The 72,089-nt window shown below is 34.3% G+C and overlaps 2 long non-coding RNA genes across 9 annotated transcripts; one reads left to right on the forward strand and one right to left on the reverse strand.

Annotated features, from left to right (window-relative positions):
• Positions 1–11,206: 11,206 nt before the first annotated feature.
• On the reverse strand, positions 11,207–29,208 carry LOC118350854 (uncharacterized). Of its 4 annotated transcripts, none has more exons than XR_007402383.1 (3): positions 29,064–29,208; positions 11,972–12,166; positions 11,207–11,493 (listed from the first exon to the last, which is right to left on the reverse strand). It is a non-coding gene; the product is annotated as an uncharacterized LOC118350854 (long non-coding RNA). The 4 variants fall into 4 exon arrangements; XR_007402382.1 differs by lacking the exon at positions 29,064–29,208 and adding an exon at positions 24,830–24,974; XR_007402381.1 differs by lacking the exon at positions 29,064–29,208 and adding an exon at positions 20,592–20,736.
• On the forward strand, positions 15,652–47,202 carry LOC112654317 (uncharacterized). Of its 5 annotated transcripts, none has more exons than XR_007402380.1 (3): positions 15,652–15,742; positions 24,471–24,601; positions 46,686–47,202. It is a non-coding gene; the product is annotated as an uncharacterized LOC112654317 (long non-coding RNA). The 5 variants fall into 5 exon arrangements; XR_007402379.1 differs by lacking the exon at positions 15,652–15,742 and adding an exon at positions 19,891–19,981; XR_007402377.1 differs by lacking the exon at positions 15,652–15,742 and adding an exon at positions 24,129–24,219.
• Positions 47,203–72,089: the final 24,887 nt, after the last annotated feature.

Below are 72,089 nucleotides of genomic sequence, written 5' to 3' on the forward strand. Positions count from 1 at the left end.
AGACAGGTGGTGACTACACTTACTGTGGTGAGCACTGAAAAGTGTAAAAATTGTTGAATCACCATGTTGTATACCAGAAATCAATGTAACATGTCAACTGTACATCAGTGATATTTTTTAAAAGACCATAAAAAAATCAGTCAAGGTAACTACATAGATTTAAAAAAAAAAAGTATTTTATTTTTTAAAAAAGCCATTTCTGCTAAATCAGCAAGCCTATAAGACTGATTTTAGCTCCAGACTTATGCCATGTTTGCTATATTCCACATGGATAAATGGGATATTGGACATGGGTTTTATCTCAGTTCAAATTTTGAGTCTCATGTGATTGTATCTGATGTAGAACCTGAATTATGCTTGGATCACCAACTAAAAATGAATTGAAGAAATTTTTGTTTTAGCTTTCTGCTTTCCACAAGAAATGGGCACACTAGAAGATTGCAATAGATGGATACTGTGAGCCAAACATCCGTAACTGCATTAGACTTAGATCTTCCTTTGCTTCTCCATGTTCATCTTTGAAAATTTCAAACTTTTTTTTGTTCTATAGGAAATTATATAATTAGTCCATTTTTCAGCATAGTCCCAAAGTCTAGAACATTCCTACTGTAAACAAGCACTTAATAAACATTTATTCAATAGATTGATGTGAGGTACTTTTCGAGATTTGAAAATACATTTTTATAAGAATACAGTAGGAAAACATTGGATTTTCTGGTTACTTTTGTGTGAAAGGAGCACATCAATTTCTTCTCTATATGCAGCATTACTAGCTGGAGCCTTAACCTGGAATTCTTACGCATTTAAGAAGTTTGTTAAAGATTACAGTAGAGGGACAAGATTTAATATTATTTAAAACTCTGCATAAAAAATTGGGGAGTACAAGAGTAGGAAATTTTACTAAAGGATGGAATAGTCAAAACAATTAAATTAATCAAGAAATGATCCACAGTTTTCAAAATAGGATAGCAGTTATGAATATACCCTGGTGACTATAACTCCGATCTTTCTTTATCCAGCCCTCATGGGCACATTATTGGTTCCTAAGAGGAGAGAGGGCTGTAATCAGCAGCTACAACAGCTGTTTCTCTGTAATAAACAAGCACACAAAAAAATCTATAAAATTTTGTAGCCCAAGCAAAAATGATTTGGGTCCAAAGAGCATAATGTTACATAAAATGTAGAGTGTAGAGTGATAGTGCTCTCTTCCACATTTTATCTCAGACTTCCAAGAAATGGGGTTCCTTACAAAAGGGAAGTGTCCTATGTGAGGGAAAAAAATCTAAATTCAGAGTATCAATCATTTGTTTTGTTTTGTTTTGTTTTGTTTTAAAATTGGTGGCAAACAGCAGGTTGTTTGTCTAGTTTTATTTATTTATGGTTTCATACTGCTGGTGGCTGAAAGTTGGTGTTTTTTGCTGGAAAACGAGGTTCTTAACAGAGTCTGTAACCAATTCAGCTTTGGTACGTAGAACGTGTTTTTGAACTCATACATAACCAGCAACACTACCACCGTATTCAATTCATCGATGAAGTCCTTTGTGGCTAACCGAGATCCATAAGGATATTGTTGTTTTTATTCTTGTTTTTTTCCTCCTCAGGTATAAAGGGTGTTGTCCAGACAGGATGTTATTAATGAACCTTATAATGGACAAATAGACTTGCAATCTTTCAGGACAATGCTTTCCTTCCTGCTATAAGTTGACATAGATCTATTCTAGTTATTTCTCCTTTCAGACACAATAGGAAAGGTAATTGAATAGTTGAAGTTCTGCTAATGTAAAGATTCCCTTCTCCATAGTCATTCTGGTTCCCCATTAAACCAGGATCTAATACTATGAAATACTGGGGATTCTTTCCATTAATGTTCACAAAAACCTCCTATGAGGCCTTAGATGTTGGTTGAAGAAGAGACAGCAAAAATGACAGGAAAAAAGAGACGTGTTGGAAGGTGAGCAAACTATTTTTGAAATTTATTTGGATTTTCAAAATCTGTTTAGGTCTTATCTTATGTATGACTCTTATGCTTGAGAACAGAATGCTAGTGGACATATTTAGATGGTCAGTCATATAAGATAATGTTAGATTCATTGTAGATAGGTAAAATCTCCTGATTTCCTAAAAACCATGGCCGTTTTTTTTTTTTTTTTCAATTTCAATCAGAGACTAATAGCAAAGGTTCTTCTTTAAAAGGAGCCTTTTTCAATATTAAGGGTAAATATCTTTGCTTTTAAAACTCTGAGATCTCTACTATGACTATCCTGCTGTTAACTTGCTATCGTCTACAAATAATCCTACAAATCTTATAATGCCCATTGGATAATCATACATACTTAGCAATAGAACTCTTCTCTTTGGTCCACCTGGAACACCCTTTCTTTTTTTTTTTAATATTTTATTTATTTATTCATGAGAGACACACACAAAGAGGCAGAGACACAGGCAGAGGGAGAAGCAAGCTCCCTGCAGGGAGTCTGATGTGGGACTCAATCCCAGGGCCCAGGGTAACACCCTGAGCCAAAGGCAGATGCTCAACTGCTGAGCCACCCAGGTGTCCCATGAAAAACACTTTATTGATCTAAATCTTATGCAAAAATGACAGGTTTAGGAAGATATGGGAAATGAGTGAAAATTGGATAGCCAATTTTTGACTTCATAATTCAAAGACCACATTGCATCTTTTTGTATTAGGGAGTATAAGCTCAGTAATGTGCTCTTTGCTTTAGAGGAGTAGTTCGATTAAGCCACAAAGTCCTCAAAACTTTACAATACAGCGGGCTCTTTCTTTTTTTAAGATTTAATTTATTTATTTGAGAGAGAGAGAGAGAGAGAGAGCATGAACAGAGAGAGAGAAGCAGACTCCTGCTGAACAGGGAGCCCGATGTGGGGCTCTATCCCAGGGCCCTGAGATCATGATCTGAGCTGAAGGCAGATGCTTAACCCACTGAGCCACCCAGGTGCCTCAGGCAGGCCCTTATATTACATGGGATATGTGTCTAGTTACGTGTATTTGTAAGTAACACAATGTGCAACACAGGTACCTTACCAAGCCATATAGCATACCTAGTATTTCCAATTTTCCAGGAATGGCATTAATAGGTTAAAAGTCAACGTGTGTTGTACTCTAACACTATGAAGGGGTATTGATTTATCCATGAGATAAAATATTAGGGTTAAAATATGTCCCCGGATGAATAAAAGAAAACTACTTCAATTAGTTTTTCTTTAACAAAATGGAGGGAAAAAAGCAATCATGTACAAGATCAATAACTGCATCAAGGTGCAAGAAGAGGAAAAAGATAAACAAAACAAACATACAAAAATTCATTACCTGAGCTCCTCAATCAAGCCCCCACTCTTACTGGTGAGCCATAATGGTATTCCTGGTATCATGGAATTATTTTGCTCCAAGCCAGTGTCTTCATGTACCCTGGACAATTTTATTGTTGTATTTTATTTAGTGCACAATGATTCATGCCAATGGTTAAAGGTCATTTAGAGAATATCTAAAAGAAAGACTCTATACCAACCTGTATTGGAACCATAACGGCCTTTTGTACATCAACAAAGTGATACAGCAGGTAAGAGACATATGTGTGAGCTACAGTAGCATCTGGTTCCTCTGTCCAATATGACTGCTTTATTTCTACATGACAAAGGCTACACAAAATGCCTTTTTTGTATTCCACTGTTTCCAGACATGGCTAAGGAAGGGTGATCCTGCCTCGTAGTGCAACCTAGCCAAGTTAAAATATTACAGAGCCACCAAAAGCAAGAGTTTTGGAAGGTTATGGGATGGTGCCTTGGGCAGAGCCACATGCATGTTTATAATAAATTTTAGAATGCTGAGAAGAGGGACACCTGAGCGGCTCAGTCAGTTAAGTGTCTGCTTTCTGCTCAGCACATGATCCCAAGGTCCTGGGTTTGGTCCTGGGATCAAGCCCCACATGAGGCTCCTTGCTCAGCGGGGAGCCTGCTTCTCCCTCTCCCTCTGCCTACTGCTCTCTCTCTCTCCCTCTGTCAAATAAATATATAAAATCTTTTTTTAAAAAATAATGCTGAGAAGATAAATATTTCAGGAAAAAAAGAGAACTAATTGGATTTTGGCTATTTGTAAAATCTCTCTTACACCATCAATCTCATTAGGAACTTGATAAAATACCATTATATGAAACTAATTCTCCATGAATAAGGAGTTTCTATACTGGTCCAGTGTCGATGGTAGGAGGTCACAAAATATAACTGATTTTCAACTGCAAGAGAAATTTTCCAGTTTGATGGCAAGGGAGTAAATTATATTCAAGCAAGAAAGAAACTGTTATCAGGGAAGTTGGAAGAGCTGCTTTATTGGATAAGGGAGGATCATCTGGACCCTCCAGGGATATTCGAGATTAGAGATACTCTGAATTCTTCAAACCCTTTCATGTAGCTTCAACCTCTTGACAGAGGTCTTCCTCTTCCATTAATGCCCCAAGTTTTACATTAGACAATAGTAGAGATATGAATTGAATTGATAATAAAACTCAACAACCCCAAGCTAATTTTTTGGCTACCATAGCCTTGTGAGTAAAGACATATAAGAGATTCTTTCAACATAGGCATAGAATATCCATGAGTTTCAGATCATTCCTTGAAGTGAGACTTCAGATTGGCATTTATCACTCTTTTATTCAAGTGTCATAATAAAAAGTCACAACATGCCATTCTTGACTGTTGCATACTATTAATAATATGATACTTGGTGATTCTCCCAGAACCTGACCTTCCTGGCTCCCAGGAGACCACCAGCAATGACCTTAGTTGTTTTGTCATAGGGTACCACAGTGGCCAGGAGTTTCTTCTGAATTTGAATAAAGCTTCACTGTCTTCACCCCTATTCTTTAAAAATACTTCATATTTTCCTGACTGAAGCTACTGCATATAGGGGCATCTGCTATTGCATTATATATTATAGCATTATATATATATATATATATATATATATATATATATATATATATGTGTGTGTGTGTGTATATTAGTTTATTTTCTTATTATTATTTGCTTGTTTGGGGCTGTAAGCAACAGAAATCAGTGTTGTCTAAGAAAAAATGGATTAAGTTCCCACAAACATGATAAACAGTTGGAAAATAGATTTGGAAATCATAAACACCCTGTGTAACTCCAGAGGCTGAGAAGTGGGAATGGGAAGGCGACAGTAGTGAGTGTCACAGCAGGAACCATCGTTTCAGAACGCCACCACCAGAACGGGAAAGTGGGCCACACATCTTCAGTTTCTTCGCTGTTCTTTCTGGCTCAAGATTCAAATTAAGAAGGACACATATGATTTTTCTAACTGCAGTCACATTTTTCCATATGCAGTAGACTGAATTCAGAAGAGAACAAACCATTCCTTTAAGGATATCTGTGCTCTTTAAAACAAAGTAGAATGGATATGGAGTAGTTAAAAATAAAGTAACATTCATTGAACCTAATTTGTTTAATATTCATAGAGATGTAACCAAGAATACTTGCATTTTATTTTTTTAAAATATCTAAGTGGTTCTGCTAGAGTTCCCAAGTATAGCATTTAAATGCTTTTCAATGATTAATGTATGTAAGAAAGAACTGGCATGTTTGCTATAAATGCAAATTTCAGGGTTCCACCCTTAGAGAAGCTGATTCTGTAAGTATGGCTCAAGGCACAAGAATCTACACTTTAACAAATAGTCCAAGTGAAGACCATAACAGGCCTACATACTTAAAGAACTATTGTTCTAGAAAATGCTGAGCAGATTATTGAAAGTAGATAATATGGACTTAATCAATTAACTGGTATATTAATTTCACATCACTAAATAATTTAAATTTATGTGTATGCCTTGCCAATTCATTTAATTAGTGATATTAATATTTCTCTCAGATTTCCATTTATTTAAATTTCTTAATAATAGTGCTTGGTGCAGATTTCTAGTTTATATATTTTTTCTAATCTAAATATATTATATATAATTATATATATTTAAAATGTTTATAATATGATTATTACCTCCATCTTTTATCTTATATATTATGTCAACCTCAATGCTGTGAAGAATTACTATCTTCATTATTTTTAAGATTTAAAAAAAATTACTTCTTCATGAGAGACACAGAAAGAGAGACAGAGAGACAGGCAGAGAGAGAAGCAGGGTCCCGTGGGGAGCCCAATGAAAGACTCAATTCTAGGACCCTGGGATCGTGACCTGAGCTGAAGGCAGACGCTCAACCGCTGAGCCACCCAGGTGTCCCACCATCTTCATTTTAGAAATAATCAAAGCAAAGCTTTGAGAAGTTAAAGTGATCAAATTCTCATAAATTAATTCAAGATTGATAATGCCAATCTATTTGATTAAGATATATGATCTAAATATATTTAGCTCTTTTACCATACTACCTGAGAGCATTTGCATTTTCTTTCTCTTTCTGGAAGAGCAGACACTATGATTTATAATTCTACCTTCTTGTTGGGAGATAAGTCTACATAATTCAGGAACTGAAGCAGAACACATATGCTACATTGGAATCATTTTTACCTGTCTTTCTTATCCCATAGTAGAAAATTCCCATGTGACCTTCCATAGTACATTGTATACTAGATATTTATGTAAGGTATTTATGTGTAATGTTTTGTAATATGAATACAATCATGATGGATACAATAGGCTAATGCCTCTCCCATGGCCTATGATAACACAATGTCACCTGTATCTCGGACCTCACAGCACTTATATCCATCATGACAGCACACTGGCTTTTACATTTGTATTCCAGGTAATGTGTTATATGAGCTACATCTCTTTGTTATTTGTGTCTTTTCTGATTCATTTATTTCATTTCTTTCCTACCACCTTATTTCTAATTTCTCAATAGTTATTCAATTATAAAAAATAGCTGGATGAGAAACAATCAAGTATTTGTGAAACTTAGTTATGTTTTAAGGGATAAATAGATTTTGACTACTGTGTGTTATAAGAGTATATATAATTGGTAATAAACAATAAATGTATTGTACAAATTTAGGTAGTCTGCGCAGAGTGGGATATCCCTCACAATGCAGATAATCTTACGCTACTTTGATCTTTTTCTTGTTTACTAACCCTCATTAGTTACATACGTAATCCACTCTTACATAATTACCAGATTCTAACTATGGCATGCTATTTGTTTTTAGGAAAAACACATTTGGATGGTAGTGAGTTTTAAAGGAATCTGTGTTCTCATAAAATAGATAAAATCACTGGTTAAATAAAGAACCAGAATGATATAAACTAACTATATATCCTTTCGACAAAGTCAAGAGAATAATTTCTAAAATCCGAAAATACCTTCTTTTAATGTAAATAGCATTGGAATGTTTTTCTGTGTGTGTGTGTGTGTGTGTGTGTGTGTGTGTTTACAGGGTCCCTGTAGTGAGCTACAACATCACAACTGCAGCAAACAGCAAGATACTATCACTTCCTACCAGTGGAAATATGTAAGCCCAGGGCTTGCCTTAGGAACAGTGAATTGGAAACATAATACTACACTGTTCCCAACAGACTTCATTACAAATCCTGGATATGTTTAATTCTACTCATAGCCAGTATAAGACTCACAAAGAACTATTAAAATATATCATCTGACTTTTCACTAAAATGTTAATCATCGAATGAAGTCCAAAATAAAAACAACACTGATGGGGCACCTGGGTGGCTCAGTGGTTGAGCATCTGCCTTGAGCTTAGGGCATGATCCTGGAGCCCCGGGATCGAGTCCCACATAGGGCTCCCTGCATGGAGCCTGCTTCTCCCTCTGCCTGTGTCTCTGCCTCTCTCTCTCGAATAAATAAAATCTTTAAAAAATAATAAAATAAAAACAACCCCGAGCCTACCACTACACAAAGTGCTCCTAATTGATATCTGTTAAATGCATAGCTGCTCTTATAATAAAGGTTTTTATTTTCCCCCTTTATTTTCAGCAGGTAGATGTAATTAGAGAAAATAGTTAAGGAAAAAAAAAATATATCTTTAAGTGAGACATACCTAGTTGTCAATGAGCTTAATAAATATGTTTCTTTACACTTTACCAAAAACTATTCCTAAATGTCACTGAAGCAATACTAAATGTACTGCTCTGATGACATCTGTTTACTGTGTGGGCCTGTTAAGATCAGCAGTTCTTAACTGTTCTACTAGTGACTGATAGTTTGAAACTGATCTTGGATTATATAAAAGAGAAAAACGAATACACCTAAAAAGTAGAAAGAAGGAAATGTTATCAAAGTATATTAAAAAGTGGAGGGAAGATACTTCAATGCCTGAGGAGCTTTCTAAATGGTATTTGAATTGTGGTTAAGATTCCCATTAGCACGAGGTAATTTGCAATGGTCTCTCTGATAGGAATATTTTTGTAAGAAAACATGAGAATGAGGGAAACATGCAACTTTGAAAAATAATTATGCAGACATTACTCTGGAGAAACTTTTGAAAAATGCAGAAAACAAACAAAACTAAAAGATGTTGCGTCTGACTTTCCTCGAATCTCAGATTCTCTATAGTTTCAAAATAAATGCCAACTGATTGCCCTTTTTATTTCTCTGGTTCACTCATCTGCATATATTAGACAATCCCTGCATTTAAAGTTATGTTATATACAAAAGCAGTTCGAAATATTAATTGCAATTCACTCTAAGAAAGCAAGGTTATTAATGGAAAATCTTTATTATAAAAAAGCAAAATACACACCAGTCATAAGTATTGTGATGATTTTAAAAAGCATCACCATTATGGAATTAATTATGGGTTACTTTTGAACAACGATCCAAGTCTTCCAGGAAATGGTGGAAAGATGGAAAGAATAATAAGCATAAACATAAGCAAAGACACAGAGACAGAAATACGTAAGTGCAAGAAAATTAAATCAGCTTGCCTACAAATGGGGACCATCCATTGCCAACTATGTCGTGTTAATATGGAACCACTTTGATGGATTGATATGTTTTAGTTCTTTTTTTTTTCATTTAACTTGATGTTAAATGTTCCATATAATACACGCACGTGGTTCAAAACAAAGTTGAATAGGAATTGTATGTTGAGAAATTGAACTTGTACCCCTTTCTGCACCTAACCCTCCTCCCCCACATATCATCATATTTCTAGTTCATGACATATCCTTGTCATATTTCTATTGGATCATAATGCTCTTTTAAAGGGGATCAAAAATCTCTGTAACTCATCTCATTTTCCCTGGTTTGTGGTGGTAAATTCTTGCCCCGTTGGTGTTTTATTTCATAATGTGCTACTATTTGTTTCCTATCCGGATTTGCCTTTTCCCACATAAATCATGCCACCTTTGGTCAGTCCTGTCACACAGCTGCTTTCTTTAATTTTCCTCTTCAGTGTCACAAGTATAAGGGAAGAAGTTTCCTCTGGGAAGCCTAGACCTACACCTTCTTTCTCCAGTTTGAAACAACTGAGAAATAATGGCAGGCGTCATTTCACCAAAATAACAATTTGGTTGCAGATAGAAATGGTCTACACTGTGGCTTTGACCTGCAGTTATATTTAGACAACTTAATATTTCCCCTGACAAAAGAACATACTTAATCAGACATGGAAAAAAATAAATAAAGAATGTTCTCAACACTCATCCCAAGGGTACTCCCTCAGTAGGCCTAGCTCAATAAAGGCAGTAAAGAGCCCCTAATTTTTTTAAGAGCCCTTAAATTAAAAAAAAAAAAAATCAGGACTATGTATTGCCTTAAGAGTCACTCATCTGGACTTCTGACAGAATGATTTTCCTTCCTAACTTCTACTCCCATGAGGTTTTATTCCAGATTGAAGGACTCAGACCTTTGGTGGTGAGTCTATGGTTTTCAAACAAATTACACCTTTGTTAATTTGATGCACTTTAGCAATAGCAAAAGGTGATTGATGGTTCACATGAAGGTGTTTAGAAGAAAAAGTCATGGAGAAAGAGAGACACAAATCTGAAGCAGAGGGAACGAGTTAATGGACTGGGAATTGGAACATCATGAGACTCCTGTGCTGTGTATGGGACTATGTTGCTGCATTTCCTCATGTTATAATCGCCTTCGTTAAATAAAAGTGGATGCGCACACGTACACTCCCCGTATATCATACAGCTTGTGATAACTTACTGAACAAGGCAACAATGGTAAAGGGTGTTTTTATTCCCTTCTCCATATTTTTTCCATAATGATACCTCTTTAAGAAATCTGCAATTTAGGATAAGACATCCAAAAGTTATGTTACTAAGTAGTTAAGTAAACATAGTAAAACTAGGTACAAAGGAGGAAAAAAAAATCTTAGGAAGGTAGAACTTTTGAAAACAAGTTTAGTTTTTTGTTTTATTTGTCTGTTCTCCTTATCCCGGGAAAACGATGAAGAAGCCAAATAAACTACTATTATTCTGAATGTTTTCCTACATTTCACATTAAAATTCAGATGAGATGTTTGGTGTAAATTTTAAATTTAGCTTCTGTTCACTACATTGGGATTTAAAAAAAAAAAATTGAAGAAATGTAGCCCCTCTCCTTGACAGCTCTGGATGAGAAACAAAAAAAAATATAAAAAAATAAAAAAGGTAAAAAGAGTAGAAAGCCTAAAAACTCAATATTGCAAGCAGTTTAGACATGTGACAGGAAGCACGGGACAGAGGCAAAGTGATCCATCAAATCAAGCCTCTCCAGAGCCTGTGGTTCCATCATATCACTAAAGCATGTTTTTTTTTTTTTTTTTTTACAGTTAAGTGGACAAAAAAATAGTGCTAAGACTATGTGAGCATTAAAAAAGAGAAAAGATCCAGGCCATCAATCCCCTACTAAAATCAAAAGGCAAAGTAAGAAGAAATATCCTCAGCTACTCATTTGAGTGGTTTATTTTTTCTTATCTTTTTAAAGATTTAATTTATTTATTCATGAGAGACACACAGAGAGAGAGAGAGAGGCAGAGACACAGGCAGAGGGAGAAGCAGGCTCCATGCATGGAGCCTGACGTGGGACTCGATCTCGGGTCTCCAGGATCACACCCTGGGCTGCAGGTGGTGCTAAACCGCTGAGCCACTGGGGCTGCCCCATTTGAATGGTTTATATCATTGGCCATCACCTAGCCGAATGGAAAGCGAGGATAATTTGTATGACTTTATATCATGAGCCAAAGAGTAAAAGAAAAAGTTGATGACAACTATTTTCATATTTATTTTAGACAATTTTTAAGGTTTTGAACTTGAAGTATTAAGCTATGTTAATGAAAAAAATTCAAAATTGATCATTGTAATGGTAGTGTGTGTTTTCTGTGTTGATGCTATATTTATAAACATCTCGGATTAGGAATTCCATTGATTAAATATGACAGTTAATGAACTCATAGCTTTCTAATGAGTAGAAAAGGCTACCGGGGTTAAGCTTCATGCTTTGCAAGGACAGTAGGCTGAATAAAATATTACCCACTGGCATCTTCATTTAAGTAGTCTCCTGTGGGAAAAAAAAGCAATATATAAACATGCTCTTCTTTCTTAAAAAAAAAATTCTGATGATCTAAAAACTAATTTTATGGTTACAAGTAGGGCAAAGACAGCCTGCAGCAAAAACTGTTATGTCAGTGGCGATCGTTTATATAATGATTCAGATTGTTTTAATAGCTCACTGATTTTGTGAGTTTGTACAGAAGTCCAACATTTTGACTTGCCAACGGAACATGTCAGTATCTACATATCTCTACTTATTCATTAGCTCGAATTGATTAACAATGATAAGGACTTTGAAATCATAGATTCTAAGTCATGTCACATTAGAAAAATGTTTGGATTAGATGACATTCATATAATTCTAATTTTCTCTACCTTCATTTTTGAGAATTTGAAGCATATCTTTAAAGCTGTTAAAATCAATATGGATAAAAATAATAGCAACATCATACAATTGATGATATATCTACCAAAGCAATACATACCAAGTATACTATATTCCATTGGTGAAAGGACATCGAGCTCAGACTCCTTCCTCATTTTCTTCTTTCCTTGCGTTCATTCATTCAACACATATGAATTGAATGACTAGTACCTCCTAGGCATTGTTCAAGCATCTGCATGTTTAGGGTCCTGTCCTCATGAGCTCACATTGTACAATAAACTTTAGTGATTGGCATCTAGTGGGATTTTATGAAACAAAAATTATAATTTAGGGAGGCACCTTGGTGGCTCAGTCAGTTAAGTGTTTGGCTCTTGTTTTGGGCTCAGGTCATGATTTCAGGGTCATGAGATGCAGCCCTGATTATATTTTACAGCTCAAAATGTATCAAAACTTGTACTTCTGTAAAAATATTCACAAATCCTTATTTTTAATTTTTTTTTTTTTTTTTGAGAGAGAGAAAGAGAGCACTCAGGAGCAGGGAGGAGGAGCAGAGGGAGAAGGAAAGCTGTAGAGTGTAATCAGCCAATAACAACAGAAGAATAAAAACGAGCATAAACTCAAGAGGTGGATTTGGCTATTATGTGAATACATTAGTCATTTATCAGAAATAGATGTTTTGAAATTCTTTATTTGGAAATGTGCATGACATTGGAAAATCGATTGTTTGAACTGTTTTTAAATGGCTATTTATATGCATTAATTAGCTAGAAAAGTCATTGTTCAATAAATTAGTACTTTGACCTTAAAGAAATTCCAAAATACTTTTATTTTATTTTTTAAAGATTTAAAAATTTATTTTAGAGAGTGAGAGAGCAAGCAGAGGGAGAGGTAAAGGGAGAGGGTGACAAGCAGACTCCCCTGCTGACGGCCCTTAAGATCATGACCTGAGCCAAAATCAAGAGTGGACTGTTCAACTGACTGAGCCACCTAGGAATCCCTCCAATATACTTTTAAATTGAGCTTGTTGTTCTTATAAGAAAACAAGTAGTGTAGATTTCTCCTTTCCTTGCTTGTCCATTTCCTCCCTCCCTCTCTCCTTCCTCTCTCTACCTCCTTCTCATGTTCTTGCTCTTTCTTTTGCTGTTTCTACTTCTGAATCATCGGTTTATACCCCTCTTTCTCTTTTTTTGATTTCCTCCTCTCCCCTTTTTCTTTCTTCCTCTTCCTCTTAATTATCCTTTTTCTCTTATTTTCTTTTATTCTCCCTTCTTCACTTCTATTTGAAAAACACTCATATTTAAATTAACACAAAGAAAGTCAATTTCCTTCATTAGGGTGTTTAACTATGATCTTAGGACAAAGATTGAAGACATTTTTTCAGGTCCCCAAAGGGTCTTAATGGATATCATAAGTTCAGATCTTTCATTTTATCAACACTGGCCTAAGGCAGTAATAAATCATGTTTCAAACAGTGCACTGAATAAAAGAACGTACAAATATCCTTGGATCAATAGCCTGGGGTTTTATCACTGTACCATAATTACTAACATAATTTAACTCTAATGCCATCTAAAATTGAGTATAATTACCTAAAGAGAACAAAATGAAAGAATACAGCATATGTGTTAAAAATTATACAAGTTATTTTGGCAAATACAGTCCTAAATCATAAATGATTTGCTAACTAGGCTAAACAATTAGGTAGCCACTTGAACTGCACATTACAAATTTTAGATCTGAAAGCTTAAAAGGGTAAGCAATAGTTTTGCCAGCTAGCAAATATCACTGGGATCATGTTCTATACAATTAGAAAAAAAAAAATATAGCTCTTTTTCTTTCTCCTCCATCATCTGGTTTCTGTATCCTGGATATTTTCATTTTTAAAATTCCATATTGACTTTATTTTAATGGCCTACTTACTCTTTGATCTTGTAGTAGCAACAATATGTTTTATTATACCACTGAAACTTAACCTTTACCTGATGCATTTGTCATCTGCCTAATGTGAGAATGATTGAGAGTGCTTAGTATAAATGCCTGAAACTTCTGCAAATCAGTTAATAGATTTTATTTGTACATAGTTTTTATTCCTTGATTTCCAAACCTACTTCAAACATTTTCAGTGAACTGTATTTTAAACTAATGGTATCAATACAATTTATATAAATAGCTTATATAGTATTGTGCTAACTTCAACCACTAAGAAAAATATATTTATGTATATATATATATATAATGTAATGTAACACAGCATGTATAATATGTAAATGATATGTAATGTGATAGAATAATGTACATATAACAATATGTACACATACATAATAAACATGCATGTTTTATGTAATCATTTTACTGTGGAATATTCCTGCAGAAAGGATCATCCCATTTAGGTGTGCACTTTAACAAATAATTACAAATTAACCACTTATAAAACCCCAGTAGAAAAAACAGAGCATTATTATCATTGTGGAGGTCTCCTGTGTATCCCTCCTTGATAATAGCCCATTTGCTCCCCCAAGAGGAAACTACTCTCCACTTTGCCACTTTACAATGAAAAATAGGACTTGTTTACTTCAATTGGAATCTGTAGGCTTTTCTTTAATAGTTATATATTATTCTTTGGAGATCTCTGTGACAGTAATGATAGCTATCACTTATTAAGCTCATGATATGTGTCAACCTATTCCAAGTCATTCACAAACAGAATTTCATTTCATTTTACAGGAACTTTCTGAATGGATCCTGATGTTACCATTTCACAAATGAGGAAACCAGGGTTTATGTATGTTTAATGATTGCTTAAGCCCCTAGTTTTACAGCCAATGTGATACTGAACGTGGCATTGATATGGAGAGCGCCTGACTTTTACCAAAGAATCATTTTAGTGCCTAGAATCATGGGAGATTTTTAGGTAAAATGCCAAAATGAGATATTGGCACTGAAAGAAAGCAGTGTTTCACCAGTTAAAATTAATAAACTGAATGTGCCCTCCTATAATAAACTTAAACTTGTTTCCACTTAAAATATGTATTGAAAATATGCCATGAATCATTGGGAAGGACTTATTTTTAAAAACAGAACTCTAGATCACACTTTGCTTTCAAATAACTTTTAAGTAACCAGAGATAGATGTAAATGCCAACTAGATAAATTTATTTTTGTACATCAGAAAAGCATATCTATGTATGATATAAAATGTCATGAAATAACTAAATGATGAGGCATATAAAATAATAGAACAGAGGAAGAATAAAGCTAAAAGCTGGAGTAAAAGGGAAAATATAATATGCCAGGAAAAATTTCTAATTTTAAAACAGATGAATGATGACTGCTTCCCTGCACCAAGAGGTCTCCAGAATTAAGCCACAAACATTTATTGTCCATAATGTGACTACTATAGCCAGGAGTCAGTGTATAAAGTTTTAAAATACTGTCATAAACAAACAATATAAAAATAAAGATGAAACACAGAGTAACACTGCATTGGAATAAAACTGTGTCATAAAGGAAGAGAGACCTTAACTGGTAGTCAGGAGCTTCAGCCGCAGAAGGTTACAGCAAGCATGAGGAGAGGGCACAAAGGACTTAGGAAGGCATAAGAAATAACGTTCATGGCCTTAAGTTTTTTACTTGAACACAAGAGAAACCTTATTTATTTAGTTAGTTATTTTAAAGATTTTATTTATTCATTCATGAGAGACACACAGAGAGAGAGAGGCAGAGACACTGGCAGAGGGAGAAGAAAGTTCCCTCCAGGGAGCCCTATGCGGGACTCGATCCTGGGACCCCAGGGTCATGACCTGAGCTGAAGGCAGACACTCAACCACTGAGCCACCAGACATCCCTGGATAAATCATATTTAATAATGAAGGTAGATTCACAAAATTTCATCTTACTTGGTACCTCTGGAATCGAAGAGAAAGGGAGTTTGGAGCAGAGCGCAAGATTTTAAATAATAAATCGAATCCTATCTAAAACTCATACCCCCAAACTCTGAATTTAGAAACGGCTGGTAAAGCACTTTCTAGTATGAGTTAAACTTTCACTGATTTCAGGGATGAGGCTTAGTGCAAGAAGATTACTCTTTATTATTGGTAGGATAATTGTGCCTTTTTTCTTCAGGTTGGATCATTTGAAGAATCTGAATCCTATATGGCTCGAAATGATCTTATTAGAGGGAATGAAACCATGGAGTCAAAATTATGTTGTTGAAATTGAAAATTTGAGGCTCTGAATAAATCTACGAACACAAGGTATAGAAATTTAGAGATTAATTGAATGTATTATTAAGCATATAAATGATTAGTGTACAGGGCTAAATACTAAGGAGAAATGGAAACAAAATGACTGCTTATATTTCTGAAAACATTAATGTGGAAATATTTGAGCAGAAAGGAGAACAGTTAAATAACAGTTAAGTAAAATTCTATCCAGGAGAAGCAACTGTACTTGGGCTGTAACGGTCTAAATCTTTGTTTTACCTGGGTGGCTCAGCTGGTTAAAGTGTCTGACACTTGATTTCGGTTCAGATCATAATCTCCGGGTCCTGAGTTTGAGCCCCAAATGGGGCTCCGCACTGAGCACTGAGCGTGGAGCCTGCATAAGATTCTTTCTCCTCCTCGTCCTCTGCGCCTCCCCCCAGCTCATGAGTGCTCCCACACTCACTCTCTCTCTAAAATTAAGAAAGAAAGGTCTGAATTGTTTTTATTAAATAAATTTATTGTGGTGACTTGGAGGAATTTTAGAAGGACAAATATTTCTAGGAGGAAAGGTCATTTAGGAACCGAAGAGAAACTTAACTGTATGAAAAAAAAAAAAAAAAAAGGACATTGTACAACGTTGTCTAGTCAAGATCAATAGTAAGAGACAAAACAAAACAAAATAAAACAAAAACAAACAAAAAAAAACAATAGCAAGAGTCTGTTAAGAAAATAAAAAGTCAGTTCTGACAAAGGACTTCTGTCCATACTACATAATGAAAAAAACATAAATGCATACTAAAATATGAATTTCTTTTTTAAATTGAAAGAAATTTTACATCTTGTTTTGCTTGATTTAGTAAATATGCTTTAGTATCTGAAGTCGCGCTGAATCAAACATCTAGTGACCATACAGTTTGGAAAGGCAGTTTCTTGTGAATGAAACCCTCTTAACTTTTGTTGGTTTGTCTCTTACTGAGGTGCAACTGACATATGACGTATTAGTTTCAAGTGTGTAACATAAAAAATGATTCTATATTGGCACATAATTGTGAAATGATCCCCACAATTAGTCTAGTTGACATCCATCACCACACATAGTCACAAATTTTTTATTTTTCTTATGGGCAGAACTTCTAAGATCAACCCTCTTAATAACTTGCAAACACACAACACAATATTAGCTACAGTCGCCACGCTGTAACTTACATCCCCATGACTTACTTATCTCATAACCCGAAGTCTGTACCTTTTGACTCCCTTCACTCATTTCATCCCACTCTACACTCTACTTCTAGTAATTACCAATCTGTTCTCACCCTTTCTCTTTTTTCCCCCGACAAGTTAATACAATATTTATTAGCGATTAGTGCAGAAATTAATTCCCTCTACATACAAAAATACAGATTTGAACCCTATGAAAACAACCACCAATCTGTTTTCTGTATTTCCGAGCTTGATTCTGTTCGTTTGTTTCTTTTAGATTCCACACGTAAGAGGAATCATACGGTACTTGTCTTTCTCTGATTTGTTTCACTTGGCATAATGGCTTCAAGTTGCATCCATATTATTGCAAATGGCAAGATCTCATTCTTTTTTATGGCTGAATAATATATGCATATACATACACACACATCTTCATTACCCATTCATTCGTGGCTGGACACTTGGATTGTTTCTATATCTTGGCTGTTGTAAATAATACTGAAATGCATATGGAGTGCATATATCTTTTTTAAATTAGTGTTTTTGTTTTCTTTGGATAAATAATCAGAAATAAAATTGTTCGATCATAGTGTAGTTCTATTTTTAAGAACTTCTATTTTGAAGAACTTCCATACTGTTCTTACAGTGGCTGCTCCAATGTATACTTCCATCAACAGTACACAAGTGTTCCCTTTTACCCACATCCTTGCCAGAACTTATTTCTTGTCTTTTTTATAATAGCCATTTTAATAAGTGTGACATGATACTTCATTGTGGTTTGATTTGGATTTCCCTAATGATTAGTGACATTAATCATCCTTTCATGTAGTTGTTGGCCATCTCTATGTTTCCTTTGGCTTAGTATAAATGCCTGAAACTTCTGCAAATCAGTTAATAGATTTTATTTGTACATAGTTTTTATTCCTTGATTTCCAAACCTACTTCAAACATTTTCAGTGAACTGTATTTTAAACTAATGGTATCAATACAATTTATATAAATAGCTTATATAGTATTGTGCTAACTTCAACCACTAAGAAAAATATATTTATGTATATATATATATATAATGTAATGTAACACAGCATGTATAATATGTAAATGATATGTAATGTGATAGAATAATGTACATATAACAATATGTACACATACATAATAAACATGCATGTTTTATGTAATCATTTTACTGTGGAATATTCCTGCAGAAAGGATCATCCCATTTAGGTGTGCACTTTAACAAATAATTACAAATTAACCACTTATAAAACCCCAGTAGAAAAAACAGAGCATTATTATCATTGTGGAGGTCTCCTGTGTATCCCTCCTTGATAATAGCCCATTTGCTCCCCCAAGAGGAAACTACTCTCCACTTTGCCACTTTACAATGAAAAATAGGACTTGTTTACTTCAATTGGAATCTGTAGGCTTTTCTTTAATAGTTATATATTATTCTTTGGAGATCTCTGTGACAGTAATGATAGCTATCACTTATTAAGCTCATGATATGTGTCAACCTATTCCAAGTCATTCACAAACAGAATTTCATTTCATTTTACAGGAACTTTCTGAATGGATCCTGATGTTACCATTTCACAAATGAGGAAACCAGGGTTTATGTATGTTTAATGATTGCTTAAGCCCCTAGTTTTACAGCCAATGTGATACTGAACGTGGCATTGATATGGAGAGCGCCTGACTTTTACCAAAGAATCATTTTAGTGCCTAGAATCATGGGAGATTTTTAGGTAAAATGCCAAAATGAGATATTGGCACTGAAAGAAAGCAGTGTTTCACCAGTTAAAATTAATAAACTGAATGTGCCCTCCTATAATAAACTTAAACTTGTTTCCACTTAAAATATGTATTGAAAATATGCCATGAATCATTGGGAAGGACTTATTTTTAAAAACAGAACTCTAGATCACACTTTGCTTTCAAATAACTTTTAAGTAACCAGAGATAGATGTAAATGCCAACTAGATAAATTTATTTTTGTACATCAGAAAAGCATATCTATGTATGATATAAAATGTCATGAAATAACTAAATGATGAGGCATATAAAATAATAGAACAGAGGAAGAATAAAGCTAAAAGCTGGAGTAAAAGGGAAAATATAATATGCCAGGAAAAATTTCTAATTTTAAAACAGATGAATGATGACTGCTTCCCTGCACCAAGAGGTCTCCAGAATTAAGCCACAAACATTTATTGTCCATAATGTGACTACTATAGCCAGGAGTCAGTGTATAAAGTTTTAAAATACTGTCATAAACAAACAATATAAAAATAAAGATGAAACACAGAGTAACACTGCATTGGAATAAAACTGTGTCATAAAGGAAGAGAGACCTTAACTGGTAGTCAGGAGCTTCAGCCGCAGAAGGTTACAGCAAGCATGAGGAGAGGGCACAAAGGACTTAGGAAGGCATAAGAAATAACGTTCATGGCCTTAAGTTTTTTACTTGAACACAAGAGAAACCTTATTTATTTAGTTAGTTATTTTAAAGATTTTATTTATTCATTCATGAGAGACACACAGAGAGAGAGAGGCAGAGACACTGGCAGAGGGAGAAGAAAGTTCCCTCCAGGGAGCCCTATGCGGGACTCGATCCTGGGACCCCAGGGTCATGACCTGAGCTGAAGGCAGACACTCAACCACTGAGCCACCAGACATCCCTGGATAAATCATATTTAATAATGAAGGTAGATTCACAAAATTTCATCTTACTTGGTACCTCTGGAATCGAAGAGAAAGGGAGTTTGGAGCAGAGCGCAAGATTTTAAATAATAAATCGAATCCTATCTAAAACTCATACCCCCAAACTCTGAATTTAGAAACGGCTGGTAAAGCACTTTCTAGTATGAGTTAAACTTTCACTGATTTCAGGGATGAGGCTTAGTGCAAGAAGATTACTCTTTATTATTGGTAGGATAATTGTGCCTTTTTTCTTCAGGTTGGATCATTTGAAGAATCTGAATCCTATATGGCTCGAAATGATCTTATTAGAGGGAATGAAACCATGGAGTCAAAATTATGTTGTTGAAATTGAAAATTTGAGGCTCTGAATAAATCTACGAACACAAGGTATAGAAATTTAGAGATTAATTGAATGTATTATTAAGCATATAAATGATTAGTGTACAGGGCTAAATACTAAGGAGAAATGGAAACAAAATGACTGCTTATATTTCTGAAAACATTAATGTGGAAATATTTGAGCAGAAAGGAGAACAGTTAAATAACAGTTAAGTAAAATTCTATCCAGGAGAAGCAACTGTACTTGGGCTGTAACGGTCTAAATCTTTGTTTTACCTGGGTGGCTCAGCTGGTTAAAGTGTCTGACACTTGATTTCGGTTCAGATCATAATCTCCGGGTCCTGAGTTTGAGCCCCAAATGGGGCTCCGCACTGAGCACTGAGCGTGGAGCCTGCATAAGATTCTTTCTCCTCCTCGTCCTCTGCGCCTCCCCCCAGCTCATGAGTGCTCCCACACTCACTCTCTCTCTAAAATTAAGAAAGAAAGGTCTGAATTGTTTTTATTAAATAAATTTATTGTGGTGACTTGGAGGAATTTTAGAAGGACAAATATTTCTAGGAGGAAAGGTCATTTAGGAACCGAAGAGAAACTTAACTGTATGAAAAAAAAAAAAAAAAAGGACATTGTACAACGTTGTCTAGTCAAGATCAATAGTAAGAGACAAAACAAAACAAAATAAAACAAAAACAAACAAAAAAAAACAATAGCAAGAGTCTGTTAAGAAAATAAAAAGTCAGTTCTGACAAAGGACTTCTGTCCATACTACATAATGAAAAAAACATAAATGCATACTAAAATATGAATTTCTTTTTTAAATTGAAAGAAATTTTACATCTTGTTTTGCTTGATTTAGTAAATATGCTTTAGTATCTGAAGTCGCGCTGAATCAAACATCTAGTGACCATACAGTTTGGAAAGGCAGTTTCTTGTGAATGAAACCCTCTTAACTTTTGTTGGTTTGTCTCTTACTGAGGTGCAACTGACATATGACGTATTAGTTTCAAGTGTGTAACATAAAAAATGATTCTATATTGGCACATAATTGTGAAATGATCCCCACAATTAGTCTAGTTGACATCCATCACCACACATAGTCACAAATTTTTTATTTTTCTTATGGGCAGAACTTCTAAGATCAACCCTCTTAATAACTTGCAAACACACAACACAATATTAGCTACAGTCGCCACGCTGTAACTTACATCCCCATGACTTACTTATCTCATAACCCGAAGTCTGTACCTTTTGACTCCCTTCACTCATTTCATCCCACTCTACACTCTACTTCTAGTAATTACCAATCTGTTCTCACCCTTTCTCTTTTTTCCCCCGACAAGTTAATACAATATTTATTAGCGATTAGTGCAGAAATTAATTCCCTCTACATACAAAAATACAGATTTGAACCCTATGAAAACAACCACCAATCTGTTTTCTGTATTTCCGAGCTTGATTCTGTTCGTTTGTTTCTTTTAGATTCCACACGTAAGAGGAATCATACGGTACTTGTCTTTCTCTGATTTGTTTCACTTGGCATAATGGCTTCAAGTTGCATCCATATTATTGCAAATGGCAAGATCTCATTCTTTTTTATGGCTGAATAATATATGCATATACATACACACACATCTTCATTACCCATTCATTCGTGGCTGGACACTTGGATTGTTTCTATATCTTGGCTGTTGTAAATAATACTGAAATGCATATGGAGTGCATATATCTTTTTTAAATTAGTGTTTTTGTTTTCTTTGGATAAATAATCAGAAATAAAATTGTTCGATCATAGTGTAGTTCTATTTTTAAGAACTTCTATTTTGAAGAACTTCCATACTGTTCTTACAGTGGCTGCTCCAATGTATACTTCCATCAACAGTACACAAGTGTTCCCTTTTACCCACATCCTTGCCAGAACTTATTTCTTGTCTTTTTTATAATAGCCATTTTAATAAGTGTGACATGATACTTCATTGTGGTTTGATTTGGATTTCCCTAATGATTAGTGACATTAATCATCCTTTCATGTAGTTGTTGGCCATCTCTATGTTTCCTTTGGCTTAGTATAAATGCCTGAAACTTCTGCAAATCAGTTAATAGATTTTATTTGTACATAGTTTTTATTCCTTGATTTCCAAACCTACTTCAAACATTTTCAGTGAACTGTATTTTAAACTAATGGTATCAATACAATTTATATAAATAGCTTATATAGTATTGTGCTAACTTCAACCACTAAGAAAAATATATTTATGTATATATATATATATAATGTAATGTAACACAGCATGTATAATATGTAAATGATATGTAATGTGATAGAATAATGTACATATAACAATATGTACACATACATAATAAACATGCATGTTTTATGTAATCATTTTACTGTGGAATATTCCTGCAGAAAGGATCATCCCATTTAGGTGTGCACTTTAACAAATAATTACAAATTAACCACTTATAAAACCCCAGTAGAAAAAACAGAGCATTATTATCATTGTGGAGGTCTCCTGTGTATCCCTCCTTGATAATAGCCCATTTGCTCCCCCAAGAGGAAACTACTCTCCACTTTGCCACTTTACAATGAAAAATAGGACTTGTTTACTTCAATTGGAATCTGTAGGCTTTTCTTTAATAGTTATATATTATTCTTTGGAGATCTCTGTGACAGTAATGATAGCTATCACTTATTAAGCTCATGATATGTGTCAACCTATTCCAAGTCATTCACAAACAGAATTTCATTTCATTTTACAGGAACTTTCTGAATGGATCCTGATGTTACCATTTCACAAATGAGGAAACCAGGGTTTATGTATGTTTAATGATTGCTTAAGCCCCTAGTTTTACAGCCAATGTGATACTGAACGTGGCATTGATATGGAGAGCGCCTGACTTTTACCAAAGAATCATTTTAGTGCCTAGAATCATGGGAGATTTTTAGGTAAAATGCCAAAATGAGATATTGGCACTGAAAGAAAGCAGTGTTTCACCAGTTAAAATTAATAAACTGAATGTGCCCTCCTATAATAAACTTAAACTTGTTTCCACTTAAAATATGTATTGAAAATATGCCATGAATCATTGGGAAGGACTTATTTTTAAAAACAGAACTCTAGATCACACTTTGCTTTCAAATAACTTTTAAGTAACCAGAGATAGATGTAAATGCCAACTAGATAAATTTATTTTTGTACATCAGAAAAGCATATCTATGTATGATATAAAATGTCATGAAATAACTAAATGATGAGGCATATAAAATAATAGAACAGAGGAAGAATAAAGCTAAAAGCTGGAGTAAAAGGGAAAATATAATATGCCAGGAAAAATTTCTAATTTTAAAACAGATGAATGATGACTGCTTCCCTGCACCAAGAGGTCTCCAGAATTAAGCCACAAACATTTATTGTCCATAATGTGACTACTATAGCCAGGAGTCAGTGTATAAAGTTTTAAAATACTGTCATAAACAAACAATATAAAAATAAAGATGAAACACAGAGTAACACTGCATTGGAATAAAACTGTGTCATAAAGGAAGAGAGACCTTAACTGGTAGTCAGGAGCTTCAGCCGCAGAAGGTTACAGCAAGCATGAGGAGAGGGCACAAAGGACTTAGGAAGGCATAAGAAATAACGTTCATGGCCTTAAGTTTTTTACTTGAACACAAGAGAAACCTTATTTATTTAGTTAGTTATTTTAAAGATTTTATTTATTCATTCATGAGAGACACACAGAGAGAGAGAGGCAGAGACACTGGCAGAGGGAGAAGAAAGTTCCCTCCAGGGAGCCCTATGCGGGACTCGATCCTGGGACCCCAGGGTCATGACCTGAGCTGAAGGCAGACACTCAACCACTGAGCCACCAGACATCCCTGGATAAATCATATTTAATAATGAAGGTAGATTCACAAAATTTCATCTTACTTGGTACCTCTGGAATCGAAGAGAAAGGGAGTTTGGAGCAGAGCGCAAGATTTTAAATAATAAATCGAATCCTATCTAAAACTCATACCCCCAAACTCTGAATTTAGAAACGGCTGGTAAAGCACTTTCTAGTATGAGTTAAACTTTCACTGATTTCAGGGATGAGGCTTAGTGCAAGAAGATTACTCTTTATTATTGGTAGGATAATTGTGCCTTTTTTCTTCAGGTTGGATCATTTGAAGAATCTGAATCCTATATGGCTCGAAATGATCTTATTAGAGGGAATGAAACCATGGAGTCAAAATTATGTTGTTGAAATTGAAAATTTGAGGCTCTGAATAAATCTACGAACACAAGGTATAGAAATTTAGAGATTAATTGAATGTATTATTAAGCATATAAATGATTAGTGTACAGGGCTAAATACTAAGGAGAAATGGAAACAAAATGACTGCTTATATTTCTGAAAACATTAATGTGGAAATATTTGAGCAGAAAGGAGAACAGTTAAATAACAGTTAAGTAAAATTCTATCCAGGAGAAGCAACTGTACTTGGGCTGTAACGGTCTAAATCTTTGTTTTACCTGGGTGGCTCAGCTGGTTAAAGTGTCTGACACTTGATTTCGGTTCAGATCATAATCTCCGGGTCCTGAGTTTGAGCCCCAAATGGGGCTCCGCACTGAGCACTGAGCGTGGAGCCTGCATAAGATTCTTTCTCCTCCTCGTCCTCTGCGCCTCCCCCCAGCTCATGAGTGCTCCCACACTCACTCTCTCTCTAAAATTAAGAAAGAAAGGTCTGAATTGTTTTTATTAAATAAATTTATTGTGGTGACTTGGAGGAATTTTAGAAGGACAAATATTTCTAGGAGGAAAGGTCATTTAGGAACCGAAGAGAAACTTAACTGTATGAAAAAAAAAAAAAAAAAAGGACATTGTACAACGTTGTCTAGTCAAGATCAATAGTAAGAGACAAAACAAAACAAAATAAAACAAAAACAAACAAAAAAAAACAATAGCAAGAGTCTGTTAAGAAAATAAAAAGTCAGTTCTGACAAAGGACTTCTGTCCATACTACATAATGAAAAAAACATAAATGCATACTAAAATATGAATTTCTTTTTTAAATTGAAAGAAATTTTACATCTTGTTTTGCTTGATTTAGTAAATATGCTTTAGTATCTGAAGTCGCGCTGAATCAAACATCTAGTGACCATACAGTTTGGAAAGGCAGTTTCTTGTGAATGAAACCCTCTTAACTTTTGTTGGTTTGTCTCTTACTGAGGTGCAACTGACATATGACGTATTAGTTTCAAGTGTGTAACATAAAAAATGATTCTATATTGGCACATAATTGTGAAATGATCCCCACAATTAGTCTAGTTGACATCCATCACCACACATAGTCACAAATTTTTTATTTTTCTTATGGGCAGAACTTCTAAGATCAACCCTCTTAATAACTTGCAAACACACAACACAATATTAGCTACAGTCGCCACGCTGTAACTTACATCCCCATGACTTACTTATCTCATAACCCGAAGTCTGTACCTTTTGACTCCCTTCACTCATTTCATCCCACTCTACACTCTACTTCTAGTAATTACCAATCTGTTCTCACCCTTTCTCTTTTTTCCCCCGACAAGTTAATACAATATTTATTAGCGATTAGTGCAGAAATTAATTCCCTCTACATACAAAAATACAGATTTGAACCCTATGAAAACAACCACCAATCTGTTTTCTGTATTTCCGAGCTTGATTCTGTTCGTTTGTTTCTTTTAGATTCCACACGTAAGAGGAATCATACGGTACTTGTCTTTCTCTGATTTGTTTCACTTGGCATAATGGCTTCAAGTTGCATCCATATTATTGCAAATGGCAAGATCTCATTCTTTTTTATGGCTGAATAATATATGCATATACATACACACACATCTTCATTACCCATTCATTCGTGGCTGGACACTTGGATTGTTTCTATATCTTGGCTGTTGTAAATAATACTGAAATGCATATGGAGTGCATATATCTTTTTTAAATTAGTGTTTTTGTTTTCTTTGGATAAATAATCAGAAATAAAATTGTTCGATCATAGTGTAGTTCTATTTTTAAAAGTTTGAAGAACTTCCATACTGTTCTTACAGTGGCTGCTCCAATGTATACTTCCATCAACAGTACACAAGTGTTCCCTTTTACCCACATCCTTGCCAGAACTTATTTCTTGTCTTTTTTATAATAGCCATTTTAATAAGTGTGACATGATACTTCATTGTGGTTTGATTTGGATTTCCCTAATGATTAGTGACATTAATCATCCTTTCATGTAGTTGTTGGCCATCTCTATGTTTCCTTTGGCTTAGTATAAATGCCTGAAACTTCTGCAAATCAGTTAATAGATTTTATTTGTACATAGTTTTTATTCCTTGATTTCCAAACCTACTTCAAACATTTTCAGTGAACTGTATTTTAAACTAATGGTATCAATACAATTTATATAAATAGCTTATATAGTATTGTGCTAACTTCAACCACTAAGAAAAATATATTTATGTATATATATATATATATAATGTAATGTAACACAGCATGTATAATATGTAAATGATATGTAATGTGATAGAATAATGTACATATAACAATATGTACACATACATAATAAACATGCATGTTTTATGTAATCATTTTACTGTGGAATATTCCTGCAGAAAGGATCATCCCATTTAGGTGTGCACTTTAACAAATAATTACAAATTAACCACTTATAAAACCCCAGTAGAAAAAACAGAGCATTATTATCATTGTGGAGGTCTCCTGTGTATCCCTCCTTGATAATAGCCCATTTGCTCCCCCAAGAGGAAACTACTCTCCACTTTGCCACTTTACAATGAAAAATAGGACTTGTTTACTTCAATTGGAATCTGTAGGCTTTTCTTTAATAGTTATATATTATTCTTTGGAGATCTCTGTGACAGTAATGATAGCTATCACTTATTAAGCTCATGATATGTGTCAACCTATTCCAAGTCATTCACAAACAGAATTTCATTTCATTTTACAGGAACTTTCTGAATGGATCCTGATGTTACCATTTCACAAATGAGGAAACCAGGGTTTATGTATGTTTAATGATTGCTTAAGCCCCTAGTTTTACAGCCAATGTGATACTGAACGTGGCATTGATATGGAGAGCGCCTGACTTTTACCAAAGAATCATTTTAGTGCCTAGAATCATGGGAGATTTTTAGGTAAAATGCCAAAATGAGATATTGGCACTGAAAGAAAGCAGTGTTTCACCAGTTAAAATTAATAAACTGAATGTGCCCTCCTATAATAAACTTAAACTTGTTTCCACTTAAAATATGTATTGAAAATATGCCATGAATCATTGGGAAGGACTTATTTTTAAAAACAGAACTCTAGATCACACTTTGCTTTCAAATAACTTTTAAGTAACCAGAGATAGATGTAAATGCCAACTAGATAAATTTATTTTTGTACATCAGAAAAGCATATCTATGTATGATATAAAATGTCATGAAATAACTAAATGATGAGGCATATAAAATAATAGAACAGAGGAAGAATAAAGCTAAAAGCTGGAGTAAAAGGGAAAATATAATATGCCAGGAAAAATTTCTAATTTTAAAACAGATGAATGATGACTGCTTCCCTGCACCAAGAGGTCTCCAGAATTAAGCCACAAACATTTATTGTCCATAATGTGACTACTATAGCCAGGAGTCAGTGTATAAAGTTTTAAAATACTGTCATAAACAAACAATATAAAAATAAAGATGAAACACAGAGTAACACTGCATTGGAATAAAACTGTGTCATAAAGGAAGAGAGACCTTAACTGGTAGTCAGGAGCTTCAGCCGCAGAAGGTTACAGCAAGCATGAGGAGAGGGCACAAAGGACTTAGGAAGGCATAAGAAATAACGTTCATGGCCTTAAGTTTTTTACTTGAACACAAGAGAAACCTTATTTATTTAGTTAGTTATTTTAAAGATTTTATTTATTCATTCATGAGAGACACACAGAGAGAGAGAGGCAGAGACACTGGCAGAGGGAGAAGAAAGTTCCCTCCAGGGAGCCCTATGCGGGACTCGATCCTGGGACCCCAGGGTCATGACCTGAGCTGAAGGCAGACACTCAACCACTGAGCCACCAGACATCCCTGGATAAATCATATTTAATAATGAAGGTAGATTCACAAAATTTCATCTTACTTGGTACCTCTGGAATCGAAGAGAAAGGGAGTTTGGAGCAGAGCGCAAGATTTTAAATAATAAATCGAATCCTATCTAAAACTCATACCCCCAAACTCTGAATTTAGAAACGGCTGGTAAAGCACTTTCTAGTATGAGTTAAACTTTCACTGATTTCAGGGATGAGGCTTAGTGCAAGAAGATTACTCTTTATTATTGGTAGGATAATTGTGCCTTTTTTCTTCAGGTTGGATCATTTGAAGAATCTGAATCCTATATGGCTCGAAATGATCTTATTAGAGGGAATGAAACCATGGAGTCAAAATTATGTTGTTGAAATTGAAAATTTGAGGCTCTGAATAAATCTACGAACACAAGGTATAGAAATTTAGAGATTAATTGAATGTATTATTAAGCATATAAATGATTAGTGTACAGGGCTAAATACTAAGGAGAAATGGAAACAAAATGACTGCTTATATTTCTGAAAACATTAATGTGGAAATATTTGAGCAGAAAGGAGAACAGTTAAATAACAGTTAAGTAAAATTCTATCCAGGAGAAGCAACTGTACTTGGGCTGTAACGGTCTAAATCTTTGTTTTACCTGGGTGGCTCAGCTGGTTAAAGTGTCTGACACTTGATTTCGGTTCAGATCATAATCTCCGGGTCCTGAGTTTGAGCCCCAAATGGGGCTCCGCACTGAGCACTGAGCGTGGAGCCTGCATAAGATTCTTTCTCCTCCTCGTCCTCTGCGCCTCCCCCCAGCTCATGAGTGCTCCCACACTCACTCTCTCTCTAAAATTAAGAAAGAAAGGTCTGAATTGTTTTTATTAAATAAATTTATTGTGGTGACTTGGAGGAATTTTAGAAGGACAAATATTTCTAGGAGGAAAGGTCATTTAGGAACCGAAGAGAAACTTAACTGTATGAAAAAAAAAAAAAAAAAGGACATTGTACAACGTTGTCTAGTCAAGATCAATAGTAAGAGACAAAACAAAACAAAATAAAACAAAAACAAACAAAAAAAAACAATAGCAAGAGTCTGTTAAGAAAATAAAAAGTCAGTTCTGACAAAGGACTTCTGTCCATACTACATAATGAAAAAAACATAAATGCATACTAAAATATGAATTTCTTTTTTAAATTGAAAGAAATTTTACATCTTGTTTTGCTTGATTTAGTAAATATGCTTTAGTATCTGAAGTCGCGCTGAATCAAACATCTAGTGACCATACAGTTTGGAAAGGCAGTTTCTTGTGAATGAAACCCTCTTAACTTTTGTTGGTTTGTCTCTTACTGAGGTGCAACTGACATATGACGTATTAGTTTCAAGTGTGTAACATAAAAAATGATTCTATATTGGCACATAATTGTGAAATGATCCCCACAATTAGTCTAGTTGACATCCATCACCACACATAGTCACAAATTTTTTATTTTTCTTATGGGCAGAACTTCTAAGATCAACCCTCTTAATAACTTGCAAACACACAACACAATATTAGCTACAGTCGCCACGCTGTAACTTACATCCCCATGACTTACTTATCTCATAACCCGAAGTCTGTACCTTTTGACTCCCTTCACTCATTTCATCCCACTCTACACTCTACTTCTAGTAATTACCAATCTGTTCTCACCCTTTCTCTTTTTTCCCCCGACAAGTTAATACAATATTTATTAGCGATTAGTGCAGAAATTAATTCCCTCTACATACAAAAATACAGATTTGAACCCTATGAAAACAACCACCAATCTGTTTTCTGTATTTCCGAGCTTGATTCTGTTCGTTTGTTTCTTTTAGATTCCACACGTAAGAGGAATCATACGGTACTTGTCTTTCTCTGATTTGTTTCACTTGGCATAATGGCTTCAAGTTGCATCCATATTATTGCAAATGGCAAGATCTCATTCTTTTTTATGGCTGAATAATATATGCATATACATACACACACATCTTCATTACCCATTCATTCGTGGCTGGACACTTGGATTGTTTCTATATCTTGGCTGTTGTAAATAATACTGAAATGCATATGGAGTGCATATATCTTTTTTAAATTAGTGTTTTTGTTTTCTTTGGATAAATAATCAGAAATAAAATTGTTCGATCATAGTGTAGTTCTATTTTTAAAAGTTTGAAGAACTTCCATACTGTTCTTACAGTGGCTGCTCCAATGTATACTTCCATCAACAGTACACAAGTGTTCCCTTTTACCCACATCCTTGCCAGAACTTATTTCTTGTCTTTTTTATAATAGCCATTTTAATAAGTGTGACATGATACTTCATTGTGGTTTGATTTGGATTTCCCTAATGATTAGTGACATTAATCATCCTTTCATGTAGTTGTTGGCCATCTCTATGTTTCCTTTGGAAAAATGTCTATCAGATCTTTTGCCATTTTTTAATTGGATTTTTTCTTTTCTTTTTCTTTTTTTTTTTTTTTTTTGGTTTTTGTTTGTTTTGCTACTGAAATGTATGAGTTCTGTATATATTTGAATACTAACTCCTTATCAGGTATACGATTTGCAAATATTTTCTCCCATTCAATGGGTTGCCTTTTCATTCTATTAGGTGATTTCCTCTGCTGCTTTGAAGGTTTTCAGTTTGCTATAGTCCCACTTGTTTATTTTTGTGTTTTTTGCCCTTACTTTTGGTGTGAGGCCCAAAAACCATCTCCAAGATGTCAAGGAGCTTATCACCTAGTGTTTCTGTTGTACGGTTTCAGGTCTTTTTCTTTTTTTTAAAGATTTTATTTATTTATTCACGAGAGACACAGAGAGAGAGAAAGAGAGAGGCAGAGACACAGGCAGAGGGAAAAACAGGTTCCATGCAGGGAGCCCAACGTGGGACTCGATCCCAGGTCTCTAAGATCAGGCCCTGGGCTGAAGGTGGTGCTAAACTGCTGAGCCACCCAGGCTGCCTGGTTTCAGGTCTTATATTCAAATTTTTGATCCAATTTGAGTTAATTTTTGTGTCTGATATAAGTGGTGTAGGCAATTTTAAAAAACTGTTTTTAAAAATTATTTTATTGAGATATAATTGACATATAATGTGTAAACTTAAGATGTACAATATATTAATTTGATACATTTATAAATTACTATATGATTACCACCTGATCCTTTTTATTTTTTCATTTTTTCCACCTGATCCTTTTTTTAAAAAATTATTTATTTATTCATGAGAGACACAGAGAGAGAGAGAGGCAGAGACACAGGCAGAGGGAGAAGCAGACTCCCTGCAGGGAGCCTGATGAGGACTCGATCCCTGGACCCCAGGATCATGACCTAAGCCAAAGGCAGATGTTCAACCACTGAGCCCCCCAGGTGCTGCTACCACCAGATCTTTAGCTAATGTGCAATATAGTCTTTTAATGCCTACTGGGGTGTATAAGAATGGGGTTTGGGCCTGGAAATTTCCTTATCCAGAGATAGAATTCTCAGTCTGCTGGGCTTATCACCTTATTTGGGACCACCTTCCTTGTTTCAGACTCAGTATGTATTCTTTTGTTCTGTTTAGCTGCCATATGGCACCTGGCAAACTCGATTGTCATATCTGGCCTCTACAGGGATAGGACGGGATCTTTATTTTGCAGAATAATAAGGGTGTTCCCTATATCAGCTGTCACTGGAAGGGATCTGCAGCCCTGGGGACTGGTAGCCACTACTGAAACTATGTCTCTTCTCCCTGAGAGTAAAGCTTGATTGTGTGGTGTTTCGCATGATGACTGACAACAGGATGCGGTGGACACAAGTGTTCAGATTTTGGCTTTTTGGTAGTAGGCAAAAAATGCCATTTGCATGACAGTTATGCTATGGCTAAAACAAAAATACTCACCAAATCACTGTAGAGGAAGAATTATTTTAAAAAGTGTTAAAGATATAAAAAAAAATTGAACAGTTTTTGGCCCTTGAAGTACACGATCTCACCAATTTTGTGGTAATGTATGAGAAAAATCTTCAGGTGGAAATATAAGTTTGGGAATAAAAATTGAAGATGCAGATAAGCAGATAAACAGAAAAGCACAAATTCATCATCTTTTCTTTACGTAGAATGAACATTTCCAGTAGACGTAAGGGAGATGTGTTTTTCTATGTGAATTTTGAAATAATAATCATATTTATCATGAATGTAACTAATAGTAACAATAAAATAATAACATAAAAGTCAAACAGTAAAGGAGTAATGGATTTATAGAATTTAATTTTGGGTATAATCATAGACATAATTCATTCTGATATTTTATTTCTCCTGTTTGAACATAAACAAAGTATTTCCAAGTGCCAGTTAATCTTTTCTTTCTAATATCAATCAATCTCATACATAAATGAATATCGAATATGTCCATATTTTTCTTTTATTTAAATAAATCAACATTATTTAGACATAAATTACACACCAAAAAGCTCACTCTACGTGTACTATGTGAGACTTGAACAGAACTACACTGTCACGTAACCACCATAGGTTATGGAACCCATTCATCACTCCAGAAAATTCCCCTTTGCTCCTTTGATATTATTTATTAAACCAAAGAGAACAAATATTGTTCCACTTTCTGTCATTATAGATTTATTCTCTATTTCTAGAATTCCATACAAATGGATCAATAGTTTTTACTTTGTTTTGTGTGATTAACAGGTTTATCTATTTTATTAATCTTTTCAAAAAATCAACTTTTGATATTACATTTTCCTATTTTCATTCATTTATTATTTCATTAATTTTCTTTACATTTTACTATTTTACTTTATGCATTTGTGTAGTTTTCACTTACACTTCATTTTTTTAGCTGCTTAAACTGTAAATTTAGAGTAGTATCTTGAAATTTTCATTCCTCTCTAACATAAGCATTTACTTTTGATATATTAGTTTTTATTTTAATTTATCTTCATAATTTATATATTCATATAATTTTATTGAAATTGTGCTATATGCTGTTTTAATTTCCAATATTTTGGGATTTTCCAAATATCTGTTATTTTTTGCAGTCAGAAAAGAAAAAATGCGTGTGATTTTAATACTCTTAAATTAGTCGATGGCTACCATGGCCATAGTGAAGTCTATCTTGGTGAATGTTTTGTGTGCATTAGTTTTCCTTCCTGCTGTGTAAGTTTTTCTTCATGTATTTTGAAGCTCCATTATTAGTTGCATAAGCATTGAAGGTTTGTGTCTTCTCTATAAATTAATACTCTTATAATTATTAAATTAATGCTTTATTCTTGGTAATCCTCCTTGTTCTGGAATCTATTTTATCTGAAATTAATATAGCCACTCCATTTTTTCATGATTAATTTTATATTATCTATGTTATTTTATTGTTAAATTAGCTTTGTCCACATCAACACTGTAGTTCTTGTCATCATGTAGTTGGGTCTCGCATTTTTATCTATTTGGGCAATCTTTACCTTATATTTATAATATATAGATCGTTTTTCTTTGATATATCCACCAAAATTATTGACTTTAAGCATATTATCTTGTATATGTTTTCTCTCTGTCACATCTTTTTCTTGGATATTTTTTATCTTTACCTTCGTTTGAATTAATTGAATATTTTATTTTCATACATAATCTGCATTATCGGATTGGTATTTATACCTTATGGTTTTATTTTTATTGGTTGTTCTAGGGTTTACAACATAAAATTTAAATGATCACAGTCTAGTTCCAACTAATATTACACCACTTTGTATGTAATGTAAGAATTTTACAAACCATTGCTTCTATTTTCTCTTTCCAATCATTTATGCTATTTTTAGCATACTTCTAGTTCTACATGCATTATAAAATTAACAAAGCACCTAAAAGCTAAAAAAAAAAAAAAAAGAGAGAGAGAGAATGATATTTTCTCACACTATTCATTCCTTTGTATCTATATAATTTTCTAACTGGTAGTACTTTCTTTTAACCTGAATAACTTTGATGTTATCTTGTATGTCCAATTCCTGGAAATGAATTCTCTCCTGTTTTATTTTTTAAGTTTTAATCTGCATATTTATCTGAAAGATATTTTTCCCCTGAATTTAGAATTTTACAATAAGGTATTTTTTTCTGTCAGTTCTTTAATGGAATTATTATTTATATTCTGACTTTTTTAGTTTTCTAAAGTCTGACATTATTTTTATCATTGTTACACTATCTTTGCTTCTGGTTGCCTTGAATGTTTTCTTGCTTTCATTTTGGTTAGCAGTTTAATATGATATGGTGTAATTTTCCTTCTGTTTAAATTTCTATGATATGTGAGTTTATAATTTTCATAAAATTTCAACCATTATCTCTTCAACTGTTTTATCTGCCCTTTCCTGTATTTTTCTCAGATTCCAATTATGCATATGTCAAACTATAGTACTATCATTGAAACACGAATTTTTAATTTTTTCTATCTTTTTATTCAGTGTGCTTCAGTTTACATCAATTCTATAACTGTGTCATCAGTTCTGGTGATATTTTGTTCATCAGCATCTATTTTCTGGCAAATGCCTTCAATGATTTTTTTAAATTTTAGATATTATATTTTATCTCTAGAAATTAATTTTATTTAAAAAATTTGTTTTCTTAGTATGGTCACATTTTCCTTTGTATTCTTGAGCATATTTAAGCTGCCCATCTTTAAATCCTTGCTAATTACATCAATTATATCATTTATTAATCTATTTGTATTCACTCCCCACCACACATACATTGCCTCGGTTATAAGTCACATTTTACTGCTTTTTTGACTATCTAGTAACCAATTGTTTGGATTTGGAATTTGTCACCTTGACTTAAAGAATGTCCAAGGATATTCCTGGATTGACCATGTTTTAATTTTAAAATTAAAAGATAATTAGATACCAAACAAAATGTTGAAGTGTGTTTGACAGTCATTTAAATTACTTACAATTTAGTTTGAATCTATTCAGCTTTATTTTCAATTTTTGTTCAGTTCTGAATTAGAATATCCTTTATTCTCATGGTAATTTAGCTCTATTACTAAGGTGTTCCCATTTGGTACCTCCACCAAATGTCCTGCTTTAGCAAGGTCTTTTCACTCTGGTAAGAATTTGAATGTCTCCCAACTTTGTACTCTGAAGAATATTTACCATATAACATCCTGATTGTTTCTCTGGTTGGTTGGGTGGTTGGTTGATTTTTTCCAGTCCCTAGAAGTTTTATTTATCAGGGAGGAAGAGCTTTCTCTGCCCTTTAGTCCTTCTAGCTGGACATAGAATCAAATCAACATGACGTAGATAAACAAGAAAAATCAAAGTTAATAGGCATGCGGAGGAATCTACACACAGACATGAAATTACAAAAAACAGGCAACATGAAGCTTATATGAGCTAAGGAGAGGGGTAGGGTCTGAGGATACAAGTGCGAGGTTGGGAAGAAAAGTTATTAGTCGGGAGATGAAAGGAGATGTTTTTAAAAACAAAGCTTGCCCTATTATGCAGGTCAGTGCCCTAGATAAAAGGGAGTCTCTGTTAATATCTCTCTTCCTACTAAAGCAGGCAGTTGAGGGGGAGCTAAAGAGGTTTTTCTGAATCTGCTGGCCGTGGATTGCTTTTAGCTCAAAGTAATGTTCATGCCAAAGTGCTCCATCTTGGGGGAGCCTGCCCTTGGCCCCTACATACCCCTCACATTTGGAGGTACAAAGTCAACCCAAGACTCAATGGGATCTCTATACAGCTTTCAGGATCTCTTTTCTGCATAGCTCCTTCCACGTTGGTACCTTAATCTGGCAAGCATCATCTAATTAACTCAGGCATCCTAAATTCTGATCCTCATCTGCTGAACTTGATGGGTTCACCTTAACTAGCTTGAGTTTGCCTTTTTTTCCAAATCAGTTAAATATATCCAAGTAGAAAATCAGACAGATCCTAGAGTTCACTCCATTCGAACTCTATCCCTCTCTCTCAAGGAGAAAATCCTGTTCAGCCTGCTGTCCAATATCTCAAAATAGTTAATGTCATATTCTTCTGCCCCCCCGCCAAACACACACAGTTTTCTATTTGATTAGAATAGGAGGAGATTTATGTAGTGGAATGAATGCCCCAGTCATGGGAAACCAGCACCCAAAAATGACACATTAAGGACATTATGGAAATGGCAGCAGGTAATACATGGTTCTACCAGTAAAGATGTTGAGTTCTTACAAGCCTTTCTCTGGTCTGGTGGTTAAATATATATGTAATTCTTTTGGACTGAATAAATCCCATTAAAAAGTTTTTATAGTCCAAGAGTAACAAGAGAAACAAAACTCAAAAAAAAAAAAAAAAAGATATGTTGTCAGGTTAATTTAATCAAGGAAGGAGTTGAGCCATTAATTTGTAAAAATAAAAAAAAAAAAGACTGATTCTATGCATACCTGGAATTATGGCAGTGGATCATAGTGCTATTCATTTTTTTGTGTGTGTTGTTAAGAGGTGTAGAAACACATTTTGTACTCATTCAGAACCCAAATATCATTACATCTATGTGAGCTTTACAAATTTATTATAAATTTGTTGTTGTCGTTGTTGTTGCTATTGTTTTAACCACTGGTGATGGCCTTCTTTACTGAGCTTATCGGTTTTATGCACTTCACTACATTTTCCTGCATATGTCTCCTTCTGTTTTGTGATTTCTTGCTTGTGCCATCCTGCTGTTTCTATTGCTATGAAGTGATCTCCTTTAAACGGACAAGTATCTTTTGCACTCAGACACTACATGCTAACTTAGTTGCCCTTAGTGCTGCTACTATAAATAATTTTCTTAATCTAGGCACACAATTTTCCTACATTTTCACTGTACTACTCCTGGGAGCAACACCAAAAAAACTACATCCTGGCTTACTGAATTCTATTCTATTCGATTCTGGCTTCAGAATTTTATTCTTAACAAACATCATTGAAAACCTATTTCTGTTGGAGAAGGACCAACGTAATAGAGGGGGGAAAAAGTAACATATATCTATTTCTGCAATTATTAGACACCACCTTTTTTCTCTCTGATTACTCAGGGATTAATCCATGGATGATCCCCAGTCATTGTTTTGATTACTATTCAGTTTCAGTCAATGTAGTTATTTTATTCATTTATACTTGCTGTGGCACTGCTAAACATTTATTTGTTCTTATCTGCAAAAGCCTCCTCCTATCCCTCCTTAGCCTCCCCTGCCACCCACCTCCTACATTTTGCTTCTTACTGCACTTCTGACCGATTTATTCTCTATACTACTTCAAAATGATCATTGAAGATTATCTTCCAAAGCTAGGCACTTAGACGCCATTAATAAATCAAGATGTGATGCTTTCCCTGGGGTAGTTTATTCTCTACTTAGGATTCAGAAATAAACTTAAAAGACCAAATATAGTAACTGAAAATGTGACAATTTATCATAGAAAACAACCAAATAAATTGAATAATCAAATGAAAGGGCATAACTTCCTATCCGGTGATTAGAGATCAGATAACATTGAAGCAAAGTCTTCAAAGAATTTTCAGGACTAGGTATTTAAAGAAGAGCCCTAGGGACAAAGACACAGCATTAAAAAAAGTCATGAATGCCTTGTTGAGAAACACAGAAATCATATGAAGATGCCTTGTTCTGAGATGTAAAAACAAATCCCTTGATAAGCAGAGGCTTTAAAATATCAGTTGTTGAAACCATTTAAAAAGATTAATTAGAGCACTTTTGCACTTTGGGCTTTTGATCTTTTCTGTGCAATGATTATTTCTGTTAGGAATGAAACTTGCCCTTTGTTTGCCTGAATTTAACTAAGAAAAGCTGAAGCTACGTGGGTTAAATAATTTGTTAAAGTAAGTTAAATGCTGATACAGATAAATCCTGACATCTCAGCTTCTTAAGTGAGTTAGTTCATTAACACTGAGAAGTGTGGCTTAACACTGTCACACATAAAGTTTATTGTAGGGGACTCTTGCTCAGTTGAGTTATTCAGGAACTAAAATGATAGAATTATTCAAGGTGGTGCTACCTTCTCCCACATTTGACTGTGCAGATCACCTTAGGTTAAAAAAATAATAATAATGAGGGACTTGGCCTGAAAGTGGGTTCCATCACATTTTCCACATCCTATTAATTGAAAATTTAGATGCAAGAAAACCATGAAATGTAGTCAACTGTGATCTCTAAAGGAAATGCTGACTTTGAAGAATAGTTGGCCAATCTCGGACCCCGTCAACAATAATGGTTCTTTTAAATGCAACTGAATTGTTTTCTGGGGCCAATAATCTTTTTTCAGGATTTACTGAATAAAGTTGGTAAATAAGTAAGTAAATAAATACATAAATAAAAATTTGCATGGATTCTTTTAGATTCAAAATGTGCCATTAAGTACTATGCAAAATCAATGTAGCACATCATGTTATAAAATATTTATTCTAAATGCTGTCCATCCACACTGTTTTAAAATTTTCAACTATTTGATATACTCTATCTCTCATTAGTAAAAACAAACTGCTAAATTTAGGAATACGTGATGGTCTACTTGTCAAAAGAAGACAGGCTATGCTGCAGTAACAGGCATCCTTGGGTACTGAATTCTCAGCTGCTTAAGGCAACAAAAATTCCTTCTTGATCATGTTATATATTCATTGAGGCTCATTAGGCCTGCTCCACACAGTCACTCAGACACAGAATCAAATAGGCTTCTTTGGTACATACATGGAACACATATCATCTCTACTTCATGTCCATTTTCCACAGCATGTTATGTGTCCCCCTCTAATTTCAAACTGGGCTGGAAATGTGCAGAACTGTATTCACTTCAAGTAAGCAACATTGGTTCCCAAGATGTATATTTTCAAAATCTTATTGAGAGAAAATATTAGCCAAAAATTGAAAGTCATATCTTTAGAGAAACTTTAAGGAAAATGTTGGAGTTGAATTTGCATCTGTAAGAACAGTAGAAATTTTATAGAACTTCCTTACATCTGTTATCTGTATATCTTTAAAAAAAAAGATTTTGTTTATTTTTTCATGAGAGACACAGAGAGAGAGGCCGAGACACAGGCAGAGGGAGAAGCAGGCTCCATGCAGGGAGCCCGATGTGGGACTCAATCCTGGGTCTCCAGGATCACACACTGAGCCGAAGGCAGATGCCCAACTGCTGAGCCACCCAGGCATCCCTATCAGTATATCTTGAAGGGTGTTATGAAAGGTTTTACCTGTTGTAACAGCAGTGGTGTGGGAAATGGAGAGTTCTGCGTATACAATGTATACATAGGAGAGAACCACATCCCCCTCTCTCATTGCTGTCCCCAAAATCTATGATAGTCCCAAGATCAGTTTTCTGGAATTAGATGATCAGAGCAGAGGAGTTGTTGTTAAGACTTGAAGAAAAGGTTGGTAGGAAAAAAATAGCTTTTTAGCTCATGAGTAACTGACATAGAGTGACATTCACAGGGAAGGAAACCTATAGTTGAGAGTTTAATAATCTCAATTTAATTATTGATATAAACATAGCCTATTTTGTAATGGTCAAAAATTTTCAAAACTTGGTGAAAATTATAAAATCACAGATTTAAGAACCTCTATAAGCCTCAAACAGTATCAAGAAAAACACATCAAGGCATATGATAATGAAATTACCACAAACCACTGATACAGAAAATAAATGAGAAAAAAAGAAAATCCAATACATGTAGAATAAAAAATAACTGCAGATGGTTAATAAGAAAAAAAGGACACATGTAATTGAAAGACATCTTCATAGTGTTCAAAATCTCTACCCGTTGAAAGTATCATTCCAAAGGGAAATGGATTTAAAGACTTTCAGACAAAATCTGAATGAACTGATGGCCAAGAAGCCTGTACTAAAACGAATATTAAAATAGAATCTTCAGAGACACCTGGGTGGCTCAGTGGCTGAGCATCTGCCTTTGGCTCTGGTTGTGATCCCGGGCTCTTGGGATGGAGTTCTACATCAGGCTTCCCACAGAGAGCCTGCTTCTCCCTCTGCCTGAGTCTCTGCCTTTTTCTCTGTGTTCCTCATGAGTAAATAATACAATCTTTAAATAAATGAATTAATAAATAATAAAAAAAATAAAATCTTCAGGTAGAAAGAAAATGATAGCAGATAGACATTCAGATTCATACAAGGAAAAACTAAAAAAATAGGCCAAATATAAAAGAATTTTTTATTGTAAAATGGATTACAAAAATAATTTATTTGGGGGTTTAAAACTAATGTCAAATAAATGTATAATTAAAAGGCCACAAGTTTCAAAAAGGACCCCATCTACTCAGTAGGTTTAGAATCTGTAGTCTCTTAATCAATTGCCCTCAAATCATAATGATCTCATTAATCAATATTAGCTCTTAAAGATGAAATTATTTTATTATTCAGTCTACATTTTCTGAAATAGATACTTTTATACTTAAACTGTTCACATTCAAAACAAAATTATTAAGTTAAAAGGAAAAAACATATTCATTATGTAGTAATATGATCCATAAGGGGAATATAAAGGAGGAAGATCTTAGTCTAAGTCTTGATTAAAAATCTTTTTCTCCAAAACTGGCATAAAAGATGGTTGAGAAAAGATCATGGCTAAAAAAAGTTCCAGAACTGTGGAACCCAGCTCCCTTTTGCAAGAAATAGATGAGAAAAGAGATTACGATGAGTTAGTCATAAAGGCATACCCTGTCATTATCTTGTGTGACAATGAAAATATGAAGCTTATACAACTTTTCTTTACATGTCACTGGATTCGTTTTGTGCACCAGTTGTGAGCATCTATGTCGGTGTGCTCACAACACTGACTCACTCATGTTACATATGCGAGGAGGGGCATAGCAAAGGGGAGCGGGAGTGAACACTGATCATTTTGGCATATCTAATTTTTTCCCCTTTCTGTGTTTGTTTCACTTGAATAAGCCTTCTTGGCTATATTCATTTACAGATGAACACATTTGTATTTGAGAATAAATTATATTAGGAAATATTTTTATGTGTGGGGGAGGAAATAACTGGTCTTATCCAGGTCATGTCTGTATCAGATACTCAGGTGGGCATTTCATCTCTCTGCACAGTGTCATCAATTGGCTTGACCTGGTCTCCAATAATGTGTGAGACAGTCTTAAGAGTTATATTTAGTTATATATACTTATAGAAACCAAATGTGTAATTAACATGTCCCAAGGAGGTGGAGGAAGTGTCAGTTTGAGCCCATTAAGTGTCAACTAATCAAATTTCATGAATTAATGTTCTCAGTGAGCAGTGTTTCCTGGAGGTATATTGGCTAAGGTAAGAAGTAGAGATGCAGATTAATTGAAAATCAATTTTTGGAACAGATAATGGGCTCTTAAGGCAGCATCCCATTGGCAAGTGAGCTTAAATGCTTTGATAAATAAAAGGAAAGAAATGATAAATACACACCATTCCTGACCATCATTCATTATGTAAGAGTCCACAATTTCACAATTATTCCTAGGCCTCTAATTATTTGTGTTTATGTTGGCAAACATAGAATTTGGTTTAGAAACCTGCGCTACTAATTATTTGGTTTCTGAAGATTTATTTTGTAGCATCCATCCAGTTGCTACTATTTATCATTTGTAGTTCTGACCCTATAAATTCAGAACTTCTATATGCTCCTGGGAGTATTCTCCTTTTAACGAGACATTTATAGTGAAGGGGTATTAAGATGAAACATTTCATTGAAAAGGTCATTAAACATCCAAATTCATAAGCAAGTCTATTTAATTGATGCTTTAATGGCATGTTCATAAGAAAAATCCTTAAAGATGTATTATTACTGGAAGTAAAACAGCAAATAAATTTAATTTTTTTCAGGGGATTAGAATGTATGAGCTGCAAGTGAGACTGAAGATCATTTAGTTTTGTAGTTTTCATACCTGATTGCTCTTTAGAATAGGTTTGTTCCTAGAAGTTCTTATTCTGCAAGACTCTTTTTAAGCAAGAATATGCAAAGTGAAATAAGTCAGACAAAGGACGACAAATATCATATAATTTCACTAATATGTGGAAGCTAAACAGCAAAACAAGCAAACAAAAAATCACTCATGAATTCAGAGAACACACTGTTGACTGCCCGAGGAGAGAGAGATGTGGGGATGGGCGCAATAGTGAGGGAGGGTGACAGGTACAGGCTTCCAGCTATAGAATGAATAAGTCATGGGACTAAAAGGCACAGCATGGGGAATGCAGTCAGTGATACTGCAATAGCTTAAGGATGACAAGTGGAAGCTACATTTGTGAGCATAGCTAACGTAGAGATTCGTCAAATCACTATGTGGTATACCTGAAACTAACGTAATGTGTCAACTAATCTTCAAAAGGAAAAAAAAAAGAAAAAATGATATTTAAACCAGTTCTTCAGATAATTCCGACAGAGCCAGTCTACATTAACGCATTTGAAAAATCATTGTTCAAGAACAAATCTCGCATTTTATGTATAAAAAAGTAACATCCAAAGAGAAAAAGACTCAGGTTAAAATTTTGTTTTTAATTTTGTCCAGTTTCTTAGATTTTTAAGACGAGTACCAGTTACTTCAACACAGATGGCAGTACGCATTCTATTTTTTTTTTTTTTTGTAGGGTACTGTATCTTTTCTTAATATATTAAAGTATACCTCTTTTTTTAATATCTTTTTTTAAAATTTTTTATTTATGATAGTCACAGAGAGAGAGAGAGAGAGGCAGAGACACAGGCAGAGGGAGAAGCAGGCTCCATGCACCGGGAGCCCGATGTGGGATTCGATCCCGGGTCTCCAGGATCGCGCCCTGGGCCAAAGACAGGCGCCAAACTGCTGCGCCACCCAGGGATCCCCAGTATACCTCTTTTTTAAAAAAAATTATACTACTTGTTTTGGAGTTGAAAATATGCATCAAAAAAAGAAAATATGCATCGTTGATTTATGAAAGGGTATTTTGAATCCATGTTGTATTATTTAAACTTTACACTTCACACTTCTTAGCCCTTTATACCTCCCACTTTACACCTCACACTTGTCAATTTATAGTTCCAACCTCCCATTTCTGACTTCTACGATGAAATGATGTCCCAGGAGTATGATTCTCTATGTCTACTCTTTCTTCTAGTGGAAGCATAATTCCAAGAGCTGTTGTCATATCTTGTATTTCAATGTGCATTATAAACCACAGTTTGCATTTTACTAATTCTATTTTTGTCAGTTCTCTCTGAGGAATATTATGAAAAGAAAAAATATGCACTCTTTTATACTTACCTAAGGGTTAACTTTTCTGGCACTCGTTTTACCTTCCAATACATCTATGTTTTTGTTGGTTTTGTTCAGTGTTATTATCCTTCAAATAAGAAATATCCTTTACCATTTCTTGTAGTGCAGGTCTTTGGGCAGCTGAATTTCTCAGTTCTCATTTGTCTGAAATGGCTCTATTTACCCTTGTTTTCAAGGATATTTTCACTGTATGGAACAGTAGGTGGACAGAATTAGGTTTTGCTTTCCATTCTTTCAGCCTTTTGAAATACCACTCAATTTTCTTCAGGCCTCCATTATTTTTAATAAGGAGTAGGTAATTTGTATTATTGTTTTCCTGTGTGTGATCTTTCTTTTTTCTCAAAGTGCTTGCATATTATCTTTGATTTTCTACTGAATCTGTTTGCATCTGCAAGTTGATTAATTTCTATTACATTTGGGAAATTATTCTACATTATTTCTTCAAAAATATTATACCCCGTTCTCAAATGCTTCTCTTCCCGGAATTCTTAGTATGTGTACATTAGGCTGTTTTATTTTGTCTGGCAATTGCTGACTATTCTGTACTTGTTTCTCTCAATCATATTCCTCTCTGTTACTCAGGTAGAATAATTTTTTTAAGCTTTTATTAATTTATTCATGAGAGACAGAGAGAGGCAGAGACACAGACAGAGGGAGAAGCAGGCTCCTTGCAGGGAGCCCGATATGGAACTCGATCCCAGAACTCTGGGATCAGAACCTGAGCCAAAGGCATATGTTTAACCACTGAACCACCCGGGTACCCCTATTTTTTTTTCCTCAGTGATCAAGTTCACTGACTCTTTTCTCATCCTCAGCCTACTATGAAGCACAGAAAAAAATTTCACCTCAGTTAGTATAATTTTCAGTTTTAGAATTTTCAATTTTTAAAATAGATTCCATTTTTCTGAGCTACATTCATTATCAGCTTATTTTGTTCACTTTTATTTCTTTGAAAATCATTATAAAATCTGCTTTATTTCTTTGAACTAAATAATATTTGTTTTAAACTTGTCTGCTAAATCTAACATCAAGACATAAGTGATTTGATTTCTGTTGACTGTTTTATTCACTGCTAGTCATATAATTTGATTTCTTTGCATATCTGATTTTAAAAGTTATTTTAAATTATTATTTCATACTATTATAATTATTTATACTATTTAAATTATTACTTAAATTAATTTAAATTATTGTTTTATACTGGACATTTTTGATGTTACATTATGGAGACTATCAACTTCTTCTTAAATATGTTTATTTCTTTCCAGTAGGGAGTTTATTTACTGGCTGATAACCTTGCCCTTATGTAGGCTTTGTTAGCACTTTCCTGGGAAGAATCTGTGAAAAGTCTACAGTGTTTCCCAAGCTCTTCCAACTTGGTAGAATTCAATCTCCAAACTCTGTTTCTCCTGTGGACCTTGTCAGGGCTGGATTTTAGCTGTGTCGGGGAAAAGTATAGTGTAGGCCTTACTTAGATCATCATATTCTTCATAAGCTATGGTCTTTCTGACGTCTCAGTTGTATAAGATGTGAAGTAGGTGGTAATGAGATTTCTCCACTTTGGCCGGATGGCACCATGAATGTCTCTTATAACTGTGTGACCCCTAATGCCTATTTTATTTCAACCCCATAGTCAATGCAGTATGGTAATTCATATTGAATTTCCCATTGTGTGCGTGAGACCAGGTCCTCCACATATGACTAGTTAGGAAACTTCATGCATATTTGTAGGCGTTCACTTTGCCTACTCCCTCTTCTTCAGTAGTCTTTCTACAGAATTCAGCACCTTGAATATCCGCCAATTCTGATCTCTGCCTTCTTATTCCAGTTCAACCATTGTCATTCCTCTTGAAGACCAGCTTGCTGAGCCATCATTAGGAAATTGTCTACTAGTAGAGGAATGATTGTTGAGCTCATTTCATGATTTCCATACTTCTAAAATTTGTGTTTGCATGCTGTCTCCTGGTTTTTGTCTGTTTTTTTTTTTTTCATTTTACAGTAGAAAGGCTAATCCAATATCACTTACTCTGTCATACTTGGAAATGAAATCTCTGTGTTAGTATGTAATATTTGAAGTTACCAAATGAAGCACTAAGACTTGCAGCTGCAAAAGAAAATAAAATTGTTTTCGTCCTTGTCAAAATAAAAGTAAAGTTTTAGCTTATATAAGTTCATGGAAGAAAGAGCATAGGATCTTCAAGAGTATAAGTACCTTATAAGAAGATGAGTCAATAGATAATCTTAAAAGTTGTCTAAAATTGGCATTTTAATTAAAAACCAACCAAAGTTTTAAAAATAACATAAGTATTCTATATTGGATGGAATAAGAACAGAGGTGGACAGAGTGATTTTAATATGATAAATTGCTATCTTTTTTGAAGTAAGTCAGTAGGTTATCAGTATCTAATATTGATAAATCGAGAGCTATTGAATAATCATAAGAAATAATTAATAGTTAATCATATTAATTGCTAGAATAGAATATCATTGAAGACTGGGATGCCTAGGTGACTCAGTGGTTGAGTCTCTGCCTTTGGCTCAGGGTGTGATCCCAGGGTCCTGGGATCAAGTTCTGCATCAGGCTCCCCACAAGAAGCCTGCTTCTCCCTCTGCCTTTGTCTCTGCCTCTCTCTCTCTGTGTCTCATGAATAAACAAATACAATAAAAAAATATATATATACATATATATATATTATTGAAGTAAGATGGAAAAAATAGAGGAAACTCTTCTTTTCTAAAGAATTGAAATTTTATGTATTAAAAACATAGAAAATACTATATATTAAATAAGCATATCCATTTTTTAGCATTCATTTATCACATAATAATTGTTTGATTTTGGATTATATGATGAAAAGATCCTATTTTTATTCCCCATCTGATGTTGGAGAGTATCTGCAGGATGTTAGTCTGCCCTGTGTTCCTCAATAACCCAGGGACTCTGGTAAGTCCCTGTATCAAACATACCCAAAGGCATCAGACTAATCCCACCGCCCCTCTTGTTCTCTCTAGGTAATTTATAAAAATTGCTTGCTTTCACCAAGGATCAAAATTCCATTTGCTGCCTTGAAGTGAAAATATCTTCCTCAGAATGTCATCCATCCAGAGTTAGCTCATTTAAGCCCCTAAACCTACTTTATGCTTCTTCCCTTGACTCCGAGGTCATCCTATATGTGAGACCCCTGTGGCTGGCTGCTGCATCTGAAGAATAAGAGATTGGCATGGGTTTGATTTCCATCTTTTTCAGTCCCATGAATTGGATTTGACACATAAAGGAAATAAAGTGTGGTAGTTCAGTGTTCTCCTGAGAATACCATAAACCCTAACTACTTTGGGGAGATATTCTGCATCTAAAAAAACGAAAGTGAAAACAGCATTCTCTGAGATGATACTTTCTAAAACCACCTGGAATATGGCATGCTGAGTCATGCTCCCAAGCATTGTGGATTGGCAATGACTTGACTTTACCTGTCTGCTAGAGCATGGTCTTCCTTACATAATCTATTGCTGGCTACTACTAGAGGTTGTAAACATATCACAAAATAAATGAATATATATACTTAACATTCTGCTCTTTTCTGAATATTGTGTTTTCCATGTATTTCTGAACTTTATTTCTTTGCAAACTTGCTGATATTGCATGTTATTTATAAAGTTGTAGCTCCCAAACTTAAGTGGAAAGTTTCATTTTCATAAGATGCCTATCTTGCTTAGTTTTATTTCATACCACTCCACATTTTATGACACAAAATAAAATATCTTAGGATAGTGCAGTTATGAATCATTTAGTGTCCTAGAATATATGAACATAATTGTTATCTAAGATAATAGAAAATACATAAAAGAATCTCTCAGAACTCAATGGGCATATTTTAAATCTTACAAATATTTCTGTTTTGTGGAATACTATATCACAGAATAATGAGCAAAGGAATATAGATTGCATAATTCAATAATCATCTCCATAAAAAAATAAACTGAACTCAGATTTGTGTGGTTATTTAGTAGAGGAGTAATTCTGGTCATTAATATGGAGAATGTTTAATATCATAAGCAAGTCATCCTGATGTATTCTTCTGTGATAGGATACATTTTACTTTGATATTTTCCTGAGTTCATTTATAAGAGAAAGGTAATTAAAAATGAAGATGCAATGCTCATTCCCATCACAAATCATACTTTATTGTAATGCATACTTTTAGATACACATTTAAAGGGTATCCATCATAAATTTTTATGTTGTACATGAAGAAAAGTGGGTAATATTCCAAATAGGTAATAACTTTACAAATTGTATTGGAAATGAATGGCACAAATGTGCTGGTGCTGCTTTACTTTAGAAATACACAGCAATAAAATTCATCACTTAGGAAGATTTTTATTCAAGTTCTTAGAAGTTCAGAAATCTTCCTCAATCGGAACCTTTTCTTTCCCTTGTTCTTTTGTTGGTTTTGTTATTAATACAGAAAAGAAGTGAATAACCAAACCAGTATTCAAGGGAATTAATATGTCCTAGTGTATTTTTTTAAGTCTATGGAAAATTACCTGGAATATCTGGCATATGTTACATACTTCCAACTTCTCACTTCTCCTTTTTTGTCTTTCAATATCTCTGCATGGGTAGGATTACTTGGAGAGGAGAGAACTCATCCAGGGAAACTGAGTTGTGTTGAAATTGTCTGAATCATCGCACATTGTAGTGGGGAGATAAAGATGCTATGGTATGCTCATTTGAATACTTTAAAACTATTATACCTTTTTTCAAGTGAATTTTCACTTGTAAGTTCAAAATGTATACCTGCTGCTTTGGCTAAAACATGGATGAACTTTGCTTTATCATCCTCACTGTGCCTCCTGCACTTCATCAATGTTCTCTGATTATAGGCTGTACCCAGTAGGGCCCTCAAGATGTTTCAAAATCACTAAAAGGAAAAGCATGGACCCTTACTAGTCAATGCTCAATTCCACTGCCATCATCTGTAAGAAGGGGATAACAGTGGCTATTTCCCAAGGTTATGGTAAAAATTAAAATAAAACATGAATTTTAAAATTCTCTACAATCGCTTAAAAATAACAAGCTCTAAATAAATGTTAATTCTCTTCCTCATGTATTTACTAATATAGAAGACTACCCCTACAATAATCACACAGGTTTCCAAAGTAAAACATCTTAGTTTATTGAAGAACAATGAGATAGACACTAAAAACTAAAGACTTAAATTGTCACACAGCTTTAACACTATATTTTGGTCATTTTTAAATCCTACTTCAGCGAGGTAGACACTTAGAAGAGCTAAGAGACACTCATTCATTCCATTATTTATTTGTTTATTCAATAAGTATTTATAGAGAATCTACTACATGGTAAGCACTGTGTGTAGTTCTGGGGATAAAGCAGTGAGGGAGACAGACACGTTCCCCATTCATAGAGAACATAAATAGATTAATCACATGACCTAAAATTTGCACTTTCCAAACAAAATATTATATTTCATAATCCACAATCTTATTTGGGGTTTTACATTTTAAACATAATTTCCAACTGGTCCGTAGAATTGAAATAACTCAATTTCTGTTTTGTTGTCTTTATAATTACTGCTTATCTTTGTTTACTTTAAAACCACTATTTAAATGCAGGAAAATGTAGCACCATAGGGGTTGGAGACTAAGGCAAGCCTTAAGTGAGTCAAAACAAATTCAAATCTTGATAAATGTACTCCTTCTTTTTTCAAGATTGCATATATCTATCTGAGAAAGAGCACTAGAGGGAGAGAGCACAAGCAGGAGTGGGGGCAGAGAGGAAGAAGGAGAAGACTCCATGTTGAGTGGGGAGGTAGATGCGGGGCTCAGTCCCAGGATTCCAGGATCATGACCTGAGCCGAAGGTAATGCTTAACCAGCTGAACCACCCAGTCACTCCTTGATGAATTTACTCTTTAAAAAATGTGTATACTCTTTAAAAGCAGAATAGGTGTGATTCAAGGGATAACTGTATAACTGGAAGTTTTCCAAATTATTAAGGCATATGTAATAAAATAAATATGTTATTTAAAAAACCCACACAAGTATATGCACACATATAGGTATATATGTGTTTGTTTTAAAATAGCACATTTATTTTATCATTGACTTTATTTGAAATTGCCAGTGTATGTTGATAATATAAGGCCAAACAATGCTCAGTTGGTTTTATTTGTGTTCATAAATTCTCTATAAAATATGTGATACCTTTGTTGCTTGGACTCAAGAGAATTATCTCTCACCACTTCAATCTTGACCTCCACTGGACCACACTCACTTAAGCAACCCCTACTTACTCTTGGGAAGGATTTAGAATTGAGAGTAAATATCTCCGTATGTCAGATAGATTCATTGAGCCCAACACAGCATTAAAGTTAAATTCCCTTCTGACTCTAATCCATTCCCATTAAATTGCAGCTCATGGGATAAGCTCATTAAGCTTATCTATCAGAAAACTATAATTTGATTAGCTCCAGTTGTATATAGGTAAGGGAGAGATAATCAGTCATGTTTCTTATCTTCTGTTTATCCTCAATACAAAAGGAGAAAGTTTCAATACTTACAACACAATCATGTCTAGTTTTCAAATAACTGAATATGACACCACAGGGAAAGTATTCTTTCCTACTTCATGAGTGGGATGTGGGCTGAGCAAGAGAGGAGCCAATACAAATATTCAAAGAACCCAGTCTGACAAACTATGGCTTTACTTAGAGGCTGCAGCCATAATAGATATAAATTATATAGCCCTAAAGCACTGCTGATGGGAATAAAAGTTTCCTTAGATGGAGATTAAGGTTTCATCAGTGGGAAAAAATAGAACTGAAGAGAGTAATGTTAGTATGCATAGCGTGGGACAGTACCTCACTAGAAGTTTGAAATGCGAATTTTGAAATGTGCAAACATACAAAGGAAGGAAATGAGATGGAATATGCGATTCCTGGCATCCAGAGATAAGGAACAAGTAAGAGCTCCATGTATAAACCCTTCAGAAAATCCACTCACTCACTTTCCTGACTTGAATGAGGCAATAATCCTAGGAAGAGATCCTCCCCCAACACCACCCCACATGTGGCTGGAAGCTCCCTAGAGAAGCACTCTCTAGCCCTCTCCACTCACTAAGCTGGGAGGGAAGAGTATCCTTACTTTGGATATATTCAAAGCATTTCTCTAGGGAGAGTCTTTTAAAGACCAGAATTTCCCCCACTTCCTTCCTGGGAACTTAGTCCACTTTCCTTACTTCCTCCCAACTTCAGTGCCCTAACCCATGCCAATATAGGAAATGCAAGTCTCAGTAAGTCTTTAGTCAGGAAGCAAAAAGAGACGCTGTTTCACTCATGATGCAAGAGTTCAGGTGAAAGACATGTTCAAATATAACAAGAGAAATGAAGACTTATCATAAGAAGCGCTTATGGATCAGATGGACCTGAAATTCTAGTAGCTTTTAAATTTGAAGATATTTTAAGATTTCATAGACCTGAAAAAAACCTGAAATATTTCCATTATTCTTACATCTGATCCCCTGTGAGAAAACCAGGACCAGGAAGGTAAGGGAAAGTAGTAGTGGCACAAAAATACAGAAGACCTAGGTTTTTATTTTTTTTAAGGATGTGAAAAATAAGGAAGATTTCTTGATGCTTAGTTGAGGTAGATATTTTATGGGTTGAGAGCTGACTTAAAGGAATTTTTAAAGAAAAACTTTGCATCTTACTCTGACTCTGTTAGGTATATGTCATCACCTGGTAATAAGATTTCCTTACAGCTATTGAGGGTGACTTTTCTTACTTCTAAACCTCATCATAGGCATTATTTATTCACAAATAAATGTGTTATCTTTCTAGCACTCAACAGATCGTCACATTTCCAAAGAACAGTTGCAAAGTCAGAAAAAAAAAATGGATAAATTCTGTGGATTAGGAAAGGAAAAAGTTCTAGAACATCCGGGGATGTCTACAGTAAAGGTCTTCATTCAACTAATATCAATTTTTAATAGAAATCTCTTGAATATCCCTTAAAAGTTTTGTCATTTTTGAAGAAGGACTAGGTTAAGTATAAGTTTCTTCAAAATAATTTACAAACTTATGTGATTCAGAGTATCTGACGTATTGTGATTCTTATTCATGACGTGAACAATTAACCTTCTGTAATTTCATTAAAAAGATGAATAATGATGAGATCAATAAAAAAATCGGTTTGGGGAGGGTAATTAATGGCAGATGTCTGCATTTGTTTGTTTTGATCTGCAATCTTTCTGGGATTTATTTGAAATTTATCAACTGAGTAAAAGCACACTGTAATTCACTTAACGGTATTGATTATCTCACAAAAGTTAGACTGAAATTTGAAAATAAATCATGAGATTTCTAAGAGGTATTCTAGAATTGGGTTGATTCTCTTTTATCTTTTTTTCTCTCTCTCTTTTTTTTTTTTTAAGATTTTACTTACCTATTCATGAGAGACAGAGAGAGAGAGAGGCAGAGACACAGGCAGAGGGAGAAGCAGGCTCCATGCAGGGAGCCTGATGTGGGACTCGATCCCAGGAGCCCAAATCACACCCTGAGCCAAAGGCAGACGCTCAATCGCTGAGCCCCCTAGGCATCCCCCCTTTTTTTTGTATGATTCTATTTTCTGCCATCATTATTTTCACAGCTGCCACAATCAAGAACTACATAAAGAGTCAATTAATTTGCAAATATTCTTACATGTAAATATATTAAAAATCTGTGCTAAGGGCAAACCTCACTAAATAAAAACCCATTATTTTCACTAAAATTCCTTTGAGAGCTATGAAGGATAGGTTGGATTATTTCACTATAAGTTATTTACTATTTATAACTAAATCAAGAAAGAAGTAAATTTTAAAAAGAAAAAATATTATCTTCTATTAACAGATTCAAATTACATTTTTCCAATAGTCAAGTCAATTGAATGGCAACAGGCTATTTGAAAAGTAGGTTTGTGACAAACAATAGGCAGACAGGACTTTTGTGAGAGTCCTTAAAGTATTCCAAGAATTTATAACTTATATATTTTAATTTAACATATAAAATACTCTTAAAATATGAAAGCACTATCTCTAACCACTTAGAACTTAGAAGTGAAAATATAATTAATTTAAATTCAAATTAAATGGCACTATGCAGCACATGATTTCAATAATATTGTGCTACTTACATTGTTAGGTGAAAAAAAGGTCAAGTATGTTAGAGAAACACACTATGTTACACCATGTTGAAGATTTTTGATGAACACAGTATACAGTGTCTCAGAAGCCCTTCCAGTTAAATAAGAAAAAAATAATTTCATGCAACTCAAGGTTTTCCCTTCACTATTTTTGTTTTGTTTTGTTTTAGAGAGAGAGAGAGCACATGAATTTGAGTGGGGATGAGGAGTGAGGGTGGGGACAGACAATGGGAGAGGGAAAGAGAATCTTAGGCAGACTCTGTGCCCGGTGAGGAGCCTGACAAGGGGCCAGATCTCACCACTCTGAGACCCTGACCTGAGCCAGAATCATGGGTAGGCCACTTTTAACTGACTGAGCCACCCAGGCAACCCTTTGATTCATAATTTTTAACTGGTGAAATGCACGTTGGAACGTGTTAGTAGATAATTTAATTCAAAAACTTAACTCTCAAACCATATAATGTTGGAGAGGAGAACTGAGCAACTGATAAACTGAAAGAATTGGACATCACTTTTGCCACAATATGAATCCTTATAACACAGCTGTGGGGTTGGAGGAGGATTGCGTGTCATGATCACCCTCTTCACAACATCTGTATTTGTTATGCTAGTTAAATTTGACCTCTCTGGGATATAACTTTCCTTTCCTTTCTCTTAAATTCTCCACCTCATAAACAGGGAAATATATTGTGGAGGTATCCCCCTTATTTTGTTGTTGTTGTTGTTTCAAGTTTTTATTTAAATTTTAGTTTACCATATAGTGAATTTTGGTTTCAGGAGCAGAATGTAGTCATTCATCACTTACATAGAACATCCAGTGCTCATCACAAGGGCCCTCCTTAATGCACCATCATCCATTTAGCACATCCCTGCCTATTTGCCCTCTAGCATCCTTCTGCTTATTCTCTATCATTAGGAGTTGCTTATGGTTTGCCTCTATCTCTTTTTTTTCTCTCTTCCCCTATGTTTATATTTTGTTTTGTAAATTACATGTATGAGTGAAATCATATGGCATTTGTCTTTCTCTGACTGACTTATTACATTTAGCAAAATACTCTCTAGTTCCATACATGTTATTGCAAATGGCAAAATTTCATTCTTTTGATGGCTGAGTAGTATTACACTTTGTTTGGGTGTGTGTGTGTGTACACCACATATTCTTTATCTATCTTCTTTATCCATCTTTGTCCATCCGTAGTGGATGGACACTTGGGCTCTTTCCATGAGTCAGCTGTTGTTGATACCCCCTTATTTTTAGTCTTATTTGAGCTTTGACTTTTGTAGAAACAATCACAATGCTAGAAATGAAGAAAATACTCAGTGGGCTTATAATAAAGCATTGAAATGCCCCAATGTCACTATTAATCAAAAGAAGATTATGGTCAGGATAACTTCAAACTAAATGTGATTATTGGAAAATCAGAGATATATGTAAGAATAAACCCAGGAGTGCTTTACATTTCATTTAATCAATAATCAAGTAATCTCTAGCTACTTTTCCCACCCAGTTATCCTGTATAAACATGACTTTTTTGTAATTGTTAATTCTATACTGAGACCCAAACCACTTGATTAACATTGTTGAAAATCTAGATCGCAGAAAACTATGTAGTTTGTTTGTAAATGGGTTTATAATTTAAAGTTTTATTTTGCTTTCCAAAGCTTCATGTGTTGTTTTCTTGCAAAAGAAAAAAATTGAGGGTTCTTTATTACTTAGAATATTTGTCTATATATGTCAAGAATATCTTCAAAGGGAAAGATGAGGGAAATCTCTGGGATCTCTTTTTAAAAGGCTCTAATTGTGAGGTGCCTAGATGGTGCAGTTGGTTAAGTGTCTGAGTCTTGGTTTTGGTTTAGGTTGTGATCTCAGGGTTGTGAGTTGGGATTCCACACTCAGCACAGAATCAGCTTGAGACTCTCTCTCCCTCTCCTGTGCCCATCCCCTCTATGCATACTCTCTTTCTAAAATAAATTTAAAAATCTTGTAAAAAAAATTAAAAACAAAAAGGCACTAATCTGATTCATGAGGACACCACCTGCAAGACTCAATTATCTTTTTTTTTAATTTTTATTTATTTATGATAGTCACACACAGAGAGAGAGAGAGAGGCAGAGACGTAGGCAGAGGGAGAAGCAGGCTCCATGCACCGGGAGCCCAACGTGGGATTCGATCCCAGGTCTCCAGGATCGCGCCCTGGGCCGAAGGCAGGCTCCAAACCGCTGCGCCACCCAGGGATCCCAAGACTCAATTATCTATCAAAGGATATACCTCCAAATACCATCACATTGGGGATTAGATTTCAACATATGAATAGCAGGGAACACAAACATTCAGTCAACAGCACCAGGCAATCTAACTGTATCATATCTGTATATTCTATACACACAAATATATATTCTATACAGCTATATTCACACACAAAATTAAAAATGGCTACAATTATTGAGCCAACATTGTTATATTTGAAATACTATCATTGTTTAGTGTTTGGCAACAAAAGTTCATTACCACTCCCCTACCATGCAGAGCCTTTTTAGACTTCTTTTTTCCTAATTGTCTAGCTTCCATCATGAAATTTTAATACCATAGAGATACTGTATATCTGTTTATGAATGGTGGTCCTTTGGAAGGCCACAAACCGTTGTACTATCTAAGATATGATGGTTCCAAAGAACTAATTCTTATTCCCTTATGGGTCATAGGATTCCCTTTAAGAATGCATGGTTTAAATAATTCCTTTGATAAAGTACAAGTCACACTGGGATGCCTGGGTGGCTCAGCTGTTGAGTGTCTGCCTTTGGCCCAGGGCGTGATCCCGAGATGCGGGATCAAGTCCCACATCAGGCTTCTTGCAGGGAGCCTGCTTCTCTCTCTGCCTGTGTCTCTGCCTCTCTCTCTCTGTCTCTCATGAATAGATAAATAAATAAAATCTTTAAAAAAAAGTATATGTCACACTATATAATATGGCTAATATAAAAACCAAATCTATCTCTGCCAATTAATTGACACATGTATTATATAGACATCATTACTTTCACCAATTTTAAAATGCCATCTTAGTTTACTAGGGTCGGACAGAAGAAAGTGAGAGGATAGTTTGTGAGGGAGGTCACAGAATTTCAGATCACCCTTGGGTGGGACATAATTTTGTATGTTTATACCTAGGAAATATTACCCAATGAATCTATATATAATTGACAATGACCATAACAAAAGTAGTTAAAGGGACTGAAGAAATATTGAGAGGAATAATTAATTCCCTCAAAAGCAGCTTTGTGCATTTGTTATTATCCTCATTCACATCTGTTTCATTATATATGTATTTTTATACGATGTTGAAGAAAAACAGATAATTTTCTATTCACCCTGGAAAGTCCCACAGCATGTCAATAATTTTCTTCTGAGTTCTTAATGAGAGGCTTTAAATTTCAATAAAAAATGTTCTTCCATTTGGGAACTCATGAAGAGTTTGCAGCAATTCATTCCTAGACAATATTTTATGGCATCATTATACCAAAATTTTCACCAAGTAATTTCACTCAAATAATTCAAAAAGAAAATACCTCTGTAAACTGTTTTCTTGATTTTTATAGCATCAATTAATTAACAGCAGTCTTTTTAAAAATCTTGCCACAATAATATGTTGTTGAATCCAATTGTTTTCAATAATTTCATTATATCAATGTTTCACGCAGAATGAATTAAACTAATGAGCTTATTAATGTCATTGTAAATTATATTGTGATATACATTTATCTTTTTAACATATAATTTAACTATTTTTTTTTATTTGTAGCGCTTTCCCACAAAATCTGGCCTACATATGCAGTGTATAATAGAATATTTAGGGACTAATTTTCAACACTTTCACAAAAACAATTCCTGAAAGAATAAGATAATTCAATTGAAGGCAACTTTTTTTTAAAAAAAATTATTTTTCTTTCTTTTATTTTAAAGATGTTATTTATTTATTCATGAGAGACACACAGAGAGAGAGGCAGAGACACAGGCAGAGGGAGAAGCACGCTCCATGCAGGGAGCCCAACGTGGGACTCGATCCCAGGTCTCCAGGATCACACCCTGGGCTGAAGGGCAGCGCTAAACCGCTGAGCTATCTGGGCTGCCCTTGTTTAAATTTTAGATGGTTGCTTTGGTTTCATATTCTTTGGTAAGTGTAAAATATGCTAAAGTAACATAAGAGGGAAAAAAAAACATGATTTAATATTATTTAGGGACTTTAAAATATATTCTGTCAATTATACATATTAAATATATGTAAATATAGAATACATATGGCATAATAATTAAAAACTTTGACCTTTGATATGTATTTAGTTATTAAATGTAAATACATGGAAACTTAAGTTTCAATTTACAACTAAAGACACAGACTCTGAAATCAAATTGTGACGTTTGAACCTGAGTTCTAACACGTACTGTCTGGATGACCTTTGGCTAATAATAATTAGACACTCATTATTTATTCTTATTTCACTTTCCTTCTCTGTGAAAGAGGGATATTAATAGCATATAGACAGGGGAAAAAAAAAAAAAAAACAGACCCGAGAGAGTTTATGTTGTGGCAGGCCAAATGAACCTTTGGAGGAAATCAAACTATATAAGTTTAATGATAGGGATGGACTGGAAAAAAACAGTGAGAAGTTTCTGGTGAGGGAATGTTCTATATCATGATATGAGTTGTATGGAAGGATACGTTTGTCAGATGTTATCAGAGTTTGTCCCTAATTCTCTTGATTTCATTATATACAAATGGTACCTCAATGCTGCTTAAGAAAGATGATGATGATAAAAATATTCAACATAATTTCCAGCAAGTATAGAATGACTTTATCTATCTTAGTAATCAATCACTGGAAATCTTGGAAGTCAGGGCTTGGCTGTTGACCTCAGTTTGTGGCACATAGTAGTGAGGCACATAGAGTGGCAAATAGTAGCTTTGAGCTTATCCTTCCTTCACTCCAGATATATATTTTTTTTCACTCCAGATATTTTTGAGTGACTCCATGTGCTGATACATCCGAATTGAACAGGACATAATCCCTGCCCTTAAAGGGTTGATAGTAGAGCTAATGTTGGCATTTCCTTCCTTTCTTTTCTTTTCTTTTTTTTTTTTTTAAACATTGGCATTTTTTAATTCACCTCCTCATCTGTAAAAGGAGAGTGTGATGCTGGTAAGCACCCCCTTAACCTTAAACTAAGTAGAAGAATACATTATTCATGAAACAAAAACATAGTGCTGTTCTGACTTTAGGTATACCTGGATCTAGAGACCAAAAATATGGTATTTTTGGCTCTTATTTTCCTCTGTCCATCTCTCGACTCTGCTTTTCTTTGCACGTTCTTTCTTTCTGACTCCTTCATCAGACCAGGGTAATTTGTGGAAATCCACTTACTGACAAAAGTATTCATCTTCAAGAGAGAAAGACCTTTTATTTCCCAAGGTACCTATGTCAAAACATCTGTCAAAAGACTAAACAGATCTTGATGCCCAGCTGGTGTGGACGGTGGGTAGGATTATCTTCACATAAATCATGTGGGATAGATTTTCAACACCAGGGAAATAGATGATGGGAACACTAATTACACCAAAACAACTATCACACACACGATTCCACACTGAGGCAGCGTAATGTGGAAAGTAGAAACTACAAAGCCTGAAAGGGTACAAAAAGCAAGTCTTGCAATTTATTTACTGTGTGTTTTATAAATTTATTAAGATCTTTCTGCTTCTGTTTCATCATTATAAAAACATAGACTCTGAGACTATTCACCTTATACTGTTGCCTTATAAGGCAATATAAAGGGCACTTACAATGGAATCTGTTACTCTATATCCCTCGAGTAACATAAAATCTAAACTCCGAGATATTATGGTTAATTAGAATTGGTTTTATTTTTGTCTTCATCTTCACATCAGTAGCGAGAAACTATAGAAATATTTTGAAATCCACAAATGCCTCAGCAAGCCATGAAATTGAAATCATGTTTCAGAAGAACAATCATTCTAAATGGGCCTTCATTCAGTCTCTGATTTCATTAGAGGTTAGTTTTTTTTAATAACATAAAGAATATGATGCAATATCCTCCTAAACATGCCAATTTGGGAAATGTCGTCATGCTAGATACAGACAGAACTGAGGTGTGTTATAACAGCTATGAAACTACAGATGTAAAATATATAATTCCTTGGGTTGTTACAGGAGAAAGTTGATTTCAATAAAAAAAAAACTACAGTGTTCAAATGTAGCATCTCATAAATGTCAAGTTATATTTTAGCTAAAATTTGCTAAATGTGAGTTATTTCCAGAGCTTTAAAATACTGAGATACCAAAGGAGTCTTTTTCATTCCTCTGTGGAGTATGGTTATATTTCTAGAGCAATATGGAGACCTAGAGACCTCAAGAAAGTCCACTCTCTTTAGTCTCTTTATAGAGTTGCATATAAATAGTTGGTCACTGCAATATTTTGTTTTATGTTTTAATAGCAATGGCAAAAGCATACGTATCCCCACTGACTTCTTGGATTACATCTTGATAAAAAGTAAAAGTGCTTTATCACCACACTTCTTGCCACACGTAATTTCCTTTGGATCCTCAGAGAGTCCAGCAATTTTACACTTTTCACTTGAGGGAGCCACTTCTGGTGTTAAAAGAAAACAAAAATAAAATACCAACCAAAAAAGTCAACCCCTCATTTTTCAAAGTTACATCCATCAAAAGACTTGCTCTGGTCAAACACAGAACAGCTGTGCAATCCAATTGTTTGACTACCATTTTTTTTTATAATGTTATTATAAAATGACAGCCAGAAGCTTCTTAGGTCATTTGCATCATATCAAATTTCAAGAATAATCTATGATATAGTATAACCTCTGCTTGATTGCATTCTTGCTTAAAATTATCGAAAGATCACATTCATGATTTAGTTCATGTATAAGAAATCACTTTTAAGACTCAACATAGGTATAGGCTATGCATATTACTGTTTATTTTCCATTGATTACTTTTATTTTAGTGCATGATAAGATATATCGTGCACTATCCTACCTAGATCATACGTTATCCTACAATAATCTGATTTTAAATAAAGGTTTTTACATGCTTAATATTATTATTTTTAAGGAGCTAATGGTTAGCACAAAATGAAACCTCTAGAACTAACTTCGTCTCTGTGATGTTCACAGTGTTAAATATTTGTTGTTAAATATTTGAATATCATATTAATTTCTCTATCAACACTCTTTTCTATTAGCCAGTCTGCAAACACAGAGATGTTTCATAATTAAATGCATCACCTTAAGACTATTCTATTTACAGTCTAGCTCCTTCACATTTTTTTTTCCTACTGGGATTTTGCATGATTTCTCTGGGGCACCTTTAATAACACTACCAGGAAGAATTTGACTGATCCATTAGAATCACTTAGATAAAATTTGGAGACCAGTGAATGGGAATAGACTTGCTGAGGAATGAACACGAAATATATATATATAACTTTATTTTTTATTTTTATACTTTATTATACTTTTTTATTATATATATATATATATATAAAATACTTTATTATTTATATATATATATAAAATACTTTTCTTCTTGAAGTAGCCAATTCAGCCATAAGGAGGTAGATAGTCCATGGCCATTAGATAAGTTTCTTTATTTCAACTGAAGTGAGAGCAAAACCATCTCTAGCCTCCAAAGAATTATGATTGCATGATACTGGTATCAAAATAACTCAGTGTTGATGGGCCCAATAGCCCAAGCAGTTCCTCGGTGGCATCATATCCTGCTCATAGAAAATTAACCTCAACTCGTCCCTGGATACAAGGAATCAGGTCAAGAATATGGGAAAAGTTTCCTTCTACGCATGAGTCTTTGCCTTTAGGAATCCAGTGGATGAGATATCAAATTTATGTTAGTTATCCACATCTCGCTAAATACTTTAGGTTTTTGAACACCGAGCTCCACAAAGCTGGGAGTATTGAGCGTTGTATCTGCGCCATGTGCTTCTGCCTGCCTGCTCTATCCCTCACAGGTATGCCCTCCAGGAGTTGATCAGTAGCTTTCTCTATGGGAGACACACATGGAAGCCAAAGGGCCTGAAAGAACATGTAAAGAAGTTGGAGGGGTTGAGGAAAGTTTCTGGAATGATCTTTAATGTGGTATATTCCCCTTAGGAGCTTCCCAATAGCTAATTCTCTGGGACAGACATTGCAGAAAAAACCGGAGAACTGAGGCTAAAACTGAAAGTAGAGGTAGAAGTTTTAGAAGGATGAGCATGTTGTTGGTTACAGTAGCAGAATAGACAGTTTTTGGAAACAACTAGCTAGAAGGTTGGAAAGAGTAGTCACCGGAGAGCACTGCCTCTTAAAGATCAAAATTGTTCATTCTCATTCCAAATATCTACCCTCCAAAGTTTCTTGGGGTGGAGAGTAACGGCTATTCTATTGGCTCAGCATGAAGGTGCCCACAACAGTACTTGGAATTGCTTGTTATGATCTTTGTTGATGGCTTCAAGAGAGTGATCATTGCAAACAAAAATGCTAGTAGAAAAGTCCACCAAAGAAGGACAGTCAATATCCAAATCCTCCACCCTGACAAAACTGAAAACCTAGGAGTTTGGAAGGGTGGAGAATCTTGAGGGGTAGTGTCTTTCTGCCTCCTATGGATACAGCTTGGACGCTGGTTTCATTTTAGATGACTCCCAAACTACTCTCTTGTGTTTTCAGAGATCACATATGTTTACACAACACTGTCTTCTGGGTATGAAAGAAGGTTAATTGTCAATGAGGAATAAAGGCCTAACGGGTTAGTCCAGCACCGCCAATCCTAGGAAGTGGATGCATCCTGCTACAAAGGGTTTGTATTTGATTATTCCTTAAGATTAGGGGTTACCTGGCAAAGACAAAGTTTTTTGCAAGATTAATGACCATCACAATTGTCTTTGTATTAGATAGTAATGTCCACTTGCTCTGTTACCTGGCCCTAGGAGAATCTGTAGAGAATCTCAGCATCCTTCTAGATTTTCCAGTGATATCAGTGCAACTAAGCAGTTGGTACCCACCTTCAGCCTATCATTTTACCATTTTTTAAGAAAATTCAAATACTTTCTGTATAAAAACTATATAAAACATATTTTAAGAAAATCTCTTTCCTAGAGCACAATGGCACAATGTTATTTCTAGCAGCCTGGCCCAAACACTCCTCTCCAAAAGATGCCAAGAGAGCAAGGGACCTTTTTTCCTTCAATTTGCCAGCAACTTTCTTCTTATAATTCTAGTTGCTAAATATGATTCCTGATAGTGTTTGTGTGAGCCTTTCCTTCAGCAAGTGATAATAAATTCTTCATATAATCTCTACCAAAATCACAATCATTTTTTTTCAGCTTTTTAACACACTTCTAGACAGTTAGGAGTAGGAATGTGGAAGAGAATTACGACAGTTTTTGGCATGCACTTTGACCTAAGCAAAGTGATATATATGTCCCGGACCAGTGGGTAAAATGTGTTACGTATAAAATACATTTTGTGGCCTCAAATCTATAAATATCCACTACTGTGGACCTTATAAATTCTCACATAGCCAGTGAATTTCTATGTTCTAAACTAGATCATATGTAAACAACTGCAAAACTATTTTCTAACCATAGTGGTATATGTAATATCAATTCATGCAATTCATGGGACATCATGTAATAAAACTTACCCAAATGTTAGTTTTTATTTTTGTTTTCTAATTAGGCTCCACACCTAACATGGGGCTTGAACTCAGGACCCTGAGCTCAAAGGTTGCATATTCCACTACCTGAACCAGCCAGGTTTTCCCACCCAAATTTCTAATAACAATTTGCCTATCCTGGCAAATTCATCAGATTTCCATAGCAGCTTCCCTCCTAGAATCTATGGTATTGACTGACAAAGCAAGGCAGGAGACTAAAATGATCTTAAATATTGACCTTATTTCATCATCCAAAGAGAAGTCCAAATTCTTAAATGAATTTATATTCTTGAAGTTGTGGGGGAAAATAACCAGTTTGCTATTTTATCAGAGGGATACTTTAGATTTCCAATCATTGAAAAGCAAAAGTTTAATTATTAGGTGGCTATCACACTTAAGTTCAAAAATCTAAGATAAAATGCCCAGAAAAATACATAAGAAATTTGAGGGGACAAACGTCTAAATATCTACTCTGAATTACCTCTAAAGAAATGTACAGAAAATAATTAAAATGGAATTATATTTGCCTGTATCCATGAAAGATTAGTGAAAGGTCTTTGTAATTCAAAAATCCATGTCAACATTTTTGAAAATTTGCCTTTTTTTACCGAACTTTCTGACACACAGCTTCTGAAGCATCTCATATATCTTAATCTCAACTCAACAATAGCCATCTCATTTCACAAGAGTGTTTTTCCTCTCTCTGCCTCCTTCTTTCCTTGAACCTTTTGTTAAGTTGGGTAACCTAGCCTCCTTTCCGTTGATTACAAATATTTCTTATTCAGAATACTAAGTAGTGATGAAAAAAAAATCACTGAAGACTGCTAGAAGTGAGTTCAGAGGTCAGAAATAAGAAGTACAACTCACAGTATTAGCATGCAATTTTTTCAATTCACAAATATATTTGCCACCTGCTAACTGTCTGATACGAATGAGAGAGTTCAGAAAACAAAAGCCTAAGAAGTTAGGGATCATGTGGAAAACCAGCACAGCGATAACCTCTGCATATCAGCGTTTTCCTGTTTCCTGATGTGTCACATGAATGTCCATGACTCTTCTGAGAGGAGAGATATTTATTTTCCTTCTATAAAGGAGACTGAGAAAGGACTATGATTTTTATTATCCACAATGCAATTCCTCATAAAGTGTTACCTTGAAAGCTAATAACCATATTTTCACATGTATTCCATAAAGTGAAAAATGCAAGATGCCATAGCTAACAGTTCACATTCTTTAGAAATTTTTTTTGTTAATTAAAATAAACAAAGTGGGTTTAATATGTTTCAAGAGAAAACATTTCCACGCTGATTTGTTGAGATTTGAGGCATAGCTGTCTGGAAGTGTGTCTGTTATCTGCCCTTTTCTTGGGTTTAATGGTATATGTGGAGTCAAGAAAGTTCATATTCACAAATGTGGTTTCCATTGATATCCATGAATGATGCTGGGATTTAAAATGTGTATTTAGGGGTGCCAGGGTGGCTCAGTAGGTTAAACGTCTGACTCTTGATTTTATCTCAGGTCATGATCTCAGGGTCATGAGAACGAGCCCCACGTGGGGCACTGCACTGGGCATGGAGCCTGCTTTAAAACTCTCTCTCTCAAAAAAATTTTAAAAAATTAAATAAAATACTACTTTATTTAGATTAATGCTAAGTGCATTGGTTGGAACCACTAGAATGCACAGGAAATTTAGGGATTCATTCTTAATACAATATTGGGTCTATTTGCATTTACCTTTTGCATGACCTTAAAGTCATCTTTTTTGGAAGTTCCCCAAGAAATTTAGAATTTATGATATTTGTCATCTTTTACTCCACTCCTCAGAAAAAAGACTTGATCACTCACATGTATTTTATGTCTGCTTAAAATGTTAATGTTCTAATGTGTTTATTGATGCAAAAATTTCAGTATTTTATGAAATCTCAAAATATTCTCTTAACTTATCAAACATCAGTTAGTATAATTTTCAATTTGCTCCATGCTTACTTCTACCATTCATATCATGTATATATTGCCTTTGCCTTACATAAGAAAAACAATTTGTGACAGGTAAAAGTAAGGATTTTATTATATTTTTTTCTTAACTTTTTCCCTGCATTACCCTTGTCAACAGTCACTGAAACTAGTATTGAAAAATGTTTTTCCTCATGGCATGCTGTATTATTCATCCATGACACACTCTTCTGATCCTGTCATATACATAGTTTTACTGTCTAAGCCCTTTGATCATATTATCTAAATGCAGGGTCACCACCAACATTATATCAGTCACCAAAGTTTTTTATGCCTTATGTCCAAAAAGACCAGTTTAAACATCTCAAAATTATTTAAACTTTGAACATAAGAGAATCAGGATTATTGGTAAAATATAAAAAATAAATTCTGAGATTATAAATTATAATTATAAAAAGGAAAACTTTCTTGCATTTATATGTAAATCAAAGTCAAGAAAGTTTAACATTGACATTCTACAGAGGCCATGATTTTTGGCAAATGTCAAATTTACCTATGTCCGAAGCTAGTCGTTATTTTAAAGAAAAGTATTTAAGCATAGAGGCACCAGGATGGAATTTCTAATATACAATTACAGTTTGCCTTTTGATTATCTCTTTGGGTGCAAATAGGGTTTCCTGATAGAGAAGAGAAAAGATCTGAATACTACTATTCTTAGAAAACTCATTAATTTATTTTTTGTTTTTTAGATTTTATTTATTTATTCATGAGAGACACACAGAGAGAGGACAGACACAGGCAGAGGGAGAAGCAGGCTCCATGCAGGGAGCCTGACGTGGGACTCGATCCTGGGACTCCAGAATCACATCCTGGGTTGAAGGCAGCGCTAAACCCCTGAGCCACCCAGGCTGCCCAGAATTCTCATTATTTTAATTACAGAAACCATGGCACTCTTTCTCAAAGGTTAATATGCTTTAAAATTTTGCAGCTCAATCCTTTAGTATAGATTGCTCCAATTTCCCTGGAATGGAAATGATACTAGTCAAAGAAGGGATGAAGAAAAAAATTTATAGTTACAATTAATTAAATACTAGAGTCTACATATTGGAGCTTATAGAAAAAAATATATAAAATAAAACTTTTAATTATTTAAGCTAGCTTGAATGAAAACCTGATTGAATATATATGCATTTTCTTAATACTATTTCCTGAAGTCAAATAATTATTCAAACTTATCCTTATTGAGGCTTAGCTAGCCTTTACTTATTTCTAATTGAGTCCATCCTGTCTGACCCACAGATGTTATCTCACAAAGTTTCATTTTATTTAAGTTTCCAATTTCAGCTCATTCCCACCTGACCCTCCCAACTCAATAATATGTTGTTAATAATATAGATTAATAATAATAGTATAAATTGCTTCATACCTAATAGAAAAAGCTGAGTTTTTCACATATCCTGATCTCATCTTAATATAGTAATAACTATATATGTCACATTTGTAAAATTAACTTAAAATCATAAATGGTCTTAGATTGTCTACCTTGAACATATCTGAAGCTTTAGTTGTATGAAAATGCACTTTGTTTCTAAGATGTTCAAGCTCTTAAAAAAGGCTCCTTTTTAAAAGTATCTTAAAAGTATTCTCAAGCTGCTGATATTTTTTAAAATGATTAATTTAAAATATCCTTAAAAGTATTCTCAAGCTGCTGATATTTTTTAAAATGATTAATTTAAAATATCCTTTCTAGACTAGTTAATCTCTCTTTCAAATTCCTTGAAATGAGGTGGGGTTGTTTTTAAGATTTTATTTATATATTCATGAGAGAGAGAGAGAGAAGCAGAGACATAGGCAGAGGGAGAAGTAGAGACATAGGCAGAGAAGAAGTCCCACCCTGAGGTGGGACTCGATCCCAGGACCCCAGGATCATGACCTGAGCCAATAGCAGATGCTCAACCACTGAGTCACCCAGGTGCCTCGAAAAGAAGTTTAATTGGAACCTCCATGTGCTCCTTAATTCTCTTCTATTTGGTTTCCACTCTTGTACTACTCTATATAAGGGTGGCTTGAAATTCACAAATAAAAAATGTCTCCAATCATTTACCTGATACTTCTCCTGCCTAACTCCTCTGAAGCATTTGGTGCCACTGATTACTCATTACTTATAAATTTCTCTTTTCCTTTCAATAATATTTGGGCTCTTGGTAGTCCTGTTACAGTTACCAACTTCTCTTCTGTATCATTGCTTCTTGCTTTCTTTTCACTACTCTCTAGATCTTGGTGTCCTTAAAGCTTGCAACCTTGTGTTAAAAGTAATATTCAAAATTCCAATTAACCCTTTATAACTTTTCTGTATGCAAATTTTGATTAAATTTACTGTTATTACTTAACTGAGGAATGCCCAAGTAATCAGATTGAAATGGCTCACTGAGTACTTCGGAATAATTCAAAATAATAAAATTCTAATAATAAAATTAGATAAAAAAGCACACACACACACAAAGAAAAAGAATGTTCAGGGAAAATATACAAACTAGATTGGCAATGGGTTTCTTAACAGTAATATGGACGCTAGAAAGAAAGAGAAGTAGTTCTTTTAACTTTATGGGGAAAATGATTTTCTATCAGAGATCTATACTCAACCAAACTACCATTCATGTGAAAGAAGTTTTAAAATGAATGGCAAATATATGATGATTTAGAAAGTTCATCTTGTAACAACCTTTGTTGAGAAGATAGTTGAGGGTGCCTGGGTTGCTCAACTGGTTAAGCCTCCAACTCTTGATTCTGGCTAGGTCATGACCTCAGGGTCATGAGACTGAGCCTTGCGTTGGGCTCCATGGTCAGCAGGGAGTCTGCTTGAGATTCTCTCTCTCCGATTCCTTTTACTCTCCCCCTCCCTAGGCTCTCTCTCTTTCTCAAATAAATAAATCTTAAAAAAAAAAAAAAAAAGGAAGATAGTTGAAAATGTATTTTGGCATACTAAGGCTATAAATCAAGGAAGAAAAAGTCTTAGTTTGAAACCAGGTAACAGTGGCTCTTAAACTATCAGAAATTCTCAGGGTGACACCCCAATCATAGGTTGAGAGAGTGAAGTTTCACCATGAGATGGAGACTGAAACATGAATCTCTCAAAAGGATGATAAATGAACTCAGTAAATGAGAAAGTTTGGTTAAGAGAGCAGAAAATAAAATGAAGACATGATAAAAGTAAATAAGCCAAAGAAAGGATTATATAATGCCAGCAAAATACAATAACAGCATTATTACCCCATTACTGCTGCTATTATTATTACTACTATCTTCAAAACAATGTCTGAATGGAATATGAGACAATTATGACCACAATAGTGTAATTTTTTCTCTGTTATTTCTTTTAAAATATAGATCAGATTATGAAGAAAATGCTAGAGGAATACTACAGTGGGGTGTAAAAGTGTAGCTGATTAAAGGAGGGGTATGAAACTGAGAATGTAGAATGTGAGGGTTTATATGTCAATAATAGCCTGTCTTACAAAGTGGAGACAATTGGGATTGCTAAATGTCGTCCCTTCTTCCTCCCTTCCTTCCTTCCTTCCTTCCTTCCTTCCTTCCTTCCTTCCTTCCTTCCTCTTTTCATCCTTTTTCTTTTTCCTTCTTTCTTTCCTTCCTTGTGCCATGATTCAACACATTTGATAAACCTAAGAGAGCATGCCTACAGGTAAGATCTTCCGAAATAGCACTACACTGTAAAAGGACAAAACATTTGTTATTAAAATGTCCCCTTGTGTTTGTTTATGGGGCATTTTGTTGTGACCTCTCAATCAGGAAATGTAACTTGATCAGGGTCTTTGATCAAAGGAACAATATGATAATTATATGTTGGTTCCTGTCTTAGGCCCAAGCTAATTCTGCAGTCACTATTTTTGACAGATAATTTGTATCTTTTATGTGCTTTCTTACTCTCTGTTCCACCAGGTCCAATAACAAATTCTGTTCTGCAGATTGTCTAATGTGCTCTGTTGTGGTTTTTTATCTCCCTAATCCAGTTGTATGTGTTCTTCCATTGGCCATTAATAGCACAGCTCTTTATTTCTCTCTTTCTTTTTTCTTTCTTTTCTTTCTTTCTTTCTTTCTTTCTTTCTTTCTTTCTTTCTTCTTTCTTTCTTTCTTCTTTCTCTTTCTTTCTTTCTTTTCTTCTTTCTTTCGTTCTTTCTTTCTTTTCTTTCTCTTTCTTTCTTTTTCTTCTTTCTCTTTTTTTCTTTTTTTTTTCTGTAATGTCTGAGTCATCCTGGCCTGAGTATGGTAATCATTTACTTTCATTACCTTAAATCTTAGAAAAAATAGTCACAATGTACACAATATTAAAAATTAAGCTGACATTACCATCTTACAAAGTATTACAGTTAATCCACAGATGATGTCAAAGAGGAAATATTAAAGCTCACAAGTACAGCAACCTAGAACTCCACATATAGTTGCATAATTTGCAATGAGCAACAACTCTCACGATCCGTAAACCACAGATCATGGTTTCCAAGATCAGAAATCGGGATTAAAAAAACAGTAACATGAACACCAATAAAAAAAAATAATAAAAAAATAAAAAAAAATAAAACAGTAACAAAACTATGGATGGCAAAGAAACTGACATATCCATTTAACACTAAAATTGCTGCTTTTAGCCCCTATTTGGGGAGCAGCTGTATAGGTCTGTACTTTCTCCCAAACTTCCAAAGTCATCACCAAAAAACAGAACTTTCCAAATCCCAAGGAGGGGTTTTACTAAGAACTCCTTTTAGTATGAAAACAAGAGAGACAAGGCTGACATTTTTACCCAAATACACTAATAGTCTTTTTTGACTACACAACAGCATAAGGAGCAAAGACCTTGAATGAAAAGGCTAAGTGAGGGGGGCACCGGGTGCTCAGTCCCTTATGCAGCAGACTCCATTCCCACTCAGGTCCTGATCTCAGGGCCCTGGGATCCAGCCCCACAGGGGGCTCAGCAGGGAGTCTGCTTGTCCCTCTGCTGCTCCCCCAGCTGCTCGCGCTCTCTCTCAAATAATGAAATCTTTAAAAAAAAATGTAAAAAGAAAGAAAAAGAAAGGTAAGTGAGGCACTGAAAAGAAGCAGATATAGAAGCAGTATAAACATTTGTTTGGCAGGGGCCTCAGCAATATTTTCTGGGACATGAAAATGCAGTTTGTTAAAATAACAAACAAAACACAGTATAAAAGATTAGCCCCTGACTACATGAGACAACTTCTGAGGGTCTTTATGAGTAAAGTCAGAGAGAAGATTATAAAGTATGGACACATATGTATATGCAGTGTTTTTGTATAATATACATATATATATATACACACACACACAATTCACTTAACAATAAAGAAATTTGTTATACATACATATACCTATATATAATTTTCTTACTCCTCCAGTATACCTACTTAAGCTATAGGATATCACATTTGCCAAAATATATGTATTCCATATTTATAATTTGTGATTCTGGGAAGCAGCAATTTTAAATAAAAACTGATAAAAGGAAGAGAGAGAAAAGATAAGAGAATAAAAGAAAACTGTTCTGCAAATCAGTTTTAATTATATGGAAAAAAATGAAATAGAAAACAATGAAGATATAAGGATACTTGAATTGAGCAAGATAAAATAATTGAAAGCCTTAATATCTACTAGGAAATTGCACAGACTTACTCTGATATATAATGGTTTTTATTACTGTTTTTTGTTAGTTTTAACGTGTCTTGCATTTTACTAAATGTGGCTTTGTTATAGCATTTTTCCTTAGGTATTCTTAGTAAAGGCTATGTTTTGCAAACTTAAAAATAAGTATTGTCACATAATTATATTAATTTATATTCAGAGGCTTCATGCACATCTATTATAGCATCAAAACATGTTTCAAATCTTATAAGTGTAGTTTTAATCACCTTTTTCTTCACTATTAATATCACTTTTATTTAAAGAAATAAGTGCCAGCATTTTCTATTTAGTACCTCACAAAATGTTTTTTTCACATTATTTTGTTTTTTTCCTTATAAAAGCAATGTATTTTACTGGCTATATTCATTCTATAGGAATTGTGAATAACATCAATAGTGATTTTCAAATGCCATACTAGTGACCATTTGTGGATTTCCAGTAGATTAATATATAGTTTTTGGTTTGAGTTGCACGGAATCTATGTAAGGTGTAACTGCCATGCAAGTATTCACTACAACAGATTAGATATTTTCATTGTTTTTGAAATATTTCTTATCTGTATTTGAGTCAGTAGTTAAAAGTTAAATTATAACTATATATTTTCTGAATGAGTTACTTTAGATTGCAGCCACATTTTAAAGCATGCTAGGTAAAGAAAGAAACCAAGTGGAGGTTTATAAACAAGGGGTGAAATTTATTTTTAATAGTATTTATTTAACATTGTTTAATACATTTTGTGAATATATCATTTTTCTAACATAAATTACATGGCTTTAGGAGAACTATGGATATTGCAACTATGAATAATATAAATAGAACTCAATATTTTGATAGCTTATAAACAAATGTCATTGATTCACTGCTGAAAGAGCAAGAGAAACCTCACATGCTCTAAATTAAGAGCAAAGTACTAAATGAAAGTGAAAACCTGTGCTTCACTTGAGATTGATAGGAAGAGAATAGCATGACAGAGGAGGAAATGGGAAGGAAAATGGAATTTGGGGCAATGACTATAGATAGGAAGAAGTCTAAAGAGATCATGCACTGAATTTTGTATGCTAATCATACTGATCTGAATATTCAATACACATCCAATATAATTTGCTCCAAATTGCTGCCCAATTTTCCCTCAAATGGGTCATATTTTTTTTTTCTACTCTGGGTTTAAAATAAAGATCAGATCAACTTATTTATTTCTGTGCACTCTCCTTTCATTTCCTTATTTTTATAGTCCTAGATATTGTGTACAAGAAAAATATATATAGGCAATGATTGATTCAAAGATGTCATGGTTTTATTTTTATCATTTTATTTTTAATAAATATTATGTATACTTAAGGTGTACAACATGATGTTTTGATATATAGCCATCATGCTATACATTAGTATAGCTGGTGTAGATATATCGGACAAAGTAGACTTTAAAAGAAAGACTATAGTAAAAGACAAAGATAAGTAGCACATAATGATAAAGGGCCCAATTAAACAAGAGGCAATCCAACAAACGAATATGTATTTCTAAATATTTATACATCCAACATAGGAGCACTTAAATTTATAAAGCAATATTAACAGACTTATTGTACAATAATACAATAATAGTAGAGGATTTTAATATCCCACTTGCATCAATGGATAGATTACCCAGACAGAAAATCAATAAAGAAACATCAGCCTTACACAACACATTAGACCAAATGTGTATAAACAGATATTTATAGAACATTCCATCCAAAAACAACAGAATATATGCTGTTCTCAAATGCATCTGGAATGTTTTCCAACATACATCATATGTTAAGCTACGAAACAAGTC

This window comes from Canis lupus, chromosome 15 (genome assembly GCF_003254725.2).
Source record: "Canis lupus dingo isolate Sandy chromosome 15, ASM325472v2, whole genome shotgun sequence".
Lineage (NCBI taxonomy): Eukaryota > Metazoa > Chordata > Mammalia > Carnivora > Canidae > Canis > Canis lupus.